Source organism: Cornus florida, unplaced genomic scaffold (assembly GCF_030987335.1).
Source record: "Cornus florida cultivar Cherokee Brave unplaced genomic scaffold, ASM3098733v1 CherokeeBrave_3.0.0_Hap2_Chr11, whole genome shotgun sequence".
Lineage (NCBI taxonomy): Eukaryota > Viridiplantae > Streptophyta > Magnoliopsida > Cornales > Cornaceae > Cornus > Cornus florida.
The window spans coordinates 76,731,991-76,782,619 of NW_026775581.1; the positions used below are offsets into that span (position 1 = coordinate 76,731,991).

Genomic DNA, 50,629 nt, shown 5'->3' on the forward strand with positions numbered 1-50,629 from the left:
TGATATTTTGGATAATTCAATCTGAAATTTATTCTATTCTAAATTTTAAATTGGTGCAATCAAACAATAAAATAGTTATTATCATTTTATTCTTACACATTTCATATTTACAACCAAATAATATAATGAGAATAGTCATTCCATTCCCATTCTTATTCCATTTTCACTTGTATTTCATTCCATTCCCTTCAAATTATTAAAAAAATTCAGTCATGCCCTCCTTGTTTTGGTCAATTTTTGTTCTTTACCATCTTGACAACTTTTTATTTTATTTTATTTTATTTTTTTATTTTTTATTTTTTATGATAAGTTGTGTGTATCTTTATCAAATGTTGTAATTTAGTGATACATCTTTAACTTTCCAAAGTTTGAGGTGGGGGTTCAACAAGAAATATATATATATATATATATATATATATATATGTTAATTTTTTCTTTCTTTCAGTTTCAAATTTCTCAAAAATTACAATAAACCATAACTTTATACCTAGAAAATGCAGATACATGCATCTATAGATTCTATACATTAAAAATGGGTTGCAAGTGATGTATCTATCCATGGCCTACAATCTAACTTTTGCCAACAGAATGAAGAACCTTATCTTTTCTATCATCATCTAGACAATACTGGGTTGCACATGAAAATCTCGTGTGTGTGTGTATATATATAATTATATATATATGTGATGTATGCATGTATGTATGGACCTACTATCTAACTTTTACTAACAGAATAAAGAGCCTTATCTTTTTCTATATATATATATATATGATGTATGCATGTATGTATGGACCTACTATCTAACTTTTACCAACAGAATAAAGAGCCTTATCTTTTTCTAATGTGATTACTTTTCCCAAACGGCTAACAACTGCCCCATATCCCAAAATGAGTGAAGTCAGAGGATGTAATCTTTTGACCTTAGTAATATTTATCTAATGTTAAAGTTTTCAACTTTTTGACTTAGCTATTGCGCATGACTAACAACAAATCATATGTGAAGATTTGTGCCCTACTAATAAACAAGTTCACTTTTATTTGGAAGAATTATTTCACAAGACTAACGTGAAATTATTAGAGAAGAAAAAGTAGCATTTTCTCTTTTTGTTTAGCATAGTGAAAAGAAGTAGAAAAAATAAAAAAAATAATGTTTTATACTATTACTGTTTCTAACATTAGATTTCTTTTTTTAAAATGTGGAATAAGTATTGGGATCGGACATCAAACATGTATTAAGAGACGTGTGGTAATGGAAAGGATTTGAACTTGTGAAATGAATCATTTATATCAAATGCTACGAATTTAGTGATTTGTAGAAGATATGTGTGTTGCGAACTATCTACTGCAGAGGATTTGAACTCGTGAAATAAATTCTTTATATTAAACACTACGAATCTAGTGACTTCAGATATGTATTATGAATAATTTACCGTAGAGAATTCGAATTCGTGAAATATAACTATATCAAGTGCAACAAATCTAGTGACTTCTAACATGGATTCTTGTACACACGCTCATCTTGTGGTAGCCTTGCACCACCAAACTTCTACCACTTGTTGGACCAATCATTTATCATTTATATATCATTTATATCAAATGTAACGAATTTAGTGACTTCAGACATGTATTCTGAATTGTATATTGTAAAGAAATCGAACTCATGAAATATATCATTTATATCAAGTGCAACCAATTTGGTAACTTTATTGTGAATCATCTACGGTGAAAAGCCAAACTCAAAAAATATATTATTTATATCAAATGCAACAAATATAGTGACTTCTTACATGGATTCTTGTACACATCTCATCTTGTGGTAGACTTCCACCACCAAACTTCTACCATTTGCTGGACCAATCATATAAAATATATACATATATAGTGTAATGCTATATAATTTTTTAATTATTTATATATCATTTATATCAAATGCAACGAATCTAGTAACTTCAAACATGTATTCTGAATTGTCTACCGTAAAAAAATTGAACTCGTAAAATATATCATTTATATCAAATGCAACCAATTTAGTAATTTTATTGTGAATCATATATGGTGAAAAGCCAAACTCAATAAATATATTATTTATATCAAATGTAACAAATATAGTGACTTCTTACATGGATTCTTGCACATCTCATCTTGTAGTAGACTTCCACCACCCAACTTCTACCATTGCTGGACCAATCATATAAAATATATAAATATATAGTGTAATGCTATATAATTTTTTAATCATTACGCCTTTATTAAAGTTGAAATAAAGTGACCCTGGCACTTGTGCTGCAATATTTGACCAACAAAGCAAGTACAAAAGGAGCGTTGAAAGATTAAAACTCAACCATCTAAAAGAAATTGCAACTGGGGATTAATCAACTACTACAAGATTTAGCTCTAATCTGTCTGCTTCCTATGTGAAAGATTGAGTAACGGCTTAACTCTTTCATTTGGACAATTTGGTGATCTGTTTTATGCGTTACGTTTTTTATCAATGTCAAAACAATTATTTTATTGTAGGAGTATTTTAAGTAAAAATTAAAATCATATTTAGTAACAAAAATTTGTTTTGCAAAATTCAAAAATTTACTTTAATTCTTATTTACCAAAACACACAATATCACCAATTTGGTTATATAAATTTTAACCAAAAAAAATTTGATATGTTATAAATTATTAAAAACAAACATAAACGGTCTAAAATATGATATGAGCTCAAATTTGAATACCAATATCAGAAAAATAATATAACACTTTCCAAACAGTTCTAGAAATAATTTGTAACAAAAAAATATATATATTATTATAATAATAACCATTTGGACATTATCAAGGGACTTAATTGGTAGAGCGTCCAACTCTCGGAACTAATACCTCAGAAAAATAATAATAATAATAAAATAACAACATGAGTCTACGCTATTAGAATATGGGCCTAATTGAGTATATTAAGAGTTTCTAAGGGAAATCAAGCTGATGTTTTTTAAGTTTTGTTACTTTAATCTGAACCACACGTTCACAGTTGAGTTTTATAAATGTGTTGTTCTTCCCTGATTATCAATAATTTTCACGGCAGGTGATTCCGAAGGCACTAGAATCAGCCACACATGGAGGGTAACAGAAGGCACTAGAACTCGCTGTACTCTCTCTCTTAAATAATAAATTGATTTGTCTGATTTATTATTTTTTCATGTAAAAGATGTTGGTTGACTATATTGCTCCGTTCAATCAAACTATTGCAAATCTTGCACACCAAGTATTTTATGGGTTCAATAGTATCATGAATTGGATTTTGTTACTTTATTTTAAAAATGGATTTCATTCAAACTATCATTAATGCCTCAGGAAGATATGAAATTAAATACACATTGGCTGAGAATTACTTCTAGAAATTAAAAGTGAGCCTCAACCTTACACTTTTTTCAAATATATAAAACATATTGGGCTGAACCATAGCATTTCTTTCAAACTTTCTTTTATCTATTTTACCTTTTTGTTTTTCTTTCTTTTTTCCTTTTGTTTATAGCTGGGCTATTTTGTTTCTTCCACTTCGATCAAAGCATTTTCAATTGGCTCTTCTCTTAGAGAAGCTTTGAAAGTTTGGACTCCTTTTATTATTTTCGCTTGGGCATATTTTAGAAGTGGTAATTCGTGGCCATATTCGTATCGTGTCGAAATAAGGGTATTATACTAAATAGATAAATTCAAACACAATCCATTTAATAATCGTGTTAAGAATCCTCAATACTAACCCAACCCGTTTATTAAACAAGTAAACGTGTTAACCCATTTAATGACCTGTTTATCAAAATGAAACATTTAATATTTAATCAAATATTAAAAAAAAAAAAAAATTGTCATAATTAACCCAAATATTCAAAATAAAAAGAAAAATCATAAGGCATAGATAAGATTTATGTTGAAATGATTATAACATGTTGAATTAAATGAGTCATAAACAGGTTGAACCCCTCAATTCTAACCCGACACGATTAAATAAACAGATTAATCGTGTCAACCATTGTATGATTCAAACCCATTTATGTCAAACCCAAATCCTTTTAACTCGTGTAGTGTTGTCGTGTCGTGCCATTATTTGTCACCCCTAGTGTATTTAGTGTTTCTTGACTGACAAAAACCTTTGCGGTATTAAAATAAATTTTTTTTTTTTTCCCTTACACTAAAAACTTTCTTTCACTTCGAAAGAAGATGGAATATCACGATGACACATGCCTTGGTGGTCGAGCAACTTGTTCACGGTTTTCAAAGTGTAAGACCGTACTGTAAGGATTCAATTGAGACAATGGTCATTTTGGTCAATTGATACAACGGTCATTTTGGTGAAAAGACTTGAAACTCCATCGGTTAGTTGTTTTAACTTTCCAAAAAAAAAAAAAAGACTTTATTGGCATAATTTTTACTTCAACTTTTACTCAAAAGAAAAAGAGAAGCAGAAGTGACCCGTTGTATGTGTACAAACCAAACCAGAAGCGAAATGGACTCCGAAACCGGTCATAAAAGGGCAGTGAAATATCATTCTCCAAAAAGCCAGTCATTCCTTCCGGGTTAACAGAAAGTTGCTCAAAGGTTCTGATATTTTGTTAAATTCTCAGAAGGACTCGCTGTTTTGTGCAGAAACAGTGTAATGTTAAATTACAACTAGTGAAACATTTGCTGGGCACTGAGCTTCTCAGCATATTCCTTCCACAGTTACGCCTACAACTGTAGTAGTAGATAAAAATAAAAAAATAAAAAAACTAATGAGCCAAATTTGTTAAGTAAATTTATGATGGGTTACACTTCTAAATTATTTCAAAATATTACTTCGCTGCAACCACACATGTAAGAACAAAATAAAAGGTCATTTGTAACCTAAAGGGGTAAAGTTCCCATCCAATCCCTTAAAGTTCACAATCCCCATGTTACATATGCTGCACTGTCAAGTGTATCAAAATTTTACAGACAATCCTTTTATCACTTCAAAAAGACATAGTAACCATAACGAACTCATATATGACACGAAGGTTATCGCACAAAAAATTATTACATAATCCCGGCCAATCACCATTAAACACCCAAGCAAAAAGCTTAATCAACCTTGCTCATTTGCTTGGTTGTCAAATGATACTTGTCCCGAGACCATGTGATAAATTCTCATTATCACACTGTAAATATCTTATCCTTGCTACAAACTAGTCAATGTCCCAGGCCAAATTTTCCAGTTCCAAAGGATAGATCTCTTGAAATTAAACCGGGAAAGCACATTTCAACGAGCACCAATTTAAGTCCAATTAGACTCCTGACATGAGAGTTGAGCCGAAAACCTTCCCCATATATGCATCACCTAATAACAAGATGTGTATTCAAAATGCTGATACACGAACCAATCAAGAATAACATACTAGGCATATTGCCAAATAAGAATTGCCCAACATGCATCGCTAACAACAAAAACCAAATCAAGAATACACACTATTCAAATCGAATTACCACAAGTGGAAGAACAAAGCAGCAATCATAGGGTCGGACTAAGAAGATTGAAACGTGACACTCAAAATTGTCCCCCTACTTAAAATATTTCACCCCTAATTTCTCATCACGGACAATTGAAAACTGTTTATATATAAATTCCAACAAATATATTGACTAATCCCGTCAACAATACAGGTGTCAAATTTCCTTGTATAACAAACTATATCTATCTGAAGGCATTACAAACAAAGGAAACTTAGATACTTAGACACACCTCGTAACAAATTCAAATGAGCTCCGCAGCTATAGGGAGGGAGGGAGGGAGGGAATGAGAGCTTGGAGTTCTATAATAACACCTGGTTTAGGGTACGCTTTCTTTGCACGTGTACAGCTAGCCACAAATGCAACAATGAATCAATTAGGGGTTAGGCAGCCAAAAAAAGTGAAAAATTATTTTACAGCAAGCATGAAAATCTATCACATTATCCATAGGACTCTTTCTAACATAACAGAAGCTAAACTTAAATGTTTTTTCTACTTCAGGATTAAAAAATAGCACATATTTCCATATATAAAACAAGAATATACGGAGAGACTAACTCATCCCCTACCCAATGCAAGCCATCATTTCAGAAGAATGTTGAAGACAATGAGAAATAAACAAAACCATGGCTTACAGTAAACAGGCCTTCAGAGCAAGCTGCATAAAAAGGTTCAAAGGTTGCATGCTGCAGAAGAAACAGCACAGCTTGACAGCATAAAACTAAAGCAATTAAGCTATGAATATTAGCTTTTAGCTCCTCTGCGCCGCTTTTTACCACTCTTTGCCTCACTTTCTCTTGCCTTCGGTGTATCAGGTAACTCCCCCTTCATAGCTTCGGGTGATTTCGCCAAGTCAGGTGATTTTTCCTTCAAATCCTTAGCACCTCTCTCCTTTGACAAATTAGATTTGACCTTGCCAGCACCACTAACACTTGATTTCCTGCCGCTCCGGGGAGTTCTAGCCTTGGATGCAGATTTTGGAGCATCTTCGGTGTTGACTTTTGGCATGTCCTTGGAGGCAGTTTTTGAGGTACCCTTGTTGGCAGTTTTCGGAGTGCCTTGCTTGGATTTGGTGCTGGTCTTGGGTGTAGCACCATCGTCTTTAGTTTTGCCAGCCAATTTGGGAGCATTATCAATGGATTTACCACTTCTTTGGGAACGATCCTTGGATTTACCACTGGTATCATCCTCAGATTTAGCCCCAGATTTGGGGGTGTTAACTTTCAATTTGCCACTGACTTTACTGTCATTCTTCGATTTATCACCAGATTTTGTAGACACAACTTTCAATTTGCTGGAGGAAGCTCCTCCACTCCTGGAGACCATTATTTACACATTCACAAACCAATTTTACACATCAACAAATCAAAGTAAATAAAACACTAAATTTTAAGTAAAGAAGTGACAAACCCTTTAGGTGAAACCCCCATCTTTCCTTGCTTAGTTGATGGTCCAGAACTTGTTTTTGCTTTCTTCTTCTTTTGCCTGGTAGCAGGAAATGAAACCATAAGCCAGAGGAGTCCAATAAAGAACCGAAATATCATCAAGAGAATAACAAAACTGTAGGGATATGTGGATACAATCAAAAACTTTTGACCTAATTTACTTCCTGTAGGGAAAAAAGAAAAGTACAAAATACCAAACCATAAACTAATCATAAAGAAGAGAAAAAGATGAAGCAAGAGGACAGTATCAGAGCATAAAAGGGAGTCCAACAGTGAACTTAATACAACAATTAAAATATAATAATAATTAAAAAAAGTAAAAGGTCTCAAATCCTAAGATGTCATGACAAATTAAACGAAGTATAACACAAATTGGATAAAACTCAAAAGTTTTCATCAACGCTGGCAGAATTTAGAAGCATTAGAAATCTAACAGGTCTAGAAAGGTCTTTTGACCATATGGATATTTTCCCAAAACCAGGAAATCACAGGCGCCAGGAATCTGTGTTTCAGAGTGAAAGAAACTGAAGTGGAGAAATGCATTCCTTGAAAAGCTTCAAATCCTACAAGTAAAAATATAATTAATTTTTTGATAACATGTCCAAAAAGAAAAAATTACCCAGTGCTTGTTCCACCCATGAAAGGAGCTAGATGGGGAAGACTAATACAGGCCTAACCATTGGCATAATTTTGCACACAGTGACTACTCTGAAACTAACATGCTTGTCAGCCTGAGCTTTTACCAATGCACCAAGCAATGGTCCCTATTTATCAATTATCACCTAGTTCTTGAACAATTATCTCAAATCTTCAAGTTATATCCATGGCTACTCCAACCACTTTTAGCACAACCCCAACTTGACGCAATGCCAAATAAAGAATTTAATTCATTGCCGAGATAATACACATTTTCTGTCTGATCTGAACAACATTCCAACTCTGTATAGGGAAATAATACGACACGACTGAAGACAAATTCCAGCCATTGACGGACAAACAAAAACTAATCGAAGACCGTTATTCCAATATAATTCAGGGAACCTGAACAGAAGAAAAGTGTAATACAGGTGCCTTATCTAATTAATCTTCATCTCTAAATATTATATTTAATACAATGTAAAATCAATGACTAGTATATAAATTTAAGATCTGACGTATCACAAATTCCAACTGTACAAACCTTTTAAAACTAGTCAACTAAAATTATCCATTATTCATCATTTTCCATATCTAGCAGGATATTTTTTGCTAAATCATGAATCAATATTGATCAATCAACCATTTTTCCAACAAATGACTGGACAAATCTTAACCCTGACGCTATGTCTTAAACCATTGACATCTATAAGCCCAAGTCTTTCAGGACTATCCCCAATCCGTTCAACCAACAGGGCACAGAGAATAGGTCATAGTCTCATAGATCATCAACCATTACATAAGTAATTTATAAGACATTCAGAATGACCTAAAAGTAATATTATAAGACCAGCTTAACAAAGAAAAACACAGTGGTTACCATTGGGCCATCAGCCCAGCTGTATAACCTCTCTCCTCCCTCATAGAGGAGGTGAGGGGTTTTAGCCCCATGGTGGGCTTTTGTGTGTGTGCGAGTAATTGCCTAATCAAAAAATAAAAGACCCAATGCAGTTCATAATTAAATTAAACTAGCTAACAAAATCAAACAACCAAAGTACAAGTATGGATATCTTCACTCATAAAGAAAAGGAAACAAGGATTCTGAAAACTTATGCCTTCAATATGGCAAAAGACCTGCATAGACACAAAATTTGTAGTCCTTCACCAGTTCTTACAGCTAGTTTGCTCATATTGTACAAAATATTCTCAAAGGAGTATTCCATTGTGCCCATATTGTACAAAATGCAGCAAGATATACATTACAAATACAGCTTGAATATTTTCACAAATTTTTTAAATAAAAAAATAATAACAAGGCGGAATTTCTATCCCAAGAATACTAACAATACAGTTATCTTCAACAACCATGATGAATATTAATATGCTCTATTTGAACATTTAAAGACACTCCAAGAATTTGCAGTTGAAAGCAAACTTCATGAACTTTGGAAATATGTCAAAAGCAATAATGGCATACCACATATATCACAATCTCAAGCAATGGAGCGCTTAACTGTACACCTACTTCTTTTACCAACGACGTGAAATAAAAATTTGAACTCTTTATGAGGATTTCATTATACTCCCGCGGTCCCATATTAGTTGTCCCTTTTTGGAATTATAACCTTTTAAGGGGACATGCAATTATTGCATTGTCCTCTTTTGAAAATACGAAGTTGTATTTTTCAAGTTTAAATATGTACCAAGTTGAGAGACTTTTTATAACTTAAAGGTTTAAATGTGTATATTACCATGTTGAGAGATTGTTGAACACTTAAAAGGGTAATTATTGAAAGATATCATTTATTATGCTTTTACTTTTCAAATCATCATCATCATCTACGAAACACGGACACTTCCACGAGTTGCCGTGTACGTGACTTGTCCGTGTCCATATCGGACACAGTCTCACAGACGCTTCGTGAACACACCTAGAAACGTGTCCGACACTCCATGGCTGTGTCCATGATTTAAAAATAAATTTAATTATTTCAGACACTTGACCGGCACATTTTGGACATTTGGTCAACACATCAGACACTTGGGCAACACATAAAACAAACACATTACAATCCTAAAAACAACATTATAAAGACTAAAAATATAACTACAATAACATATTCTTTTTTATATTCGAACAGCGTTATCCGCTATCTAATGTAACTTTAGTATAGAATTTATAAATTAATTAAAATTTTATGATTGCCTCATTCAATAAATATAAATAATTTGTGTTAATATTAGACGTGTCCACGTTGTGCCCTACTTTTCCAAAATTGGAAGTGTTGGCGTACCCATGTTGTGTCGTGTCTGTGCCCCGTGTCCGTATCCGTGCTTCTTAGACCATCATCCTTGCATCTATCCCATAGATAGAGATGGGCTGGCCACGTGAATTCTCTTTTTCCATTCCTTCCTATTATACAACACCATCCGCTCTAAAATTTAGATTCTTCAAGTTGTTTTTAATTTTGATCTCCAGTTTGTCGCTTACCTTCAACACCCAACTCTTCCTCTTTTTATCGATGCGTCATTGGACCTATGTTGGATATGACCCTACCACTTAAGTCTATTTTCTCTAATTTTATCATTTAGAAGCTCTATACCCAGTGTTCCCCTACACGTTCGTCATTTATTTTATCACGTCTAGTGATTTCTAAAATCCAACGTAGCATCCTCATTTTTGCTACATGAATGCGTTGTATTTGTGTCTTTCACAACGCCCAACACTCTGCTCCATACAACATTGTCGGCCTAATAATTGTTCTATAGAATTTTCCTTTTAGTTTATTTGGTATTTGTTTGTCACAAAAGGATACCACTAGCTTGACTCCATTTTGCGCACCCATCTCCAATCCGACTTAATACATCACCATCTATCTCTGCATCTTTTTGTAGTATTGATCCTAGGTAAAGAAAATAGTTCTTTTGAGGAATTATTTGGCCTAGAAGTATGATAGCTTGACTCCATTTTGAGTGCTTATTTGACCTAGAAGTATGATATCTACATTGTCATTGAGGGACTATTAATATGGGACATAGAGAGTAGATGTCATACACTTATGGGACAATGAAATACAATGCCATGTGCTGTAAAACATATATTTTTGAGACACTAATTGTTCATGTTAGATATGGAACCAGCTCCTCTCCTCTAAAAGCTTCTCTGCATGGATCTCTGAGCATATGATCCAACGGTCCGAGATTTGCCGCATCAACAAATTAAATATTAACCAAAACACTGTCTCATTTTGTACTTGACTTACACCTAATAATAACAACCTAGGAAACCGGATCCTCAAAAACAGAATTAAAAAATTTGTCTCGACACCAACTTCCCTCCCTAAGGCCACATGCACCTATCAGATTACTCTCCAAAGATGATTTTGGCTTTCCATTTCAGCATCAACCTTTATCAGAAGAAAACCAGTAAATTTAGAGTTTCAAAACCGGTAAATTGAGTCAAATTAACATAGTTGATAACCCTAGCACGATTCAATTGTGATCAAGCAAAAGCAAATATAATTCCTTTAACCGAGAGTATGAGACCAAACGGTGGTGATAGGAGTTAAAGCAAAAATTGGATAATTGTATAACAACATTAAAGAGTACAAATACAAAGAAGAAAAAAGAAGGAAAAAAAAACCTCAAATTCCATGATATCACACCAAGAAAGGATGTTATAAACTTTAAAACAACAATTTAAAGGGAACTAGATGAATTAGAAGTGGTTTCGCTTTGTGGGTGTGTTGCATATATATAGATAAATATAATATATATACTAATATAAAACCTCAACAACTAATATATATATACATATATATTTTCTTAGTTGGTACTCACACACTCTCGTTTCTTCTGAGACTTGAACCCCTGACCTCCCTTTGGAAAGTAAGAGGCATAGTAATACAAAGCCATTATATGTATATTTTGCAATTCAAAACATACCTAGATAAAATCACGATGATGAGAATGGGCGATTAGGGCTAAAAAGAGAAAGGGAGAGCAAACAGGAATAGTGGAGAATAGCAAGATTGAAAGAAGAACACCGAGTATGTGTGATGTGTGTGTCAGAATTTGTGATGTTTGTGTGTGAGAGAGACGAAGGGATAGGGAAGAGAAGGCAAACCCTGTCTCTGAAGATGCACAGTTGTAAAGAGAAAGGATACCAAATGCAGCGTTTTAATGTAATAACTTAATTAAGTGTCCTTTTTATACCCATTCGATCAAATACTCGCAGATCCATGTAGAGAAACTTTTATAGGAGAGGAGCCGGAGCCGTTAGATATAATCAAACAAATTTATTACACTTACCTGACATTAGATATTATAGAAACCATCTAATATCTCAACATGCTTCATAAATGATGCGTACATACAATAAATGAAACATTCAAGCACCATCAATGTTCTCAAAACGAATGCCTCTAATATATATATATATATATATATATATATATATATATATTCCTCGTTGGTACTCACACACTCTTGTTTCTTTTGAGACTTGAACCCCTAACCTTCCTTTGAAAAGTAAGAGGCATAGTAATACAAAGCCATTATATGTATATTTTGCAATTCAAAACATACCTAGATAAAATCACGATGATGAGAATGGGCAATTAGGGCTAAAAGGAGAGAGGGAGAGCAAACAGGAATAGTGGAGAATAGCAAGATTGAAAGAACACCGAGTATGTGTGATGTGTGTGAGAATTTGTGATGTTTGTGTGTGAGAGAGATGGAGGGATAGGGAAGAGAAGGCAAACCGTCTCTGAAGATGCACAGTTGTAATGAGAAAGGATACCAAATGCAGCATTTTAATGTAATAACTTAATTAAGTGTCCTTATTATACCCATTCGATCAAATAGTCGCAGATCCAGGTAGAGAAACTTTTATAGGAGAGGAGCCGGAGCCATTAGATATAATCAAACAAATTTATTGCACTTACCTGACATTAGATATTATAGAAACCATCTAATATCTCAACATGCTTCATAAATGATGTGTACATACAATAAATGAAACATGCAAGCACCATCAATGTTCCCAAAACGAATGCCTCGATACCCCCAAGGCATTAGAAAAGAAGACGAAAGCCAATCCTAGAAGCATCTCCTTTTAAGGGAACATATAATCGGACAAGATCCCAACAGTAAGCATCTTCATACAAAAATCAAGAACCATACCAGGATATGTAGAAGACTTACCATACACATATTTGACCAAAGAAATCAAAATAGCCAAAGACCCCAAGAGAGTGCTGGCAACCTAAGCAAGTAAAATAATTAAGATTGTATGAAAGCACCCATAGATGCATACAGGCCCATGCACTTGACCATCAATAATTAAGGGCACCAAAACCAGTTTAGACAAGGTGATAGCATAAGCTCATAGATGGTAAGCTAGCGCACCTGTCATTTATGCAGTAATAGCAGTGCTAAATCCAAATTTGCACGACTCTCTAAGATTTACTATTAAAGGAGTTTCTTCCAGAAAGTGCAGTAATAGTAGTGCTATATCCGAAGTCTCACAACTTCCTAAGGAATTTATCTCTACTGATAAACACATGGAATTCACCTTCGATCCTACCATTAAAGATCCCTCAAACACATTTCCAATAATGGCCAACTTAATACTATTTTTTCCCTCAATGTAGCAACACTCATGTGAAAACATTGAACAGGCAGTCTAAACACACAAGTGACTTGACCTTAATCATTGAACTGGTGCCTAGCTCACATATATACCTCTTTGTTAGATCCCCACATATTATTGTGGTAAACAAAATTCCCAAGACAAATAGAACACATTGTAGACCGTTTTAGTCCATTTGTCAGAAATTGTTGCAGCTTACATGTAACTGAAAGGACAAACCAGATTCAAGTGAGGAAAGTTTCAAGTTAGCATCCTAAGTAGAACTTCAGTAAGGGTCTTGAATAACACCTGATTAGCTTTCTTTTCTTCTCTCGTTCTATCCACTTTCTTGATGAGAAATTTTCTAATTTTTTCTTCTCAATGTCAAAAAAAAAATTTCTTCTTTGTGTCAAAAGTGGATAAACTTAATCCTAATCTGAGGTTTGGGCTTGTATCCGAGCCAGAAATTGCAAGTGAAAATAAAATTTAGATTGCATCCCTTCACATGAGAGGCAGCTTGATACCTCTGGGCAACGGGGCCAGTCTCATTTGGTCAATAAATTAAAAATAATCCTGCTATCCAAACACACATGGTGTGGCATTCAAAACAATTCAAACTCAGTGTAACATATATTAATAAAAAACCTATTTAATAGACTAGCACCGAATTGTCAGTCTGGATCAAACTGGAAGTTGACATGATTTCCAAAATTGAGTCACCGATTTGACAGCAATATTGCACAAAGGTGATTATGCATCAGAAAGAACAGAAGCACAGCATAGACCTCACTAACCACCAGGGCAAACAAACTTTTTTGAACAGAAAGAAAAAAAATGAAAAACTATAAAATGACTAAAGTTGCATCCAGATTCAGGAGTTTGATAGCATTCATAAAACAATTCATTCAGAAATTTAGTTCTGGAATATTTCAAGATCAAAGCATTAAGTGACATGAAGTCACAGTCAACAAAAATCAAAACATACATGTCAGATGACGTATCAGGACTTGCATGTTCAGTTGCTTGTTCCTGTCAACAAAATGTATCATCATTAATATTCAACACAAGACAAAGGGTAGCAAAATAAAATAGGTAAATGTATCAGCATAAATATGGAATAAGAAAATAAAGATCGGCAAGTAACAGACCCCATCTGATACAGAATGAGAATTGCCGTCAACCAACTCCCATCGTTCCTCCTTAAGATTTAGTATTTCCTCATCACCATCAATATACAAAACCTGCTTAGAATCATAAAAACACAATATGTTATTAAAAAGTCAGTTCCATATGACCCGAGACATAACTATAAGCACAGAACAGCCAAGTCAAACCTAGATAACAAGTATGCACAAAAATGAACTGGGATTGATGAGTAACACTCTTACCTTATGCTTCTTTTTCACAGAATCAAACGAATCAATGACACCATCATAAAACCTAAAAGTAATAATGTCAACATTAGCCATTATAAGTAAACCATTTCATCTTGAATCCTTATCAAGGTTTCCAAGAAAAATTACAAAGTTATCAGAGTAAAAAGAAAACACCAATACAGAAGTTCAAATTACATCCAGATTATCCAAAGTTGATGTACTGATGCAGAATTAAAAGAATCAAAGCAAAGGCAAGTCCCGAGCAATGACATGGGTTATTAGCAACAAGATATATTAGTAAATTTTATAGACTGGGATGTGCTGGTGTCTAGATTAGTATAAGTTTCAGGTGAGATTTACTTTTTCTATTATTGATAAGAACAGTTCAGCCATTTTCAAAGTTCAGAAAATTGCTGGCAGGAATATCTAAATTTTAGAATTTCTTTATTAGTTAAGAGTTCCTAAGCTTAAGAATCTTACTTCAAGTTCAGCTGTAAGATTTTTCATGGGTCGCAATCCAGCCCAAAGTAACTCATCATCTTTCAATTTTGGTACAAAGTGAGTTCTATTTACTTAGCCAAGCTTCAGAACATTTACACGTCTTTAGGTTTAATTTTCTACCATCCTACATAAAACCCCTGATGTAAAATGACATTACAGTCAACTGATCTGTTTTCTTGATTAAATAATTAGTACGGAACAAAGCTATTCGTTTGAGTTGGACATACAAGATAACTTCTCTCTCTTGATTTCTCTCTTTCTATCAGTTTCATTCTTTTTTGTTGAACTTCTTTTAAAATAACATTCAGCAGCTTCCAACTATATATATATATATATAGATATTTAGTTAACCCACAACATAAAATCCTTTGTTCAACATATTATAATCCTATTCACTGTAGTCTAGTTACTTCAGCCACCACTTCCAATGCCATACTAACCTAGAACTTGAGAAATCTCAATTTATAGTGTCCCACCACTGTAAAAGGAAAATACTAAATAATATGAATATTTAGTAGTGTCCCCATATCCTTCTATTTTGGGATTTGATACATTTGAGGCTTGAACACATACACGTACCTGACCACACGTACCCAAATCAAAGTACAAGTCCAAGGAACAAAAATAGTTTGAAAATTAGATGGGACAATATAAATAAAATTCTGAAGATAATAAATAGCCTTAACTTGTGTCACAAAAAAGTAAAGGTTATATCAAATATGAAAACTGAATTAACAATATGCAAATTGTTTTAAAGGGGAAGAATCCATTTAAACTTAGCGTGCAGCTTGTTATTCTTGCACCCATCAAGAATTTCTTGTAGAACTCAAATTTTGCCAAACTCAGCATTGGATAACTATTCTTTCCAAGCCCATCGTTAGACCAAATTCATGTAATCAAAGATCAACAGAAGTCTAATTCCTACAGTAAAAATTCATAGCATAATATAATATAATTTCAATCACTATACGGATGGGGCTTCTCGTAATCAGAAATTTGTATACAACATATAAACAGCTGACATATTTTACATATGTTACAAGCTGCAAATTACAATAACTTGTGAGCAAGTGTCACATTACAATAGCTTATGAGTTAACTTCTGTCACTACAGAAACCAACCTGAACTAGAGTTTAAAATGCACTAAATGTATCACACAAAAAAGCCAATAGAAGAGGGGAACTATAGGTGAACTTCCTTGCACAAACTAACCATTTACCAACACAATAAAATATAGAACATTAGAAAAATACTTACATATCATCATCTGGCCACCAAACTTTAACCTTTGAACCGACCAGGTTCTCACCAAGCTCTACACTATCAGATGCCTGACATGAAAGAATAGACAATTGATTAGAAATTGATTCAAAAAGTATAGCAAATTATTAACAATGGCTGCAGCTGCAACTTAAGCCCAGTTAGTTGACACCCTGAAAGCAACCTGAAGTGGCCCTTCTCCCGTGGATGATGTCAACCTGACAACAAATCTCTTCCAGGCAGGGTCAAATTTTGACTGGGTTCAAGCATGTTGGCCAACCTTCCTATGTGCATTCAATATCCTCTCAGACCCAATCTCTCTATTTGTGCTATTTATATTTTGCTCTCAAAAGTTTGAAAAGACTAGCCCCTCCATGGTTCTAATGTCCTTATAAACTATAATTATCCATCAACTCCACCTAGCATAAACGAAACCCTATGGTTCCGATAAGGAAATATATATATATATATATATAGAGAGAGAGAGAGAGTCATCTAGGCAAGGTACTAGAGAGTCAAGAAGAGTATTTTCAAGACAAGAAGTTGCTGGACTTTCAGTAGCAAAGGACCACTCTGCAGTACAATTGGCGGCCAGGGTTTTAGATGAAATTATTATGGGTTACGGAGGCTTGTAAAGCAAGTCATTCCCTGTTTGCTCTACATGGCACCAGGTCACAATCAGCGGATAACAGTAATTCTTTATTTCATACCAAAACATTAGAGATTGGATTTCAGTTGCTTAAAACCAGGTCGCCTCAAACCCCAACCTGAGACTAGTCCAATCGGGCCAGGCCAAGTTAAGAACTACAATCCAACAAGCATACAGTTCTTTGGCAAAGGTCAAGTATATGTTTTTGACAGCTGGTCAAAGGTAAACTGAACCAACAGGCAATACAAGCTACATGAATTTATATGTTCATGTTGGATGTACTGTTGACCCCATAATAATTCTAGTTTCAGCTGACATTTGAACATAGGCAAAGAAAAATGAGGATGCAACACTTGGAGTACGCTTACTCTTCTACTTGTGTATATGAAAATGAAAACACAAGAAGAATTCACAAGCCAATAATTACCATTCATCAGAAAAGTGAATAATGAAAACACTTACTGTCACTTTGCCTGGAGTCCGCTTTCTCTTAGAGTTCGTCTTAGGGATTTCCTCTATGTGGCCATCATCTTTAGCTAATTTTGTGTTAGACTTTGATGGAGAAACCACTTCCTATAAAAATACAAAACAAAAACTTTGTTAGGTAAGGGGTTCAAAGAAAAGAAGTAAAAAGGAAGGATGAGCTCCAGCATTAATAACAGAACCACAAAAGAACTTTTCAAGTATGGCAAAAAATTACTTTGTCAACATCCATAGCAGAAGATTTCGTTTTATCCTTCTTCATAGGACCTTTTGTGCGTCCACGCCGTTTCCCATCTTCCAAATTATTGCTTGCATCAGTCTTCTTCCCGGACTGCTTCAGTGGTTTTGCCTCTGAATCACTTTTGGTCCCAATTTCATTCTTGGATTTATCTTCCGAAGCTGGTGTCTTAACTTCATTAGTAATCCCAGCAGGAATCCTCTTTCCAGCACGTTTCTGTTGTTCAGAAGCTGGTGTCTCTTCAGACGCCTTCTTAGAAACATCTGCGGATGGGGAAGCTTCTTGAATCATGTTCTCTTTCTTCTTTGGCCGTCCAGACTTTTTTGGACGACTCTCCTCAGGAAGGCTCCCATTTGGGGATGCAGAAGCAACAGTTACAGCCTTGCTCTCTGATGCTTGTGGTGAGGACACCTGAATACAAGATCCTTTACCATTTTCTGAAGTCAAAACTGCCTCAGCAGATGGATCCTCAGCAGCTGAACTATGAACTTCCTTGCGACTTTTCCGACGGTCTGGCAGCCTTTCAGTTTCTTTCTCAATATCACCTCGAACAGAAGGTTCCGTTGAAGTGATTAAAGAGCTGGGTTTCCTTCCTCTTTTCCTGAGAGTTTGTTCTGGCTTAGTTTCTGATTTAACTAACCTATCAGCATCCAAATCATCAGGTCCATCCTCACTCATTTCACTAGTATTTACAGACTGATTGGCATTGTGATCATCCACCGGCTTGTTTACGCACTCTGGATCCACCGGAGTGCTTTCATTCCCAGTCTCGGCAACACCATTAATCATAGCTGACTTTGAAGATTTGTCCATAGGAGGACTGATTTCCTCAGGTGAAACCAATTCTGTCACTCTCTCTTTAGACACCTGATAAGGAAAAAAATAAGAGAGGGAGAGAGTTCCAAATGATTAATTAAGGTTTCAGAGATCAACAATATTTCATGAACGAAGTAGAAACAAAAGATACAAAAGAAATATCATTAAAGGGCATGCCTGGGCTGCCTCATCCGAAGAAGCTGTAGCCAACTCGCTCTCATCAGCCTGAAGCATGTCGATCCAACAAGTGACGTTATACACAGAAGCAAAAGTGATGACAAAGAGGTATGTAAAAGATAGTTTTTAAAGTGGATAAAGCCGATATCTATACATTGAAACAGAAAGAACTAGGAAGGGGAAAAAACTGAACTGAGTGACATGCCTGAGCTGCCTTTTCTGAAGATGCCTGAGCCAACTTGCCCTCAACAGCCTGAAGAACAATAATGCAGTGAGTCAAGAAACCTAAACCATGATTCAATAATGTCCAAATGACATAACATTATCAGCAAGTGGGAAGTGATTATGCTGAGAAATGAAGGCACTAGAGATTGGGGATGGGTGCCAGGGTGATGGTAGATTCATCACATTTGTGCGAATTGAGGTGACTGTGCAAGGTTTCTATAACAGTGGTAAAGTGAGCAGCTGGCATAGGGGATGGGGGTGGCACAGACAGCAACATCGGCAGCTACCAAGTGGGGGCGGCAGCATTAACCAGCTCTTATCAAATTTAATTTTTTTTAAAATGTAATACAAAAGGAGCAAGCTCCTCATCTCCAACATATACAAATTAGCTTGCTCTCTCTCTCTCTCTCTCTCTCTCTTCAGAGCCTTGGAAATTGCTCTGGCGTCCTTTGTGGCTCCAGTTATCTTTTCTTTCCTTTTTTCATTTGTTTTCTTCCCTTATCTACCTCTCCAAGATGTTCTTCACTTTCTTCTGTTCCTACTTCTATCTGTATTCTTTCATATTTTATTTTAAAGAAACCCAGCAGAAAACACCAGTGTTCATGTTCAACAGAAAGCAAAACCAAAAAAAGAAGGAACGCAATAGATTCAGTCACAATCAGATTTATCTCCTTGATTCAATAAGGAAATTGCAAGTAGTGCTCCCAAATAATGGCTTTATGGCCTTAGTCAAACCCATTACAATGGCAGTTCAACAATGTGAAGAGCTAAGAAAACACTAATAAAAATGACTCGACAAAAACAACAATGACGTCATTAAAGATATGCAGCAGGTAGTTTATGAATCAATTGCAATCAAGTAACAAGATAGATTCTGAAATATTTTTCAAATACCAGTTCAAGGCACATGCCACAAATTAGGAAATCAGGCACACTGTTTTCTGAGGACTAACAAACAGCAGGTCGAACTTTATAGATTTCATCATGCATGTGATGTTTTCATAAAAATAAAAATGGGAGCCTAGAAGGAATCCTGGTTGATCGTCTGCTTCGCTATATCAAGTATGAGCAAGTTCAAACACCTTAGGCTTTGATTACAAGTAATGCCAATAAAAAACGACAAACTAAGCAGACTTTCTGATAAGTAACTAAAAGTGTCATTAGAAAAAAAAGCGTCAAGTTGAAATCAAACAAAGCATACCGACTGTTCTACCAAAGCATTGTCGTCATTATGCTCAACACCATCAGTTGTTCCTTCATATATAGAAACTAATACATCACTGTAGTCGTCTAAAGAAAGGCCCGAAGATCCAACTGCTTGTGTCAGGCAAGTTTTAAGCTTGGCTCCACAGTTTTTCAAAACTTTCTCCCCCAATTTTCGAGCAATTGGCAGAACTTCCTGAAAAAACAATAGAATTGGTCAATGAAATTCATAATGAATAAATGAAGCAATCCATTCTCCAAATATAATTAACCTCGTTGTCCTTTTTTACACTAGCTAGGATGGGGGTGAGTAGCTCGAGAGAAATATCTTCACTTTCTTCTAGTACAAGAGTCATAATTGTCTCCATGGACGAAAAGACATTCTCTGGGTGATCATCACTGAAAGACGAACAAAAGCAGTTTGTCAGATGTACAACAAATAACCTGTTAAGGGGGGAAAAAAAATCAAGAAAGAACAAACCATAGGTAGAGTTATTAAATAACAAAATCCAAAATAAGAAACTTTTTGAAATTTCTGGCAGTATTTCATGCAGTGAAGTCATGGTCTAATATTTGATAAAATATATATATATATATATAATAAAAAAATATGGCATCATGACCTAAATATTTTCTCATGTTACATAAAGCTGTTTCTGAAGATGCTGCCACAAAAAATCAAATTTACATGAAAAAAACAGCTAAATCCACAAGAAATCACCATAACAAGTTATAATCAACCTCTTGCAAATAATAATAAAAATAAAAACAAAAGTAAAATAGCTGAGAGTAGACTTCAAATATACCATTCCTTGAATTCTATGCTCCGTTCTTCCTACAACTATCGTACCAATCTTAAAATCGGTTGGATGGTTCCATCCTTTATCTGACTTCCATCCTTTCAATAAAGTGACACCAAGAATATTATGAAATAAATGCATGTAGCCATGAGCTTTGGTTGACATAATAAAGAGGGTGATCATTCTAATTGCGAAAAGAATAAAACAATTTCATCAAACCATTGATTTTTTAGCATATTTATCTAGCATACATATAGAATTGCAGGTAACACAATCCCATCAGGCCAAACCATAGATTGGACCATATTTATCTAGAACATATGTACAGTTGCAAGCAATAAAAGCATGAGTAGAACACAGCTTAGGTCCCGAACTAGTAACTCATAAGAATACACATCAAAGAGCTAGTGGATTCAATCAACAATATCTGAAAACCAGATTACGCCAACCTCGTAAGTTGCCAAGGACAAACAAGAAGCAAAAGTAAACATATCAATCTAGTTTGAATATCATGTTTGACATTCAAAAAACTAAATATCCTACTCCACAATATGTCACAAGAATCGGACAACCAGGATTGTTTCCAACACCAACAAGATCATACCTTATTGCTTTCAGAAAATGCTGAAACATCTCAACAATCAGCCCTTCACATTCCAGATCCAACATAACCACACATGACCGGACCTTGGCTACAGTTTCGAGAATCAAGGTCCTTTTGTTATAAGATCGACTGGACTTGTCAGATAAATTTTCAAAAGACGATACAATCAGATGAAAGACATCCTGTATACCAATAAAATCAAGAGTTAAAAGAGAGGGGGAGACTCGGAGAGGGCAAAAAAAAGGTACATGTAAAGAAAAGAAAATTCAGCTACCTTCATCTGATCATCACTGTACGGAGCCTCTGGTGCTGTGATTCTTGTTATTTCACTGATACATGAGGCAACTGCAACTTTCACATCAACATCTGGATGCCTCAAAAGTTCGTCCACAACTAATGCCTTAGTTGATGGAGAAATTGCAGCTTGCATCGGTTTGGATGGTGACTGCTCCACCCTTGATAGAAAATTCTCAACTCGCTTAAAAGCACAAGAAAAAGTAAAAGATTATGCATGCATTTACCAAATAAATTAAATAATGTAACAGATTTAACAAATTAATCCATTTTCCATGACAATAATCAATTCGAAGCTCAATCATTATAACACGGTCTCATGGTTTGTCCAATGAAGTTTGCTTAGTTTATTTACTGATATGCATACAACCATAAATTTCAAGATAGACACCAAACAGAGAGAAGACAGACTTACTGATCTAGTGAATGTGAGCAAAATGTTATGTGCAGTTTGCAAATAAGAAAATAACAGACTTAATGAGTCAATGGAAAATTGCATGACAGCATGCAGTTGCAGAAAGGGCCAAAAATGACAAAATAAAAAAGAATTTTTTGATTAACAATCATTTCACCAATTAATTGAAACTGTACAAACATAATAAAAGATTGAAAATTTATTTCAAACCAGTACATAGAGGAAAAGAAAGCATGTAAGACTTCTCTGTGTAACAACAAAGCTCGCCAAGTTTCACAAATGAAAATTTCTCGATTAACATTTCAGTGCAAGATACATGAAATGCCCATAATATGCTAACTTTACAAAAAAAAAAATTCAACCAAATTTTTCATGAAGCCACTCCATATAATTTCTATAGCTCTACCGGAAATATCATAAGGATCTTCCTAAATAATGATCCATCCGCATTACATCCCAGCCTTCTTGTTGTCATCATAAATCAGTCAGATAAGCTTCCCTGACTCTCTTCAAGCAGAGGGCCAGATCAGGTCATTTCTTAAGATGCCAATTATTTTATGCTCATATATAAAATGCCATTTATATCCTCTCACTTTCTATAATTTAAAGAAAAAGAAGTGCATCTAGTATCTCATGTGATAGTCGTCTCCAACTAATATTGGAAGGGAAGTTCAAAAAAAAACAAACATTAAACAAGCTGTTCAGTATGGAACAAAGTGCTAGGCATCTAAGAATCAATAGATGCATAAAATGAATGTAGCACAAATGTGAATGTTCAAATGAATGTGCGGTAAGACAAGAAAGGGCATAATTAGAAATTAACGCATCCTTGAGATGATTGAAGTGGCACCAACTGGTGATAAAATGAGAGATCTAAAATGGTTTAGAAATGTGTAAAAAATGACCACTTAGTGAGCTGACATGGTCCGCATTGAGGGTAATGCTAATGGTAAGAAAAGGGGAAACCAAAGTTATAATACAGACAGACATGATGACAAGTGGCTTGTCCAAGACTATGGACTAGGATAGATCATAATGAAAAAATAAGATTCGTGAAACCGACCCCAAGAAGTTGGTAAAAGGGCTTTGTTGAGTATATGTGCATATACATAAAAATCATCATCCTTTTCTTTATCCCATACGAATAGTTCTATTAATAACCAGTTCTCCAGTTATATTTAAATTTGAAGTCATTTTTAATGATTTCATCCTATATTAGTTTTGGTTAACCTATCATCTTCTACACAAAATAAAAGGCGCTCAAGAGGGGAGCGCTCCCAAGAGAATACACAAAAGGTCGAAAACGGCCAACTACAATTTCATGCTATCAACAAAATCCCCCAGTGATGTACAATTTTTCCATTTAACCCAAAAGAATAAAGAACTCAAAATAAAGTATTCGAGAAACAAAATAGAAGTCTCCTCTCCATCGAAGGATCTCCTATTTCTCTCACGCCACATAACCCACCATAAACAAAGGGGATTGGCCCTCCAAGCATCTTTGGCTCGGCTATCCGCTTTACACCCTCTCCAAGCCTCGATCATGTCCACCATGGAACCGGAAGACACCCAATGCATACCGAACACAGCAAAAAACATAGACCAAACATCCCTCCCCACCAGATAATGGAGAAGAAGGTGATTCCCCAACTCCTTTTACTTAAACTCCATTGTTTTTCTTCTTTTTTTATTTCTTTTTCCTTTTTGGTTATCCACATACCTTAATCACAAACATTCAGATACATAAAGCAATAAATAAAGTAACATAGAGACATGAGATTCTTAGATAGAAAGCCTACCCTTGGTCCAAGCACGAACAATCCACTATGAGAAAGATTTACATCTAGTTTACGAGACTCCAACCGAAGAATTTACTTCTGACCTAGACCCACACCAAACACTCCTTCAGGAACTCTGCTACCACCAATGAACAAACTTGATCGCCCACATAATTGTTCTATAGTTGTTCAACACCTTGTTCTTTACAAATCACGTGGTTGATCAGTTTGATGAATCTCTAATATGATAGTTGATTTGAATTTCAAATCATAGATTGGTTCTAAAAGCTCTCTCTGAAAATACAAATTATCCTAATAATGTCTAAAGAAAAAAAGATACTCTAAACTGTATATAACCCCATATTTATAGTCAATGAAGGAAATCAATAAATAAATATAAGAGAATAAAAGCCTTTCAGAATTCCAATTTGAGACAGTTTCTAAAACTGTTTAGTCCTAGTGATTGATCGAAATAAATTTTGATCTAGTGAATATGTTGACCAGAAGGTTCGACGGACTATAGATCGGGGTTTGCTGGAGTGGTTTCCATCAATTGAAGCTCACCGTTTGCAACTTCTTTTTTTGTTCAAAATTTTTGATAGATCCTTCATATTTTCATTAATCGAAAAGCATAATTTTGAAAAACATGTTTAAAATTTATTTTGATCCTTTCTAAAGATCAAGCCTAGCCTAGGTCACGGGAGATCAATCTATCTAATAGATTATCTCAACCTAAATTCCTAAGGCTCAATTTGCCTTCACCTGATTCTGTAATTGAGCTTGACAAGAATATCAGTGTTTTCACTGTTCTCCAACTTTATCAACTACTTTGGTTCCAGACAACTTGTTCAATTCATTTTGTTTAATCTTACTGCCCTAGTTTAGTATAAGTAGTTAAAAAATAATAATAATAATAACTCAATATTGTAGCACAAGCTGATATTCCTCTTCTAATTGGAGCATCCACGGCTTATGTTATATACATCCATATCACTTATCTACTTTCTTTTATTTATTATCAGTAGGCACCACACTTGCATGTTAATTATTCACCTTATCTCTTCTAGTCAATCCAATCATCCATCTCAGCATGCCCATTCATTTCATCTACATGACTTTGTTCTTGTTTATTTCTTAACGTCCAACATTCTGCTGGCAAAATATATTGTTTGATTTTTCCCTAAAACACTTTCCAGCTTCTTCTAATCGAAAGCCATCTATACCTTTTTAATGACTAACAAAGCTAAAAACTTCTCATTCATATTTTTATGTCCGAACACATAAGTCTAAGTTAGGTCCAAATCCAACTAATTATTTTAGCCACCTAAAAAACCCAAGACTACTAAGGTCTCACTTACCTTATGGTCTTACCTTAATCTTAGAGCACTTCAATGCTCTTCCAACTCCAGCTTCCAAACTTCACATGATCTTACAGGTTCTATGTAGATTGGTCAAAACTATGACTTAATCTTTGAAAGAGACAAATATTTTGTTCAAAATTCAAACTCCATTTAGAAACTTGGCAACACTCAAGGCATGTGTTAACAAGTGTTCTAGCAGTGAAACGCAAAAGAAGAAATCAATATTTAATCCTCAAGGATAAAATGGTACACCACTTAATATCCCTTTCCTTCATTCTTCACTTCCTAACCAAATAAACCATACTCAGTCAAGTGATGTGAGGTCCCTTTCCTTCATTCTTCATTTCCCAACTGCTCAACCATATTCAGTCCAGTGATGCGGGGAGGTAAAGATTCCAACCTTTTTCTTGTTATACCTCTTCCATCCCTTTTACCTTCCATTCAATTATTCCTTTTGTGTACCTATAATAAGGTTTTTTGAAGTATTTGTTTGTCTTGCACATCATGAATTTGTTATTCTAACTTGGCTGGAAATGAACTTAATTTTGATTCCCTCCTCTCAATTTTTATGAGATATAGGTCATGTAATTTTGATTTTTATGTGATTGCCTCCGTTTACAAAGTTAAGCTTGGACAATTAGTGTTACATATATCTATCAAATAACTCAAAGATGTTTTGTAATGAACTTAATTTTGATTTCGTCCTCTCAATTTTTATGAGATATAGGTCATGTACTTTACAGGTCATGCATCCTGTTGATGTTGATATGTAACAGTCCATTGTTGTTTATGCTTGTGATTGCCTCCATTTACGAAATTGAGCTTAGACAATTAGCGTTGCATGTATCTCTAAAATAACTCAAAAGATGTTTCGTAATTTCCGAAGATGAAAGTAGGGTGACCATGGTTGAAAACATCAAATTTTTAAATTTTTTAAATAAAATCGATGTTCCTGTAGTGCATTCAATATGCTAATCACTATTTCCTCCATTCTTTATTATTCAAACAAAAGTAATGTTTTACTATTCATCAATTTGATTAATTATGACAGTAGGGATTTTGGGTGCCATTAAAAATTCATGTCATTTGTTCATTGTATTGTATTTGAGGAAGTTATGTCAATTTGGATTCAGTATTTTAGCTGTACCTGAGCTTTGACGTAATTGCATTATCTGAATTGTGATTTAGGTATTAGGAATTTGTTATGTTCCATTTTTGAGGAAATATCTAATTAACATTTTATATACCCCAGTTATTTAAAGAAATGTATGTTTCTTGACACTGAATGATAAAAAATTTCTATCAGAAAGAAGATGACAAATTGAAATAGTGAAGTAAAACAATGACCACTGCCATATATCAAGCAACTAAAAAGAATTTAAGGTCTCTTAAACGAATAAATATTTATAACTAATGTCAACAGAAACTTCTATGTAAGGTCACCCAACCAAAAAAAAAAAAAAACTGAAAAGCAAGGGGAAAACAATACCAAAATAGCACCAATTGCCAAAAACAACATGCAATGCAACAAATGTGGCACATATTACCAAAAGAGCAAAACGCCCACATAAAAGCGCCAAATGATTCAAAATTTGAGAAACATCAACCAAGAAAACTAATCAGAAACACACAGAACCGACTGAAAAGAAGCAAAAACACTAAAAACCACAAACACACGAACCATGCAACGGATCAAATAAAAATAAATTAGGGCTTACATCAAGTAAAGGAAGGAGCTCATCGACGGAAGACGGAGGTTGGAGGAGCCTATTCCCCGCTTCCAAAAGCTGTTCTTCGAGCTCTTTGTCCACAGACGCCATTGTTTATCTATCCAGATCCTTCCAATATACTCTATTCTAACTCAAGTTTACAACCATTAAAAACCCTAGAAACCAAGGCAAAACTCCAACAGAAGGCCCCAAACCTAAGACAATCTTCCAGAAAGAGTTTAGAGAGAGAGAGAGAGAGAGTAGAGCTTCTAGAGAGAGAAAATCGAGATTCTTAACAGAGCAGACGTAAGCCTAAATTACCAGTAAATAACAAACGAAGAACAGTCGCCAAAACAAAAGGACTCTAGAGAGAGAGGAGAGAGAGGGAGGAATAAAAAAAAATTTAATTAAAAACGAAGAAGTTTTTCTTTAAATGAAAATCTAGAGAGAGATACACAGAGATGAGTATACAGAGAGAGAGAGTTAGGGTTTTTAGAGAGAGAAACATAGGGGGAATCCAAATCCGATGCAGAAAATATCTTTATTAGAAGGGGGAATCCTGGAAAGTTTTGGGAATCGGAATCCGCCGAGTTTTTGGATTTGAGTTAAATTTGGAATTTCGAGTCCGCCAATTGAATTTTAATTTCACTGGGTTGGGCCAATGGGCTCTGTTTGGGCTCATTTGGATTATGTCGCACTTGGTTTGCGACTGCCATTTTCCGACCAATTTACACTTCTACCCTTACATCGTAATTACTCCATTTCTCATGTCCTTTGGTAAAAGTGGATATTGATATAGAATGCCATTTGCGTGAAATATGGGATGAGTCATTTTCCTAAAATGGTGAATGAAAAGGTTATACAATTAATCCATCTGTCTTCTATTAATAGTCTATTTTTCTTTTTTAAGAATTTCTCAAATTAATTGTCTCACTTATAAAGAGATTATATAAGTACTTCTTTCTCTTATATTAATATTCCATTTATATTTTTTAAGATGTCTTAAATTAGTTGTCGATGGGCTATATAATTCTCATTTTTCTAATATCAATAATCTATTTTTCCTTTTTAGGATTTTTTAAATTAATTGTCTTATTTAAAAAGAGGTTATATACTCCACTTCTCATATTAATATTCTATTTTTTCTTTCATTTTTTTCATTATTTTTCCTTTCTAAGATGTCCTAAATTAGTATCCCATTTGAAAAGAGGTTATATAAATACTCTTGTCCCATATTAATACTTCATTTTTCCTTTTTAGAATGTCCCAAATTAATTGTCTCATTTAAAAAATCAAAGCAAAATAAATGATATATTTTCATCATCCCCTAAGGGCTAGTTTGGTGTGTAAGAATAAAATAGAATGGAATGAGAATGAAGTTAGGAATGGAATGATAATGATGATTCACATTCTCTTGTTTGGTTGCAAACATGGAATATGTAAAAATAAAATGACGATTTTCACTTACTTATTTGGTTGGACTAAAAATTGAAATGGAATGAATTTATATTGTTTTCTCCAAATTACCTTTATCATTAATAAAAAAATTTAACTAAAAAATTAACATTAAATTTTTTCCAATCCAATGGTAAAAAAAGAGGTCTGTAAGAATGAAATTGGGGCAAAAGATAAAGAGAGTAAGTAAAGAGAAGAAAGAAACTTGGCAAGTGAGGTGTTGGAGATTGGGAATCATCTACCTCATCTCTGATAGCAAGGGGGTGACCTATACTCTATGGGTGGAGGGAGGGGTTGCCCTCTCCAAGAGTCTTAAAAGGCAATTGGGAGAAGGAAGCGATCGAACAAGGGTGAGGACGGATCTGATTTGATCGGCGGTGATGAACGGCGGTGATTCAAACTCCGTTACAAACTTCATCGGTGAAGCTTGCAATCCAATCAAATGAAGTTACAGTGTTTGGCAGTGAATCGGCGGGCTGTGGACGGAATAGGCGAGCAATGATGAGACTAACGACTATCGAGAAGGACGGCAGTGCCGAACTTACCAGCTAGGTGGGTCTGAATTGAGCTTTTGAATCGTCGGCAAGATGGCGGTTAATTGACGGTGAGCACAGATAGTTATTAAGTTCAAAACAAAATATATTACTGTATGTTAATCATTCACAATAGGTAGTATACACTTTTAGTTTAACAAATATTGGTTTAACAAATATAATCTCAGTATGATAAAAGGACTTCTGGGCTGCAATAGATGGGTTGGGTTGGGTTGGGTTATGTGTTCTTGTATGTTTTACTATCGATAGAGGAGATGATGATGCCGGAGGTGGGTTTGATAGAGGAGATGATGATGATGCCGACGATGGGATTGTAATTTGTTAGGTTTTATTTTTTAATATTTTTTTTAGTTTATATTTTTTTAAAGTTGGAATGGAATGGTCATTCCTTTTGTGAGAAAGAATGGTGAAGAATGATGATTTCAAGTTTAAAATTGGGCACCAAACACAAAAATGGAATAAAAATCATTCTATTCTACTTTATTTCTATTCCATTCCAACGCACCAAACTAGCCCTAAGTTTTAAAAAAATTATAACTTTAAAAGAACAAGTTGGTAAATTTAAAGAGTCAAAGTGTAAAAATACTCCTAAAGCATGCTTACAATGCATATCACACCCTTCACTTGCAAAAAACACCCCTAAAGTTTTAATTTGTGCAAAAAACACCCCTAAAGTTTCAATTTGGTGCAAATAGAACTGTCTGACAAATTTAGACCCTGAGTTAACTAAATTACCCTTACTGAACCATTTTATAAAATATATAAAAAAAACATAAAGTTGATATCTCTAATTTGTTTTTTTAAAAAAAATCTATGATATTAAATATAGTTTAATAATGAAATTACTTTTAACTCCTTAAAATTCCAATAAACGCCTTGCTATAAAAGATCAAATTTAGTAAAAAAAATATATATATTAATTATTATGGTAATCTACACATATATTCACACACATACATAAATACTATTTGTTATGAATTAGAAAGAACAAAAAATTATTTACTTGACAACAACAACGATTCAATCAACAACTTTTCTCTTCAATTTCATTGCATATAATTTATAGATACATTTTAACAATATACATTAAACTTGCACAAAAAATTTCATACAATGATTTTATGTTATTTTAAAATTTTAATTTTACATTACTAGTTTGGCCTCACAAATTAAAAATTCTTGGGTCTGCCCCTGTTTGTATGCATATGGCATTGGCGGCTACAGTGGTGGAGTTTGATTTTTTTATTTGCTAAGGGTCATTTTGGTCAAATAAAAAGACCTATAAAGGTTAATATTGTACTTTAATAATTTAAATGAGTTAATTCAGAAATTAAAGGGCAATTAAGTACTTTTATCATGGTTGGGGTGTTGTTCTTCAAGTTTGCAAACTTGAGGGGGTAATTGAATCACACTCCCCCTAAGTTGTGTCTACATGTCCTTATTGCAAACCCGAAGGAGTGTAAGTGCAAATTACCCTTTAGAAAATATATATAAATAAATTATTTTATAAAATGACACTATTGGATGACACTTGTAATGGACAAGTAAAGATAAAAATGTAAAATAAAAGTATAAAAGTAAAAAAAAGATGAAAATAGAAAATAAAAAATAAAAATAAAGTGCAAACTAAATAAAACAAATATGTTCCAAATTTCGAAAACCAGTGCACACTAATATTGAGATTTTTTTTTTCCTTTTTAAAAAAAAAAAAATTCGAAGAAAACAGTAAACTGAAATCTCAACAAATTCAAATTATTGTTTTACAAATTCTCAAAGTAAAAAAAAAAAAAAAAAAAAAAAAAAAAAGTAACATGCACATAACATCCCTAAATTATTAGATTAGTAGCATATATACCCCATTGGGCACTTTCGAAAGAGTAAAATGGTAAAACGGGTATTACATTATTAATTTATGTCAAGAGAGGTATTTTTGTATAATGTGAAAAGATTAGGAATATTTTTTGCACACTTTTTCAAATAGGGGTAAAAATATTACGTGAAATATACTTTATGAATATTTTTTATACTTGAGTAAATAATTCATTAATATATATATATATATATATATATATATATATATATATAAGAAACTTGTATCGAAATACAAGAGCATATGTATTTATTTGGTAATTAATATAATACACCAACCATAATTAATTCATTAAAAGAAATATATAACTAAATATAATAAGAAATAAGACCTCTTCTTCTATTGGGGGCCTTGCGGCGACCACCTTAATTAATCAATTTATGATTGAGCTAGTCTTGTCTAATACTATAGTTAATCAATGTGAGAATATAGCATTTCGTTTTAGAGGCAAGTAATATTCTATAAGTATTTAAATATGTTATTCATACAAATGCGAATCTTCTCAAATTTTGGGGGAAAAAAAAAAAAAAAAATTGAATCTTCTGAAATTATTAAGGAAAAATTCAAATTTAATGAAAATGTGGATAAATGAAAATCTAGTACAGCACTGATTACAATGTACTTTTAATAACACCAGCCTTGCCATGTTCATTTTGCATGTGCTTTCTATTTTTTATTTTTCGCAAATAACTTCCACAAGAATACTCTTGAAGAGGCGCAAATCAAAATTTAAAAGTTTAGGTTAAAATAATATTGAATTGAAGAAAAAGAAAGACAGTCAACTTAATTTATACACTTTCAGAGTCAAACGTGTTGAAACAGTAACATCTATTTCAACTGTTCACGGTGGTACAATCATTTGGGAAAGTTGAACTTTGTTTTTTAATACTTATCATTTGTCACTTATCACCTGTCACAATCTGAAAGAGTCAAAGGTTTTGTTACATAATTTGACAACATATCATATTTGACAACATATCATACAACACAGCACATGCACATTTTGAAAAAAAGAGAAATTATTACATGGACATATCATGTCACACAATACAACACATGCACACTCTTATCAAATGAGAAATTTTTACTTTGCAGATCAGAAAGTATCATTGACATATAAATAAATATGACAATTTTTATCCAATTTTTAATTTACATGTCAATTAGTGTTTGACTCGAGCCAATAGTTCTGACTCATGCAATAATTTTTCCTTATAAACTGTGTTTCTATGCACATATCTCAGTTTGGAGAGCTTCTTAGTATCAAAAGTCATGAATCCTGTCAAAAAGAATTCATCAAAAAAAAAAAAAAAAAAGAAGAGATTTGACCCTCATTTCTTAAATGTACTTTTAACTTTTTAAATTGTTTTATTTTTTCTCAACAATATCACCTCTTATTCTTGACAATTATTGCAAACCTCCGATAGAAAAGTGTGTAAAAGCGGCAAGGGCAACAGTAGAAGGCAATAGTCGTGTCGTGTGATGGCGGCGGCAATGCTCCGAACTGACCCAATGCGAAACTTTCAACTTTAAATAGTAAATGATTCATACTCAAGCTACTTGCATATCAGATAATCGATTTATTATACACCACCATTTTTATCACTTCCTCCGCATATTTACACAAATAAATAGTAGCCTAGTAACACTTCCTCACCTAGAAAATTAATAGTTCAAGTTCCCTTGAGAACAAATGAGCTTTTTGATAAACAGAAAGAGAGTCCTATAAATAAACAAATGGGCCTCCATGACTGGACCATTCTGGCAACTATTAACTACCAAATTATGATATAAGAAGCCAAGCGAAGGAATATTAAAACTCAAAGCAACATACCTTGCAATTTCTATTTGTTTCTGAGAATTCGTGCATCGGACCAACTGAAAAGGCCAATCTGTACCGTAGGTGCCTGCAGAGATGATACTGTTTAGGCCATTTCAGCTTAACTACAAAACTCCAGTGCAAGCCTTTCCATCTATAGATGGACTAAAAAGAGAGAGACTCACTTGACAAAAGATGTGATCTAAGATCATAACTAAACAACCTAATTAATAACATAAAATTTCTTCAATTCGATGCATAGAATGTGGAAAACACCAAAATCTAGCTTTTAATCTACATACATGCACACGTCTCATGTGAACTATCAGTTATTGACAACCATATCATCCATAGCGGTATTGTTCTCCATTTTCTTGATGATCAATCTCTTCTTGGGGGGAAGGTCTTTAGCAGATGGGGATGTGTCAGCATCAACGACGATCGAATCTTCTTCGTTAAAATCTCCCCTTAATATCCCCATGGCAATTTCATTCTCAACCATCTGCTGAATCACCCGCTTAACTGGCCTTGCACCAAAGTTGGGGTCATAGCCCAGTGTTCCTAGAAGATCGACAGCTTCATTTGTGTAGTGAAGATCAATTTTCTTTTGTTTGAGCCTGTCTTTCACACGATTCAGCTGCAACACAGATGACAAATGATTTTATAACGTAATATAAAATCCCATTATTGCAAAAAATAATATACAATAACACAACTACCATTGCCTAACAATCATAATACTCGGTCGATTTTACAAAAATATGAGCAGACAGATACTGCATCAAAAAGGAAAGATATGCAAATAGAAACATCTTAGATGCTAACAAACTAAACCTCTAAAAATTATAAGGGGCATAGAGCGACATCTGATTCTCAACCATGCGAAGCAACTCTAGAAATGAGTGACTGAGCAGTCTCTTCCATAGTTTCTGGGCGATCGTTCTAAGTTTCTACTTTCAAGTAGGTTTGACAAGTCCATAGTTTAAGTTTGACCAGGATTGTGGATTCATTATACAAGAACCGAAAAGAGTTACTACTACAAAATCATCTGGAGCGGTGTAGCCCAGATTAACTTGTAATCCACTCGAACTACAGAAAAAACAAAGGTCACCTGCCATGTGGAGGACAATCCTGTGCTTGGCATCCTCCACATTAATATTTTTGACAGTTTCTGTGCATAAAATGCAGCATAAAATTGCCGTAGAGGTTTTATCTTTTGTGGGCACTCATAATGCATGACAAAATTAGAACTACATTCTTGCCTAGGACTGTGAATGGGTCAAATTCGGTGCAGCAGATTCCACAAATCCCATCTGAATCCAGAAATATATAGTGAGATTGAATGTTGGATCCAAATCTGACGGATCCTTCACAATGCTACCCGAGTTCAAATTCAATTAAGTATCCCAGAAATCCAAATTTGATCCTAATTTGAAATAAATATAGAAATATGGATTTTTATTGATACTAATGACATACTATATAATATCTTAAGAAATTACTAGAATATTCTCATAAAACATAGATAAATTAAATTATATTTGTAAACATAGCAAGCAATGGCTCCAATCTACATGGATTTGAGTTCAATCCAATTATGATTTTATATCTTAAATCAGATATAATAAAGGCAGGACGACGATAATCATAGATCAACGCAGTACGGGTTAAATGGAGGAGTGCACCTATTATACTATGTGATCAGCATATTCCGTTAAGATTGAAGAAGTTCTATAGAACAGCTATTAGACCAGCTGTACTTTATAGGACAGAATGTTGGACAGTTAGGCAACAACATGTGCATAAAGTAAGTGTTACGGAAATGAGAATGTTGAGATGGATGTGATGCAAGACTAGAAAGGTTAGAATAGCTGTTCTAACCTTTCGTAAGATGGATGATCACATTCGTAAGATGGTTAGAGTAACACAATTGGACATAAAATGAGAAAAAATTGGTGAAAATGGCTTGTGACCTTTTAAGTGTGCCAATCATCTAGGGTAATACTAGGGGAAGAGGAAGACCGACGTTAATGAGGGTAGAGTTAGTAAGAAAAGATATGAAAATACATGGTTTGACCGAGGCCATGGCCTTGGATAGAGTGCAATTTAAAAAGAAGATTCATGTAGCTGACCCCAAGTAGTTGGGATAAGACTTTGGTGGTGGTGGCGGCGGTGGTGGTTGCATCTTAAATCAGATATCTATTGGAACCAGTGGATCTAAATCATAATCATAACAAAATCTTAATTGGAACAATCCAGGTTGGGAATGGATCTCGCTTCGCCCTATTGACAGCCCTATATCATGTAGTCACCGTAATTTGTAATTTTGTTCACCTTATGAACTTTCTGGTCCATGCAATGGATGCTTAACACATTTAAGTAGTCAGTTAACGAGAGCGAGTATACAGAAAACAGAATGATTAAACACAAAACATAAACATAATATAAATGACGAATCATTTTTTATTTTTCTTGGGGTCTGACTTCTGAGAAAATATAGTTACCTGGATCTCAACAATTTTTCTGATTTCTCTGGAGTCCAGAGGTTGGAAAACAATATACTCATCGATTCGATTCATGAACTCTGGCCGGAAAGTTTGTCTAGCCAACTCAACAACCTGCTTCTTCATTATCTCATAAATTGCCTCCTTGCTATCATGGGTATTATTTAGGGTTTCAAGAATAAAGTGGGACCCAATATTTGATGTCATGATGACAACACAATTTGTAAAACTAACATGCCTTCCTTGGGAATCAGTTATCCTTCCATCATCCAACAACTGTAATAAAATGTTGAACACATCATGATGTGCCTTCTCAATTTCATCAAAGAGTACAACAGAGTAGGGCCTTCGACGGACTACTTCAGTGAGTTGGCCACCCTCTTCGTAGCCAACATACCCGGGTGGTGCACCAACCAAGCGAGAAACTGCATGTTTTTCCATGTACTCACTCATGTCTATCCTCACAAGAGCATTTTCTGTGTTGAAAAGGTATCCAGCTAAGGCCTTTGCAAGTTCTGTCTTACCAACACCAGTGGGGCCCATGAACATGAAGCTAGCTATAGGCCGATTTGGGTCAGCCAATCCCGCCCTTGACCGTCGGATTGCATCAGCCACTGATTTGACTGCCATATCCTGGCCAACAACCCTCTTGTGGAGAACCTGTTCTAGCGAGACAAGCTTTTCCCTCTCTGACTGCTGAAGGTTTGACAGCGGAATGCCAGTCCATTTGCTTACAATTTCAGCAATATCAAGATCCGTGACCTCTTCTCGAAGCAAAGAACTGCCGGACTTCCGGTAATCAGAAAGGTTCTTCTCAGCTTCTTCTAGTTGGCGCTGAAGGGACATTAATGTACCATATTTGAGCTCAGCAGCACGATTTAGATCGTATTCACGCTCAGCTGCTTCCATCTCTTGGTTGACTCTGTCAATCTGTTCAAGAAAAATTGAGCAGATAAATCAGAAGAAGGGTTAGTAACAGTACGTGAGGGTAAAAGATAAAATCAGCAGAATCTATGCAAAAAAAGATTACCTCCTCCTTTATTGACCGTATCCGAGTCATGAGAACTTTCTCACGTTCCCACTGTTCAGCCAACTCCTTTTGTTTTTGTTTAAGCAAAGCTAGATCATTTTCCAGCTTGTGCAATCTCTCTTTGGATGCTTTATCAGTGTCATTTTTCAGAGACAGTTTCTCCATTTCTAATTTTAGCACAGCCCTGTCTATCTCATCCAATTCGGTTGGTTTAGAAGTAATCTCCATTTTCAGCTTTGCAGCAGCTTCATCAACAAGATCAATGGCTGAAAAGGGGAGGAAAGGAATTTATATGATGTTTCACCGTGTCAAGGAATAAGCACAATAAATATTAAAACTAATCAGAGAATGTTCTGGGAGTTGCCACCATAGAAGGAGCATATCTCTACTGCAATCTGGAGAACATATTATGTCTGCTAATTGCCATTATGAATGCCAACCTAATTAATCAAATTTGTTCACTGGGTGAACTTGAGGTGCTCCCCTCCCAACTCGCAGATTGGCGAGTTGAGTGCGAATTCTGAGTCAATTCGTGAATATAATTTTTGCGAATCTGCAGATTCTTGACTGTTTCTTCTCCATTACAAGGTAGCATCCGCCAACTTGTAAACAAGCTACATGAGATTGCTAGCAAGCAGAATTAAACCTGTGACCTTGAGAGAGGCTCTTGCCACCCATTTCTTGTGTGTGTGTGTGTGTTTATATTTATTATTGAAGACATCATTATTACAAAAGTCATCCACGCTGTTAGGTCACGAAAGCCTAGTATGGGCGTACTTCTCATCTTAGAGGTTTTAGTTTGTTTATTTTTGAATGTTAGTTAGGTTAGTTAGAGTACCTAATGATCTAGGGACTTTAAAATGGAATACGCAGATTACGACAAGGGTGTAAAGGTAACCCCCAAATACATAACTCACCAAACACTTATTTACATCATGTTTACAATGCATTATATATATATATATAAAAGGGCTAGCCTGGTGCACAAGGCTCCCGCCATTGGGGTTTGGGGAGGGTCAAATGTACACAACCCTTCATCCAGTTGGAGAAAATGCATTATACACACATATATGTGTGTATATATATATATATTAGAATTCATATATACAGCTTTTGAGAAGTTCAAGTTTTGAAGGAATGGAGTTGGATTGATCGAAGAATCTCTTCCCTGTTTTTTTTGATAAGTTCGAAGAATCTCTTCCCTGTTGAAGTATGATTGATCAAACTGATGGTGGATCTGACAAGCTTTGCAGGAAAAAGTTTCCTATATTTCGTTTTAGAACTATAGAACCCTAATTCTTTTTCTTAGAAACACTATTTACACACCCTTATGGCTCTTAAACAGATTAACTAGGGAATAAAACCTATGTATAGTGCATATAGAGATCACAAAGGCAATCTGAGAGCATGTTTCTTTCTTTTAATCATCTAGATTATTGCACTGGATGGTAATAAATATCAAGAGCGTGGACTCCACAACATATCTAAAGAGCAACAAAGAGTTCAACACGAAAAAATTGATTGGACGGCTAGTAACTAAGATCGATTACAGTAAGAAGAGAGCATCACATTGGTCAATGGATTTGTAGATCGACAACAAAAGAATAGGAGGTAGAACAACGTAGGACTGGATATGAGGTAAACTAGGTGGCTCTATGGGAATAAAATCTAATACACAAGCTTGTGTTACCTCTCTTTAATAGGATTTGATCTCCCTAAACTAAGGTCCTGTGGATTTTTCCCTATAAGATTTTCCACGTAAAATCTTTCAGTTCTATGTGTGATTGCTAAAATTTAATATTTGTTCTATTTATTGATATTAGTGATTTATTCATTTACTTGAGGGGATTAAAGTTTGAATTCTAGGTATTCATAGTTTGCTTATTTGAAAAACCTATTAATAGGGATGTCAACAAGGCACGAAGAAAAACCAACTCCAAAACCAACCTTGCTGTACAATTCCTCGCCCCATTTCGTGTTTGGAGCGCCCTGGTTTGCATAGCTTAAATAACTAAATTCAATTTTAAACAAGTCCAAGATAGGAGGTTTTGTAAAAAAAAAAAATTAAATATGAACAAATACTGAACGAAATAATAATAATAATAATAATAATAATAATAATAATAATAATAATAAAATTGTTAGCTCTTGTAGTTACAAATCTAAAATATCATGAAACTAAGATAACAAACTAAAATATTTATCTATATATGTCTTTAAACTGATAGGGGTGAAACAAGTTCCAACTCTTACTCCCAAACATTTTTATCCACTTGAAAACCAAGAGGGAACTTTCTCTTAATCGTTGCTTAACGTAAAGAGGAAGAAACAAAAACCTAACTAGGGTTAATTGAGAGAGAGAAGTTTGAATGAAATTGATATTCTTAACATAAACTATGCCATTTTGGCTATCGGTAATTGTAGTAAATAGAAAGGATAGGTCATTTATGTAATTTGGTAATACCACTAAAAGTGATTTTAATTATTGTTCGCTGAAAGGAAGTTTTTTGGTGAGGAGATATTTGGCATGAAAATTAATTCAAGAGAATAGTTTTAAATATTTTATAGTACAGGGGTTTCTTTTTTACAATTTACCGTTATATATAACTGAAAATAAATTGAATATGCACTTTTTTACTTTTACTTTTATTTATGTGACGGAATCTTTTGGTGTTTCATTCATTGGCCCACTTATGCACAAAAATTAGAGCAATATCCCCTAGATAACTTAGAATGCATGTATAGATTCCTTGAACTTTATATTCGTAAGAAACAAGTCTCTCCGTGTATTGTTCAATAGTAAATCTGTATAAGTTACAACAGAACTAAAAGCCTAAAGTAAAAGACTATACTACCCATAGAAAAGGTAAAAGGCTATACTACCCATAAGAAAACAAAAAAGATAATTATTCTCTAACAATATTCAATTATAAAATAAAAAATTAAATGCAATATCAAAATGTGTTGAAAAATTAAAATATATATTATATTACCCTAACACATGTAGGAACATTGAAAATATAATATATATAGATACACATATCCACATAAATATATGTATAGGAAACACATGTACATGCACTGTTTTTAGCATATTTTTTTATTTTGCCGAGGTAATGTGGATATCAACTAACTGCTCTCCCAATCCATAAGAGGAATTTCGACCTATGAGCATATCTCCATCCATTAAAGCATTGTGGAGATGATCACATAACAGCATTAAATGCCCATAAAAAATATAACATGTTTAAAACATGATATTTACAAATACAACGACGAGCAAATGCCTGATACAGGAGAGATCATATTTCTTTCATTTCTTTTCCTTTGTAAAACTCAGAATTTTGCGATCACAATTTTATAAGTGAACTAGTTTACCCTTTAATGAAAAAATATATATCAAGTGAACTCCAACCTATTCAATCTGCTAAGAATGCTCTCTTTCATTTGATTGGTCTGTAACTATTAGCAAGTATGAAAGAAAAGGATTTTCCTCTTAGACAAAGTGTTTAGAACGGCAGATTGTATTAAATGGAAGTGTGTTATCCCCATAAGATTGAAAGGGAAGTTCTATAAAGCAACTATTAAACGAGTCTTTCTTTATGGACATGGGACAGAATGTTGGGCAACAAAGAAACAGGGAATGCATGAAGTGAGTGTGACTGAAATACAAATGTTGAGAACGGTGTGCAGCAAGACAAGAAAGGATAAGATTGTTAGAGCAATACTAATTGGAGACAAAAGTAGAGAAAATCTATTAATATGGTTTGGGCATGTGCAAAGAAGACCACCAAGTAGGAATAGTGACAAGATACACACTGAGGGAAAGATCAAAATTAACATAGGTGGAGTTGATAAGAAAATATATGATAACATGTGGTTTGATTGAGGCTATGACCTTAGATAGAGAGCGAATAGCTAATTTAAGTAATTGGGAAAAGGCTTTGTTGATTCAGTAGAGTACACAAGTATTGATTTCCAAACATGAATAATAAGCTATTGTTTACCTTTGTCAGGCAAAAAGCGCTCTGTGATATACCGATCTGCAAGAATTGCTGCTGAAACAAGAGCACTGTCTGATATTTTAACCCCATGATGCAGCTCATAGCGTTCACGCAATCCTCGAAGAATTGATATCGTGTCTTCTACAGATGGCTGGGGACAAAACACTTGTTGAAATCTACGTTCCAGAGCAGGGTCCTTCTCAATGTACCTCCTATATTCATTCAACGTGGTTGCTCCTATACATCTGAGCTCACCTCGACCAAGCATGGGCTTTAACAAATTTCCTGCATCCATTGCTCCACTTGTAGCCCCTATACACAGGGCAAAGAAGCGGAAAATTAAAGTAATACTATGTGATAAAAGGCATAATATTGGCATGCCAATATGAGTCTGCACATCAACAGTGAATATATACATACGCATGAATGAGTTTTTTTTCATCCTCTTCTTTTTATTTATTTATGGAGGGGTGGTGGCATTGATGGTTTGAGTGATCATATGTTTTACAACAATTTTTGCTTAAATACCAGATCAAATATTTAGTGCAGTATCAGTATTATTTCAAGTCACCAAAGGTTGCTTCCATTACTTGTAATCTTAAATGATCCTTTCTTTCTCCAATAACACAACATACAAGAGAGCAAGTAGATTTTATGAATCACTCCCAAAGATTTTTCATAGAATTTCCAAATCAAAATCCGGTTGATCTTATCAAAACTTCTGACAATTGTTCATAGTAATAATTGGACATCAATGAAGTTAATACGAATAATACTTATTAGTTGTACAAGAGATCACTGATAAATTAAAAATGGAGCTGTGCTTATCAGTTAAGCTATTTGTTTTCTAAACATCCTTAAATATTTTTTTACCAAAATATAGAATTACATTTAGCTTTTCATACTTTTCTTCACTTCATGCTTTATTAAATGTTCGTATAACTTTTCTTTTGATCTTCCTTCACTAAGACTTGATTTTTCTTAATGCCCAAGCACTGCTGCTAGGGTATGTCTACATGTGTGTGTGTGAGTGGTGGTGGGCAATATTGAGCACAAATTAGAATCAACATTTAATAGATCAAGGTAATAAATAAATGAGTCCTCTTAAAATATCTCCAACTCTGATTCTCTGAGATGCTAACCAAAATTTAACAAATTGATAATTTTACTAGTGTTTTAACCAATCACGGTATATGCGGGAACAGATAAAATAAAGGAATTTACCTGGGAAGAATAAAATCAAGGACATAACATGCATCTTCTCCGCATTAGGATAATGAATCTAAGCACTATACTAACCTGCACCCACTACAGTATGGATCTCATCAATAAATAAAATAATCTGCCCATTTGAACTTGTGACTTCCTTCAAGACAGCTTTTAGCCTTTCCTCAAAATCTCCTCGGTACTTAGCACCAGCAAGCAATGAACCCATATCCAGGGAGATCAACTGTACAGGATAAACGAGCATGCAAATTACAATCATGACAATGAATACAAAATGAAGAAAATTTGCATTAAAAACTCAACTTATATAAGTTGTCAAAAGGTCAAATTCCAATGGATTAGTGAAAATTCCAGATCAGAATAAATTATACTGAGAGCTAAGGTCAAAATTATATCCAGCATATGCTTCTTTTGAAGTTTACACTCAAAATTAGGGATCAAAAGATTATAAATACAGATACAAACCTACTAATCCAAAAGTTTAATTAGATCTAATATTATAAATACAGATATGAACCTACTACTAATCATCATCATCATCATCATCATCATCCTTGCCTTTATTCCATATGAATGGGGTCGGCAAATATACCTACTAATCCAAAATCTTAATTAGATCTATTTAGGTCTGATTGGAATAATCAAATATTATAAAACATATTCAAGTTTGGACATCTATATCAATTGTAAAAAATTAGAATACTAACTTGCCTAATTCAGATCATGCCCAAATCATCTGTAAAGCTCTAGGATGAATGGAATTCATGCATTTGCAGCAAAAGAGATGTTTTTGTAAGACACTATTTTTCCAAAGAACATGCTTATCCATCATTTTCCTTAGCTTAAAAGGAATTTAGTCCCCACACAACTGTCACAAACTTTAAATTTAACATTGTTTTAAAAATTGCTATATAAAAAGCCAATGCTCAAGAAAGGCAAGGATAACAAATATTGAATTTATCAACACATTATCGGTGTTAAATCTATTATCTAAGCTATTAGCACCTTCTCTTCATTGAATAAGTCAATTATAAATTAATAAAATTAGTGCCAAAATAGAAAAATACTACCTTTCGATTTAGCAGAGGTTCAGGAACATCACCACGAACAATTCTTTGAGCTAATCTGCAAGACATGTGATTTTTTTTTCTTTATATTTATAAAGAAGATAATATAGAGTACATGATGATTGCACAATGAAAAAAATAAGAAACAGCATATGAGGGAATTCTAACAAATCTATTGGAAATATATCTTCTAAAAGCCTAAGAGTTGAGACTTAAATCAATGTAGAGAGCAAGTACATAAAACCCTATGACTTAAATAGTTCCTTTATAGTTTAAGATTAGTTTAGTTTATTTTTGGCCTTATTTTATAACTTCTACCTTATTTCAAGGATTATTATTGAAAATCATAAGGCTTACTTCTTCAACTATTGAGTTTTTACCTGAGTTTTGACCCCGGACCCAGGTCCCTTCCCCTTGCGGTCCCCTTACTTCTAGGGCTCCACCTTCTTGGTGGCCACTAAAAGTCTCAAAGCTTCTTCCAGAAAACACTCATATACCACCAAAGAAACTACTAAACCCTTTGACTCTGTTAAGGGTCAGGTTAAGATCTCCTATCTGAATCCCCAACATATTTCCCTCCTTGACTGAGGCAACAACACTGCAACAAGGATTCCTCCACATCCAAAAATTTTCAACACCACCATACATTCCTCATTCAGAGCCTTCTGCACAAGATCCAACCTCTAGATGATCTCCTTACAACCCAAATTCATGCTGTCTGAGCCTTTTACTCCCCAGTTCTTACAAGTTCAATATGTTGCTTACTTTTATTCCTATACCGCAAACTCCTCACATACTGAAATCAAATAACTATGATAGTTATGCTAATGGAGGAGTTATTATGTGATATAGTACATAAATCTGATATTATGTGGTAAGAAGCACATCCCACTCTCAAACATTTCACTCGGAGTAAGTAGTGAGCATGAATTTACAAAATCAATGACATGGCAAGCAACATTATATGTCTTGGGTACTATGAAACTAAAACATGAAGAATTTACTCTTACCAAAATTAATAAAATAGTGAAAACAAATTGTCTGCCAGCAGCTAATCTGTCAACTTAACATAAAATATAAACCTATTTTAGATAAGCAATTAAAGAGATTTTCTATTAGTTTTATTTCACTCAAGAGTCCACCATAGCTGCAAGACAGTGGTTAACGTAGAACAAACTATTCAGATAAGAAACACCAAAGGCACATATATCTTCTATAAAAAAAGTTACTTAAGACTTGACTTTCCCAGTTTTAAACGTCATACCCTTCAGCAATTGCAGTTTTCCCAACACCAGGCTCACCAATAATAACAGGGTTATTCTTTGTTCTCCGGCATAATATCTGGATGCAGCGCCGAATTTCATCATCCCTACCTATAACAGGATCGAGTTTTCCACGCCTAGCAAGTTCAGTCAGGTCGTTCCCATACTTGTCAAGCGCCTCATATTTACCTTCAGGGTCTGTATGAATAGGCACAGCACGCATAAGTAGGTAACAACTTGCAAAAATAAGCAACCACGACTTAAAGATGGTACAAATAAAAGGGAAACACACAATTGCATTAAAATGCTTGCTTGTAGTAGTAAAGTTTATTTAGAATCACAATGAATGATGGTTTATCTAAAGAAATAACTTACAGCAGTCAACTCAAGTTTGGCTACATGAATCCTATTTTTCCCTGCATCTTGACGAACACATCCGGAAGCTGATGCAACGCATCATTTAAGGAGAATGCCCAAGCATTTGCTCCTACATTATTAAGTTCATGTTCATGTTGACAAAAGTTTCACTCTCTGTCAAGCTACCTAACATAATCCTCCTTTTTCCGGGCCTGGCTGTGTAAAAATAACGGGAAATGTTTTTTGTTTTCTATTGTCAAACCTTAAATAGCAAAAACAAAAACAAAAATCATGTTTAGTAATATGTTTTTGCTTTTCGAAAAAGGAAAATGTTTTTCATTTTTGTGAAGAAAAAGAAAAACATCTTTTTTATGTTTTCTATGTTTTTGACATTGTAGCGTAAAGACATTTTCGCTACTGTTACTATACGGGAACTTTTCATTTCAATCAAAATTCATGTTATATACTAATAAAAGAGAATTATCTATATAAGAATGGATTTATTACCCTTCAAAAAAATCCAAAATGACTTATTACCCTTAAAATGGTATGAAATTACAAAAAAAAAGTCTTTGTTTCATGGTCAAATAAACCCTTCTCTCTCTCTCTCTCTCTCCACCCATCACTGCAACCTCCACCAGTCCCTCCTCTCTTCAAAAAACAAAAAAAATGGAAGAAAAAAAAACACACACACACACACACGCCACCCTTTTTCATCCTTTACATTTCTGACCATTGAACAACGTTAACGGCAGATTCCCAATAATCCCCCTTCCACTCTATAGGAAACCCCCATAATTGCACCCAAATATCAATTGTTTCCATCCTATAGAAAACCTGAGCTCTTAAGCTATAGATTCAGCAAAATGTTTACATCATCTTCTTCTACATCTGTCAATTTAAATTTCTATCAATCTCCCTCATCTTGTTCACATCACCACATCTTTTCTTACTTCCCATGATGAATCATTCTTCCTCCACCACCACCTCCTCTGCCAATGGCTTCTACAACTTCCTCACATGATGCCTCAACAATCTTGAATACTCCTTCCCATAACTTCATGTCAATTTGGTTCTTCCAAAGAATTCTCTCGTCACTCCAATCCTTTCATTCTCAATTAACCGTCTCGGTTCAAAAGCTCAACTTGCCTGTTGGAGAGAATTGGCTTGATGAGTACATGGATGAAAGCTCTAGGCTCTGGAAAGCATGTTATGTGAAAGCAGGCGCATTGTGCGTGGAAAATATTTAACTTTGCTGGAGCCAATTGGGAGGTTAATTATTCGGGAGCTCCATTTACCCATATACTGAAAATGAAACCCCACCATCGATTTTCCTCACAACCTCCTTAAAAGTTAAAAATTGATATACACACTATATATATCTATATATGTATACATAGAGAAATAGTTGGTAATCTCAGTTTGAGATGGTGAGATGATTGTGGTGATGGCAACGGTGGTCGAAATAGTGAGAGGGGTGACACCGTGACGGCAGCAGAAGAGATGAAGCGGAGAGAGGGAAGAAGAGAGAGAAGACAGGTTAGTGATGGTGGTGGAAATGGAGGGAGGAGGGAGCTGTGATTGGGGGTGGCGACAATAGGAGGTGAAGAGAACACAGATAGAGGTAGTGTGGTGGTGGCAACAGTGGGGGAAGCGGTAAGAGGAAGCATTTGTGGTTGGGATTAGAGAGAGAGAGAGAAAACGGATCGAGGAAAGAAAAGAGGAGAGAGGTGGAGCTAGTGGTGGTTGTGGTTGTGAAGGTGGAAGTGGAAGTGGAAGTGGAGGGAGGAAGTCCCCGTGGTTGGGGGTGGTGCCGTGGTGGTGGTAGGAGGTAGAGAGAATAGAGAGCGGGAAGAAGCAAGAGGGGTAAGATATCTCAAAGGTTATTTGATATACAGTTGATAAAAAGTCGATTTACTAGACCAAATATTTCCTCCATTTTATTATTATAATAACAGGGGTATAATAGTAATATCATACACAAATTTGAAGTTCATAAGTAGTGAAACGTGAATGGGGTAAGTGCAACTTTTCAAAATATGATGCCATATGTAATTTCACTTAACCTCAGAGGAGATCAGTGTATTTTACCCTAAAAAATTATCAATCCATAATTTTCAGAAAATATATAAAAAAGAACATTTAAATATCTAATAAAATTCTGCCATTAAATAACCCACCCAGTTGATTGTAACAACATACTTTCCAGTTAATAACTGATCTAAAAATTGAGAGAATAAATTGGTGAGAACAACACAACTCCCAGTTAGTCACTTAGAGACCCGTGAAATTCAACATAGCTCCAAGCACGAACATGGATGTTCAATCAAACATGCGCACGAGATTTCATTCTATGAACCACTTATACACAACTTTACAACTTGTAACAAAATTCTTCACATTTTCCATTAAAATGTTCTTTTTTACTAGAATCCTTCTATTTAGATTTTAATATTTAGCATTATCTCAAACTAACAATACTTATGCTATCCGGCAGACGCTTAGTTTAATCTTTAGCCAAGTTCAAGTTCTATTCACTGCAGACTGCAGAGTATCTCTTATTGTGTTTATCATGCTCATACTTGTCATGGACAATGCTACCTGGACTCGGGTATGGGTGTGTATCCACACGTCAGATATTTCAAATCCCCACATAGAAGGACACATGGACACTGCTAAAATTTCATCTAATTTTATTTTATTTTCTAGAGTAAAATAATATCCTTTGTAACATGGTGTCTGATACAATTCCATACCCATGTCCAAGTATTGTGTGTCTGACACGAGTACTGCACCTACTTTTGAAGAGTCCATGTAACATAGGTCATGGAACACAATACATATTGAACGCAAAATGTACAATTAGGTCTGATTCGTACTCTGATCAGTTACTCTCTGATTTCCACGAATGGCTTGAACGGCATCCTTCAAAGCCTTCTCACTGAGCTGAAGGTTCCTGAATAATAGCTGCCCAAACCTCTTATCCGAATGGAACGCCAACAATAGATGCTCCACCGACACAAAGGCATCTCCCATTTCTTTCTTATGCCTTCTTGCATTCTCCAAAAGGGAACCGAAATGTGAGCCCAATATTGGAGAACTAGTGTCAGATACCTGCCACAAAAAGATATGATCATATATCAGAAGGAACTAATATTAGCGTCCCATTAACGTGCTAACTTATGAAAATATCCAATTTATGAACGTACCTTAGGTTGTTGAGATATAAACTCATCTGTAGCTTGCAGAACTGATGTGTTGTCAATACCAGCCTTCGTGAATATTCTTCGAGCCAAGCCATCTTTCTGCTCTAAAAGGGCTTTCATTAAATGCTCAGATTCCACCATTTGCTGTTTGCTAATCTTTGCTGCATCCAAAGCATTAACAATACCCTCCCACGCCATCTCAGTGAATTCTGAATTATTGACCTAACAAAAGATAGTTGATCACATAAGAAATATGAAGAAGCATTAGAAAAAGAAAATAATATAATGTCACCTTCAAATGTCAAAAGGGAAGTACCCATGGAAAAGATAAACATATACAAGAAAAATAAAGATCGGGAAAATATAAATGATAACATTAGATTTGATTAGCTTTCGGATAAGCCAAATATGATAGTTGCTCAAAAGCATATATCGTCATAGAGAATTTATATAACTTGAGCAGGAAACCTCCACTGATTTTGTCAAGTCCATTCTCACAAATCCCAATCCTAACCCCTCGAGCCAGTATCATATTTTCCACCCCTAAACAACTCTAGTCCAAAGTAATCCAAATTAGACTAGTGAGCCACTAAAGTAAGTGCAAAGTCGATTTTTACTGTCAATGAAACTGTAATAGTTAAGCAACGAGGTATTTTACATAAGATGCAATGGTTTTCCAGAACCATTTGCAGTTATACAGCATATTTAGCCTTGCAGCTACAACTGTATCCCTGTAAGTAAGCAACCATCAAATGGTTTTTCCTTTTTAATGATTTTCAAATACCAACTTCCATAGAGGGTTAAAACGTTAAATAAACTGGTAATTCAAATCATCCCACCAATGGCTTGATAGCCTGGGTGGAACCCCATTGGAATCCCCAACTTGAAAATAAGCAGTCAAGCCACAGACATAACGATATCCTGTAACTGTAACGAGAAAAGTACTCCACATGGGTGTTTGCAATAATTTAGATGGAATTTAGTAATGGCATTAATAACAACCATGTTTTCCAATGGGCGAGACAGTCATAAAAATTTTAAGGGATAACATGCAATTACGGATCCATGTAGGGCCAAGTGGGAGCGGCCACCCCCAATGAAATTTCTTTAATTTACATTACATACCTAACTTTTTCTAGAATTTTAGTAATGCCTCCACTAAATTTTTGGTAAAATCTTCATAATATCAATTCATCTACTTATGAATTCTCATTAAACACAAAACTCTCTCTCCTCCTCCCTCACTAAATCTATGTCATTTTCTAAATGCCGCATCGATCCTATTTTTGAAATCAGAGAATTAGAGAGAGAAATGAAGAGGTTTATCTTTTTAAATTAGAAATGTTATGAGTATACATTATTCTTGTTAAAATTCAGTTAGTTTGGATTGCTTTATATATATATACTGGATAAATAAATGGATTGCTTTTTATATGCTTACTTGATAGTAATTAAAATGGAGTATTTACCGGGAAAATAATTGAAATATGAGTACTTATCAAAAAAATAATAATAAGGAAATACGAGCATAAGCAATTTTCAATGAAATTATGAATTAATAATAAAATTCTTTGGTTTATTATGGTAATTTGAAAATTTGTTAAAGACCAGCCCATCTCAAATCACGTTCTAAATCAGTCACTAATAATGTGAATGTTGCAAGTGCGACTCAATAAATGAATCCTGATCCTAAATTGCTTAGGAAACCTTTGAAACCTCTTGTACCTATTTATTTATTTATTTTTGTTTTAAACTAATTAGAGGACCAAGTGTTCAAAGAAATATACACTAGTATTTTGAGTGACTCGATGAAATGTAGAGTCCAATTATAAGTATTAATGAAGTTCAGACATAAATTAATTGACCCAATTACCAAAATATACTAATAACACCAAATAAACAACAATAACAAACATTCTTCAAATTGACCTGGTCGGTGAATATATCAACAATTAGAAATTAATAGTCAAATTAGCAATCTTCTGAATGCACTTTGTAATACACCCACGGAAAAAATTGTAAAAAAGAGGAAATGGAAAACAATATAAGCCAAATAAACTGAGCACTCTCGTTACTTTTAATTCACCGGGGAAAAAATATACATCAGCCAAAGAAACCACAAACGTACATAAATTGTATAAAAAACAAATATAAATTATAAAATGGTGGAATTTCTATGATTATGAACAAACCCACCTGACCAGAGGTGGAGTAAGAGCGCGAGGAGTGGAACTGACGAGCAAAGACATTGCCATTGAAGGATGATTTTGCAATTGTTGAATTCTCACCGACCCCAAGTCGGTTACGATTCGGCGCCGCGGAGACAATGTTTGAATTGATTGAGGAGAGTATTTCGGTGGCACGAGAGAGTATCGGCCGAGACGCAGAGAGAGGGGTCTTAGAGGAGGCCTTGAGAGCCGCAAGAGCTGACCTTGTCAGCCTTGTGGTGGTGGTTCTGGTGGTGGCCATTATCGGACTCGAATGAAGCTAGGTTTTTTCAGAATCTGGTAACGGATGAGAGAGAGAGAGAGAGAGAGAGCGGAAGAAGGAGGGGGGGGGGGGGGGGTGGAGTGGGAGAGAGAGGGGAATATGAAAAGAAGAGAGAAGAAGCTTGGGGAAGAGGCAAAGGAAGACTGCAGAAGTGTTGGGGAGTTTCTGGATTCAATAAAAGGGTTGACCCGTAACCAATTAACGATTGTGGATAATGGGCATTTAGGCCCTGGACCAAGCCCGAACCCCGTCTTGGTGGAAAATGCCCCTTCAAATTTCAACGTGCTTCATTAAAAAATTACTATTCTAAAAAGAGTGATTCTAGATATTTATTTGTAGGAATGTTAACGGAGTCAAAAATTTAATAATCATAATAGCAAAAATACTGTTAAAATTTAAATTTATTATAAGAAATAAAGAAAAAAATTTATAACTAACAAAATAATATTTATTTATATCTAAATTATTAATCGGGCAAGTTTGGTACTTTTGAGAGTTTTAACTTTTCTACCAAGTACCTTATGGTCCAGTAGTATCTTCTCTATCTCCTCGACAAAGTGTGTGTAAGTTTACTGTCAATGACCAAAAAAAAAAAATTATTTCTAAATGCGTGCATAACTTTATCAAAATGATCTTAAATCTTTCAATATAGCGGAGAGGAACATGCCA

The 50,629-nt window shown here is 34.5% G+C and overlaps 2 protein-coding genes across 5 annotated transcripts; both read right to left on the reverse strand.

Annotated features, from left to right (window-relative positions):
* Positions 1 to 5,895: 5,895 nt before the first annotated feature.
* LOC132284894 (sister chromatid cohesion protein PDS5 homolog C-like) lies at positions 5,896 to 27,655 on the reverse strand. 3 transcript variants are annotated; one of them, XM_059787036.1, is made up of 15 exons: positions 27,125 to 27,655; positions 21,833 to 22,013; positions 21,559 to 21,740; positions 20,427 to 20,553; positions 20,153 to 20,350; positions 18,920 to 18,979; positions 18,727 to 18,774; positions 17,713 to 18,600; positions 17,475 to 17,585; positions 16,361 to 16,434; positions 14,614 to 14,665; positions 14,374 to 14,466; positions 14,211 to 14,254; positions 6,923 to 6,997; positions 5,896 to 6,827 (listed from the first exon to the last, which is right to left on the reverse strand). In XM_059787036.1, the coding sequence occupies exons 1-15, from the start codon at positions 27,145 to 27,147 to the stop codon at positions 6,257 to 6,259; spliced, it is 2,727 nt and encodes a 908-aa protein (XP_059643019.1). In that variant the 5' UTR covers positions 27,148 to 27,655; the 3' UTR covers positions 5,896 to 6,256. The 3 variants fall into 3 exon arrangements, with proteins under 3 accessions (XP_059643019.1, XP_059643018.1, XP_059643017.1); XM_059787035.1 differs by having other exon boundaries at positions 18,932 to 18,979; positions 21,833 to 22,036; XM_059787034.1 differs by having other exon boundaries at positions 21,833 to 22,036.
* Positions 27,656 to 32,807: 5,152 nt separating this feature from the next.
* Positions 32,808 to 50,040, reverse strand: LOC132283069 (chaperone protein ClpB4, mitochondrial-like). Of its 2 annotated transcripts, XM_059784953.1 has the most exons (11): positions 49,667 to 50,040; positions 47,474 to 47,692; positions 47,144 to 47,378; positions 43,910 to 44,105; positions 42,649 to 42,703; positions 41,651 to 41,801; positions 40,355 to 40,663; positions 36,348 to 36,613; positions 35,318 to 36,247; positions 33,116 to 33,450; positions 32,808 to 32,901 (listed from the first exon to the last, which is right to left on the reverse strand). In XM_059784953.1, exons 1-10 carry the CDS (start codon positions 49,937 to 49,939, stop codon positions 33,139 to 33,141), a joined length of 2,946 nt encoding a protein of 981 aa, XP_059640936.1. In that variant the 5' UTR covers positions 49,940 to 50,040; the 3' UTR covers positions 32,808 to 32,901; positions 33,116 to 33,138. The 2 variants fall into 2 exon arrangements, with proteins under 2 accessions (XP_059640936.1, XP_059640935.1); XM_059784952.1 differs by having other exon boundaries at positions 32,808 to 33,450.
* Between the last annotated feature and the right edge of the window lie 589 nt (positions 50,041 to 50,629).

Coding starts and splice junctions, on each gene's coding strand:
- LOC132284894 (XM_059787034.1), bottom strand. CDS start 27,226: ATGGCGTCTGTGGACAAAGAGCTCGAAGAACAGCTTTTGGAAGCGGGG. Junction 21,741..21,832: donor ACAGTGATGATCAGATGAAG/GTAGCTGAATTT, acceptor ATTGGTATACAG/GATGTCTTTCATCTGATTGT. Junction 18,601..18,726: donor CTTCGGATGAGGCAGCCCAG/GCATGCCCTTTA, acceptor TTTCCTTATCAG/GTGTCTAAAGAGAGAGTGAC.
- LOC132283069 (XM_059784953.1), bottom strand. CDS start 49,939: ATGGCCACCACCAGAACCACCACCACAAGGCTGACAAGGTCAGCTCTT. Junction 44,106..47,143: donor TCAGAGAGTAACTGATCAGA/GTACGAATCAGA, acceptor CTATTCATACAG/ACCCTGAAGGTAAATATGAG. Junction 33,451..35,317: donor GAAAAATTGTTGAGATCCAG/GTAACTATATTT, acceptor TCTGTGTTGCAG/CTGAATCGTGTGAAAGACAG.